Source organism: Mobula hypostoma, chromosome 28 (genome assembly GCF_963921235.1).
Source record: "Mobula hypostoma chromosome 28, sMobHyp1.1, whole genome shotgun sequence".
In the NCBI taxonomy this organism is placed as follows: Eukaryota; Metazoa; Chordata; class Chondrichthyes; order Myliobatiformes; family Myliobatidae; genus Mobula; species Mobula hypostoma.
In genome coordinates this window covers 31,848,074-31,919,356 of record NC_086124.1, presented here as the reverse complement: position 1 = coordinate 31,919,356, position 71,283 = coordinate 31,848,074, and the positions used below count along the sequence as shown (strand labels likewise).

The following is a 71,283-nucleotide window of genomic DNA, read 5'->3' as shown; positions in this document are numbered from 1 at the left end:
TCACCCATTTGGACAGAGACGAGGGTGGTCAGTTTTGTGGGGCACTTTCAGGAGGTTTGAGAGCAGGATGGTTAGGTGTGTGCTAAGGAAGGAGGTACCTGGGGTCGCAGAAATGCAGAGTCGAGCTGAGAGCTGGTTCACCCGTAAGATGCTGTCCTGTCGGTGTTACGGAAGTTGCTGGTTATGCTGCAGAAGAGGTTTATCAGGATGTCAGTTATAGAGAGCGAGATGGGGTGGGGAGGGCTTTTTTGTTTCACCAGCAGGGAAAGAGGCCGAGGGGGTGATCTGCGGGTATGTCAAACGAAAATCGACAGATTCCATTTAATTATCATGTACAGTGAAATGGGCCGTTGTGCGTTCACTGATCCACACATTCCGCCGCCCAGCTGGCAGAGGGGGCAGTCTGTAAGTGTCTCCACAGGCGGGTGAAGTCAGCATCTTTTCCCCCCATGGGAGGGGTATCAAGCACGTGGACACAGGTTTAAGGAGAGCGGGACGAGTTTCAAAGGGACACGAGGTTCTGCAGATGCTGGAAATCGTCACACACACGCACACAAAATACCGTCTAACTTTTCATTCCCTTTCCTTGGGGTAAAAGACTGTGTGTCACCCTGTCTTTACCCCTCATAATTCTGTAAAGCCACCCGAGGAGTGACGTCCCAGCCTCGCCCTTACACTCGGACCCTCGCGTCCTGGTAACGTGTGGCGGGTCAGGCTGGGTGGATGGGGGAGATCTGCCCCCCCGGGCGCTGAACGGTACAGCAAGTTGCTGCGATGGGCTATTCCTCCTCACCTCTCCTCCTCTCTCGCAGCGGACCAGGTGTACGGCGACCAGGACATGCACGACGTGGTCAGGAAGCACTGCATGGACTACCTGGTAAGAGAGAACCCAACTACTCCCACCCCACCCCCCATCCTAGTCCCCTGGGTCCTGTCTCCCCACCCTCCACTCCAGTACAGACACTAAGCCTCCAACCCCCACCATCATCCCCACCCAAAAAATATATCATTTGCTCTCCTGCCAAAATAATATAAGACCCCAACAAACCGCCTGTGATGGTCCGACCATGTGGGCATCACGGCCAAGAAAGCTCGCCAGTGCCTCTCACTTCCTCGGGATGCTGAAGAAGTTTAGCACGTTCCCCCATCGGCTCTTCCCGGTTTTTAACAGTGCACCATAGAAAGCCTCCTTTCAGGCTGCACCGTGACTCTGTACGGCAACTGCTTTGCCCGCGGCCGCAAGGAACTGGAGAGGGTTGTGAGCGCAGCTCAGCTCAGCTCATCACAGAAACCAGCCCCCATCCCCTCCATGGACTCAGCCTACACTTCCCACTGCCTTGGCAAAGTGGCCGGTATCAAAACCCCACCCACCCCGGCGTCCCCTCTTCTCCCCTCCCCCTCCGGGCAGAAGATACTGAGGCCTGAAAGTGCATCCCACCAGACTGCTACCCCGCTGTTATCAGACTACTGAACGGTCGCCAGGTATGATCGGATGGACTCTTGATCTCAGAATCTTCCCTCTTCGTGACCCCTGTACCTTATTGTCTGCCTGCTCTGCACTTTGTCTGTAATTATAACATTAGTTTCTACATTCTGTTATTACACAGTGCAGGCCCTTCAGCCCACAATGTTGTACCAACCTTTTAACCTTCTCCAAAGGTCAGTCTAACCCTACCTCCTCACATGATCCTAACCCACCATTTTTCTATCAGAGTCTCTGAAATGCCACTAATGTATCTGCGTCTTTCACCACCGTTGGCAGGGTGTTCCATACACCCACCGCTTTCTGTGTAAAAGAAACCTACCTCATTATCTCCCCTGTACTGTCCTTCAATCACCTTAAAACTATATCCTCTTTATCAGCCATTTCTGCCCTGGGAAAAAGTCTCCCTCATCTCTCCATGCCTCTTATCATCTTGTACATCTCTATCACGTCACCTCTCATCCTCCCTTGCTCCAAAGAGAAAAGCCCTAACTCACTCAACCTTTTCTCATGAGACACACTCTCTAATCCAGATAGCATCCTGGTAAATTACCACTGCACCCTCTAAAGCTTCCACATCCTTCCTATAATGAGGTGATCGGAACTGAACACGGTACTCCAAGTGCGGTCTAACCAGAGTTTTATAGATTTGCAATGTTGCTTCGTGGCTCTTGAACGCAATCTCCCAACCAATGAGGGCCAACACACCTCAGGCCCTGCTAACCACCCTATCAACTTGGGCAACTTTGAGGGATCTGTGGACGTGGACCCCTGAGATCCCACTGTTCCTCCACGCTGCTGAGAATCCTGTCATTAACCCTGTTGTTCTGTCTTCAAGTTTGACCTTTCAAGGTGACTCTCTTCACATCTTGCTGGTTGAACTTGATCTGCCGCTTTTCATCCTGTCAACATCCCATTTTAACCTAAGGCAACTTTCCACATGACGCCTAGTTCCAGCAAACTTTGCGTCAGCGGTTACAATTACCTTGCACTGACGCGGTCACCGTACCTGGGTAGAGATGCCAGTAACCAGGTTTCCCTGTGGGCACAGGTGAAGAACGCAGACTACTTTTCCAACTACGTGACCGAGGATTTCACCACTTACATCAACCGCAAACGAATCAGCAGTTGCCACGGCAACCACATCGAGATGCAGGCCATGGCTGAGATGTACAACCGGCCGGTGGAGGTGTACCAGTACAGTGCGGCAGGGCCGGACAATCTTGGTATGGAAGCCCCACCCCACTCTGTCACGATCTGTCTGTCTGCCCAACCGGTCACATCGCTCCTCCTGCCCCCACCCCTACTGGTGGGGATGCACCAGTACAACGTGGCAGGGCCGGACAGTCTCGGTATGGGAGACTGTCTGTCTGTCTCCCTCTCTCCACTCTCCTATCACTGACTCCTGTTACCCCCACCCCCGACCCACTCACTGATCGATTTGAGTGTCTCCTCTTCCCCGATCACCCGACGTCTGTTACACCCCCATCCCTCCTTCACCTCCCAGTGCTGTCACTGCCTCTCCATCTGTTTAACCCCTCCCCCCCACCCACCCTCAGTCAATCTCCCCTGCAGCTACAGTGGAGATTTTGTACGTTGTCCGGGCTCCTACCACTCCTTCCGCATTCACCCTCGCCTCCCTCCCTTTCCCTGGAGGAGCGGTGAACCGTAAAGGCGTCATGTTGTCATAGTCTGTCCCACACATCCCCCCAACTCCCTCGCCCTGACCCGTCTCACCCCCTCCACAGCCTGAATTCTGCCCTCCTCCCTCCCAGTCCCTCCTTTCCAGCCGACCCAGTTCCAGCGGTGTTGGCCATGCAGCTCTTCGAGTCGTCCCTCCCGCCACAGCCCTGACTGATCGACGACTCCTCTGTGATAGATCCATACCATTACCCGATTACCCGAAACCCTGGCCACCCACGGCTTCGCAACGTGCACGGACTGCCGGGTCCCTCCACCACCGCCCTCCCTGGGTTCCTCCTCGTTCACCCTCAACTGCAGCCTGACCGTTTGCGGGAGCTTGCTGTGTGTGGGTTGGCTCGGTGAGGGGCTGTTCTGGGGAGCTGGCCCACGGCACCTGATGCCCTCTGCTCTCTCACCTCTCCGGCAGAACCCATCAACACGTTCCACGGCATCCACCAGACTGAGGATGAGCCCATCCGGGTGAGCTACCATCGCAACATACACTACAACTCGGTGGTGAACCCCAACAAGGCCACCATTGGCGTGGGGCTCGGCCTTCCCGCCTTCAAACCCGGCGTGAGTGATCTCCCTCCGCTCTTACGGGCAGCTTTATAGTGGGGGGGAGGTGGGAAGGGGGGGTGTCGGATTCATAGTTGACACAGCGTGCTATCGGCCCCTTCGCTGTCATACTAACAGCGGCCTTGGTGCCATCTGGTCGTGCTTGGCCCACGATCCCTGTAAAGTTGGGGTTCTTAACCTTTATGCCATGGGCCCCTTTGGAAGTCTGGTGCAGCCTATGAACCCATCTCAGAATAATGTATTTCAATATAGAAACAAAAATACAGAGGATTACAAAAGAAACCAATTATATTGAATACGGTTATCAAAATATAAAAAAAAACCTAATTTGTGATATGGTAATATATCTGCTTCTTTATTAAATACCAAGTAGTGATAAGGGGGCCACACAGCTGCGTAATGGTTAGCAGGGCGCTTTACAGCACAGGCAGCATAGACTTAATTCCTGCTGTTATTGGTGAGGAATTGGTATCTTCTCCCCGCTATTGTGTGGGTTTCCTCCGGGTGTCCTGGTTTCCGCCCACTGTCCAAAGACGTACAGCTTGGTAGGTTAATTGGTTATTGTAAATTGTCCTCTGATTTTTTTTTATTATCGAGATACAGCGCGGACTAGGTCTTTTGGACCCTTCGAGCTGCCTCCGATTCCACCCTCGTTTAATCACGAGACAATTTACAAAGACCAGTTAACCTACCAACTGTATACCTTTGTCTTCTTTTCCTCTTGTTCTACCTCAATGCACAGTGAAATAGACCATAAGCCATAGGAGCAGAGTTCGGCCGTCTGGCCCACCAAGTGTGCTCTGCCATTCAATCATGGTTGATCGTATTTTTCCCCCCTCCTCAGCCCCACTCCCCAGTCTTCTCCCCATAACTTTTGATGGTGTGGCCAATCAAGACCCTATCAATCTTTGCCTTAAATACATCCAACGACCTGGCCTCCATAGCTGCCTGTGGTACAAATTCACCACCATTTGGCTAAAGAAATTTCTCCACATCTTGTTTTAAAGGAAAACCCCTGTATCCTGAGGCTGTGCCCTCTTGTCCTACACTCTCCCACCATGGGAAACATCCTTTCTACATCTACTCTGTCTAGGCCTTTCAACATTCGAAAGGTTTCAATGAGATCCCCCCCGACCATCCCCTAAATTCCAGCGAGTACAGACCCAGAACCATCAAACATTCTTTATATGATAAACATTTCATTCTCAGAATTATCCTTGTGAACTTCCACTGAACCTCTCCAATGCCAGCACATCTTAGATTGTTCACAATACTCAAGGTGAGGCCTCGTCAATGCCTCATAAAGCCTCAGATTCACATCCCTGCTCTTGTATTCTAGACCTCTTGAAATGAATTCCAACATGGCATTTGCCTTCCTCTCCACAGACTCAACCTGCAAGTTAGCCGTTAGTCGTTCTGCACAAGGACTCCCAAGTCCCTTTGCATCTCAGATTTTTGGATTTTCTCCCCATTTAGAAAATAGTTTGCACATTTATTTCTCCTACCGAAGTGCATGACCATGCATTTTCCAACACTATATTTAATTTGCCACTTGCTTGTCCATTCTCCTAATCTGTCTAAGTCCTTTTGTAGTCTACCCGTTTCCTCAACACTACCTGCCCCTCCACCAATCTTCGTATCATCTGTAAACTTGGAAACAAAGCCATCTACTCCATTATCCAAATCATTGATATTCAGCATAAAAAGAAGTGGTTCCAACACCAACCCTTGCAAATACCATTAGTCACTGGCAGATAACCAAAAGAGGATCCTTTTATTCCCACTTGCTGCCTCCTATCAATCAGCCAATGGATAGAGCAGTAACTTTCCTGTAATACCATGGGCTCGTAACCTGGGAAGCAGGCTGGTGTGTGGCACCTTGTCAAAGGCCTTCTGAAAATCCAAGTATATAACATCCACTACATCCCCTTTATCTATCCTGCTTGTAATCTCCTCAAAGAATTCCAACAGGTTTGTCAGGCAAGATTTTCCCTTTAGAAAACCATGCTGACTTTGACTTTGACTTTTCTTGTCCTCTGTCACCAAGTACTCCATAACCTCATCCTTAACAATTGACTCCAACATGTTCCCAACCACTGAGGTCAGGCTAACTGATCCATAATTTCCTTTCTGCTGCCTTCCTCCTTTCTTAAAGAGTGGAGTGACATTTGCAATTTTCCAGTCCTCTGGCACCATGCCAGAGTCCAATGATTCTTGAAAGATCATTGCTATTGCCTCCACATTCTCTACCGCTACCTCTTTCAGAACCCTAGGGTGCACTTTATCCGATCTGATTGACTTGTGCACCTTTAGGTCTTTCAACATTTTGAGCACCTCCTCCCTTGTAATAGTAACTGCACCCACTTCACTGTTCAACACCTGGCACACTGCTAGTGTCTTCCACAGTGAGAACTGATGCAAAACACTCGTTCAGTTCATCTATCATCTCCTTTCCCCCGTTATTATTTCTTTGGCCTCATTGTCTCGTGGTCCAATATCCACTTTCATCTCTCTTATTTTTTATATACTTGAAAAAGCTTTTTCTATCCATTTCCATACTGTTTGCTGGCTTGCTTTCATACTTTATCATTTCTGTCCTAATGACTCTCATAGTTGCTCTCTGTAGGTTTTTTAAAAGTTCCCAATCCCCTCTCTTTCTGCTCATTTTTGCTTTGTTGTATGCCCTCTCTTTTGCTTTTACATTAACTTTGACTTCCCTTGTCAGCCATGGTTGTACTATTTTACCGTTTGAGTATTTCTTTGTTTTTGGAATACATCTATCCTGCACCTTCCTCATCTTTCCCCAGAAACTCGTGCCATTGCTGGTCTGCTGTCGTCCCTGCCAGCATCTCCTTCCAGTTTACTTTGGCCAGCTCCTCTCTCACACCACTGTAACTTCCTTCACTCTTCTGAAATACTGCTACGTCAGACTTTACTTTCTCCCTGTCAAGTTTCAAGTTGAACTAGTCATATTGTGATCAGTGACTGCTGAGAGTTCCTTTACTTTAAGCTCCCTAATCGCCTCTGGTTCATCACACAGCACCCAATTAGCTGATCCCCTACTAGCCTCAACGACAAGCTGCTCTAAAAAGCCATCTGCTAGGCATTCAACAAACTCACTCTCTTGAGATCTATTTCCAACCTGATTTTCCCAATCTACCTGCATGTTGTAATCTCCCATGATTATCATAACGTTGCCCTTTTGACAGGCCTTTTCTATTTCCTGTTGTATTCTGTAGTTCATATACTAGCTACTGTTTGGAGGCCTGTCATCAGAGGCCTTTTACACTTGCAGTTTCTTAACACAACCCACAAGAATTCAGTAGACAATAGGTGCAGGAGTAGGCCATTCAGCCCTTCGAGCCAGCACCGCCATTCACTGTGATCATGACTGATCATCCACAATCAGTACCCTTTTCCTGCCTTCTCCCCATATCCCTTCACTCCGCTATCTTTAAGAGCTCTATCTAACTCTTTTTTGAAAGAATCCGGAGAATCGCCCTCCACTGCCTTCTGAGGCAGAGCATTCCACAGAACCACAACCCTCTGTGTGAAAAAGTTTTTCCTTAACTCCGTTCTAAATGGTCTACCCCTTATTCTTAAACTGTGGCCTCTGGTTCTGGACTCCCCCAACATCGGGAACATGTTTCCTGCCTCTAGCATGTCCAATCCCTTAATAATCTTATATGTTTCAATCAGATCCCCTCTCATCCTTCTAAATTCCAGTGTATACAAGCCCAGTCGCTCCAATCTTTCAACATATGGCAGTCCCGCCATCCCGGGAATTAACCTCGTGAACCTCCGCTGCACTCCTTCAATAGCAAGAATGTCCTTCCTCAAATTTGGAGACCAAAACTGTACACAATACTCCAGGTGTGGTCTCACCAGGGCCCTGTACAGCTGCCGAACATCTTCAACATCTTCCATTCCTAAGTCACATGATCTGATGTCATTCGTTACCAGGAGAGCCATGCCACCCCCTCTACCTACCTTCCTATCCCTCCGATACAAAGTGTAAATGATCTGTATGGATGCACACAAAACAAAATATCTTCACTGTACCTTTGGTACCTGTGACGGCTGTGTACTGATTTTGGAGCCCCTGCCCAAGAGCATTCACCCTGTCTGTGCTCCTCAATGGCGGCAAGTAGATAGGTTTGAGTGCACCTGCAGTGAACTTCTACAGGAGGATTCAGAGCAGACCCTTTTCAAGATATCCAGCTGTGCCGAGCCCCTGCTGGATTCTTTCCACTCCATCTACCTGGCACGATTTTGGTATAGAACACTACAGCACAGTACAGGTCTCTGGCCCACCATGTTCTGCCAACTTTCTAAACCAACTCAAAGACCAATCTAACCATTCCTTCCCACATAGACCTCCATTCTTCTATCATCTATATGCCTATCTAAGAGTTAAATGCCCTTAATGTATCTGTCTCGACCAGCACTCCTGGCAGGGCGTTCCACACACACACCACTCTCTGTTTAAAAAAAAACTACCTCTGACATTCCCCCCTTTACTCCAACCACCATAAAATTATGCCCCCTTCTATTAGCCATTTCCACCCTGGGGAAAAAGTCTCTGGCTGTCCACTTGAACAATGCCCCTCATCGTCTTGTACACCTCTGTCAAGTCACCTCTCATCCTCCTCTCCGAAGAAAAAACTGTAGCTCGCTCAACCTATCTTTATAAACCACACTCTCTAATCCAGGCAGCATCCTGGTGAACCCCTCTGCACCTTCCCTAAAGCTTCCACATCCTCCTTATAGTGAGGAAACCAGAACTGAATAACCAGGAGCTTATAGATCTGAGGAGGATTATTTTTTGCCGGGAGGGAGAGGTGGGGTCGGAATTTGGAACTCAGACAGTGAGTTGAACGTTGAACAAGTTTCCAGACCTGCAGTTGAAGGCACAGATGCAGGAGATTCTGCAGGTGTTACAGATCTTGAGCAACACACTCAAAATGCTGGAGGAACCAAGCAGGTCAGGCAGCGTTTGTAGAGGATCTTAGCCCGAAATCTCGATCTTTTATTCCCCTCTGTAGACGCCACCTGACCCGCTGAGTTCCTGCAGCGTTTTGTGTGTGCTGATCAGAGCCACGAGCCCCTCCCCCCCCCCCCCCCGATGGACGGATTTACACCAGATTGGTTACTTCACTGTCACAGGGAGCTTGCTACATAGCCCAAACAGCTTGTGCTCCATATCTCACTGCCCTGGCTTATGTGTCGTGTAGACAGCCGAGACACAATGTCCATGGTCTACCCCGTGTGACCACCGTGTTGCTGTCTGGCTACAGATTCCTGGTGAAATAGGCGCAACGGGGTTCTGAACTGCCAGGCCCACCCCACCGCAATGCACCAGTCCCAACATTTTCCGCATCTCTCTAGACTTTGCCCAGGTATCAGGCTCGGCATTGTCAGCCTCTGAGAGGGGTGGGAGGGTGTACGGCAATACGGGGTCCTGCCGGGATAGCCTGTGCACTCATTGCCCGCCCCTCCCTCAGTCCGCAGATCAGTCGCTGATGAAGAACGCCATCAAGACGTCGGAGGAGTCGTGGATCGAGCAGCAGATGCTGGAGGACAAGAAGCGGGCGACCGACTGGGAGGCGACGAACGAGGCCATCGAGGAGCAGGTGGCCCGCGAGTCCTACCTGCAGTGGCTGCGCGACCAGGAGAAGCAGGCTCGACAGGTCAGTGGGGTGGCGAGGGAGGGGTGGGGACGGGGTGGTGACAGTGTAACCCAGTGTGGAGGAGGACAGAGATGGTGTTACCCTGTGTGGAGGGGGACAGAGATGATGTTACCCTGTGTGGAGGGGACAGAGATGGTGTAGCTCAGCGTGGAGGGGACAGAGATGGTGTTACTCAGCGTGGAGGGGACGGAGATGGTGTTACCCTGCGTGGAGGGGACAGAGATGGTGTTACCCTGCGTGGAGGGGACAGAGATGGTGTTACCCTGCGTGGAGGGGACAGAGATGGTGTTACCCTGTGTGGAGGGGACAGAGATGGTGTTACCCTGCGTGGAGGGGGACAGAAATGGTGTTACCCTGCATGGAGGGGACAGAGATGGTGTTACCCTGCGTGGAAGGGACAGAGATGGTGTTACTCAGCGTGGAGGGGACAGAGATGGTGTTACCCTGTGTGGAGGGGACAGAGATGGTGTTACCCTGTGTGGAGGGGGACAGAGATGGTGTTACCCTGCGTGGAGGGGACAGAGATGGTGTTACTCAGCGTGGAGGGGACAGAGATGGTGTTACCCTGTGTGGAGGGGGACAGAGATGGTGTTACCCTGCGTGGAGATGGTGTAACCCAGCGTGGAGGTGGTGTTACCCTGCGTGGAGGTGGTGTAACCCAGCGTGGAGGTGGTGTTACCCAGCGTGGAGGTGGTGTTACCCAGCGTGGAGGTGGTGTTACCCAGCGTGGAGGTGGTGTTACCCAGCGTGGAGGTGGGGTTACCCTGCGTGGAGGTGGTGTTACCCAGCGTGGAGGTGGTGTTACCCAGCGTGGAGGTGGTGTAACCCAGCGTGGAGGTGGTGTAACCCAGCGTGGAGGTGGTGTCACCCAGCGTGGAGGTGGTGTCACCCTGCGTGGAGGTGGTGTTACCCAGCGTGGAGGTGGTGTTTCCCTGCGTGGAGGTGGTGTAACCCAGCGTGGAGGTGGTGTTACCCTGTGTGGAGGTGGTGTAACCCAGCGTGGAGGTGGTGTTACCCTGCGTGGAGGTGGTGTTACTCTGCGTGGAGATGGTGTAACCCAGCGTGGAGGTGGTGTTACCCCACGGAGAGTGGGTGGTGTGGTTTGATCCGGTGTGAAGTGGACTTTTTGATGGTGTAAGCCCACCCAGATAGGTTTGTGATGGTGTAAGGAGAAATGATGGCGTAAAGCCGTGGGAAGGAGTTGCAGCCCGCCGGAAGGGGGTGGTGAGGGTGTAACCCTGTAGAGAGGGGAGTGCTGATGGGGTAACACTGCGGCGGCTGATTCTTCCCCCCCCAGTTCTCACTGAGCTGTGTTTCCCTCAACAGCCGCGGAAAGCCTCAGCCACCTGTAGTTCGGCTACAGCAGCGGCCAGTTCCGGCCTGGAGGACTGGAGTGGACGGTCACCTCGCCAGCGCAGCACTGCCTCCTCACCCGAGCACCTCGAGCCCCACCTAGACACCGGAGGCAAACCCCCCTCCCCCAGCACTGCTGTCGCACTGGCCCTTGGCAAGCCCCCCTCGCCCTGTGCTCCAGGTGAGTTGTCGCTTCCCGTCCGATCACTTGACAGCCTGCTGTCCCCACCCCACCATGACTACAACCCCTCCCCCCTGCCACCGACTTCCCCTCCCCCCCCTCACCCCCTCCCCTCTCCCCGCTCCCCAGGGTCTGTCAGGCACCGTCCCATGCCCTGTGCTGTGTCCCTCTGCAGGAACCAGCAGACAGATGTCCTCGGGCGGAGAGCGGGTCTCGTCCCCGGCCGTGTCGCTGTGCCCCACCCTCGACTGTCGCGCCATCATGCAGCAGATGTCGCCCACCGCCTTTGGTGAGTGGGAGGGTGGTGCGCAGGCCAGACAGGGCGGTGGGTGGGGGTCTGTCAGTCTGCAGGGCGGGCGGGCGGGCGGGTGTGTCGGTCAGTGGGTCCGGCCCTCTGAGGCGTGACCATGAGGGCTCCAGGAGCTCAGTGGTTGGGGCATGGGAGATGCAGCCAATCACACATGCTCGGACACACAGGAGCCACCAATCACGCCCACTCAGACACACAGGAGCAACCAATCACGCCCACTCAGACACACAGGAGCAACCAATCACGCCCACTCAGACACACAGGAGCAACCAATCACACATGCTCGGACACACAGGAGCCACCAATCACGCCCACTCAGACACACAGGAGCAACCAATCACGCCCACTCAGACACACAGGAGCAACCAATCACACCCACTCAGACACACAGGAGCAACCAATCACACCCACTCAGACACACAGGAGCAACCAATCACACCCGCTCAGACACACAGCAGCAACCAATCATACATGATCGGACACACAGGAGCAAGCAATCACACCCACTCAGACACACAGGAGCAACCAATCACACCCACTCAGACACACAGGAGCAACCAATCACGCCCACTCAGACACACAGGAGCAACCAATCACGCCCACTCAGACACACAGGAGCAACCAATCACACCCGCTCAGACACACAGCAGCAACCAATCATACATGATCAGACACAGAGGAGCAACCAATCATACATGCTCGGACACTGAGGAGCAACCAATCACACCGCTCAGAGACACAGGAGCAACCAATCACACCCGCTCAGACACACAGGAGCAACCAATCACAGATACTCAGACACACAGGAGCAGTCAATCACACCCACTCAGACACATAGTAGCTCCAAATCCCACAAACTCAGACACACGCGTACACACACAGGCACGCACTCTCAAACTCACTCACTCATGTAGACACACACTCTCACACACCTACAGACACAGACAGGTGTGCACGCAGACACTGACGGGGGGTTGGCAGCTGAAGTAACCAAACTGGTATCATTAGTTTTAACCACACCTTTGTCTCTTCCTCCCCCTTCCCCCTTCCCCCCTCCCCTCTCCCCCACATCCCAGGCCTGGCTGACTGGGAGGATGACGAGATCCTCGCCTCAGTGCTGGCTGTGTCCCAGCAGGAGTACCTGGACAGTATGAAGAAGAGCAGGGAACCCCACAGAGAATCTTCACCAGACCACAGCTGATGGACTGCCCCCTACCCCACCCTGCCCTGACCCCTTTCCCACCAACACACACTGCCCCCCTCCCCCGCCCCGTGCTAGGCACAAGAGACTTTTCTTTTATTGACTAGATGCATGTACAGAGAAGCCATGGAATAATGTTGCACCCACCACGATACTGACCTGCCGTCTTCGGAAATATAATTTTGTGTTATTGGTTTGGCTCTGATCTCTGCTCCGTCAGGGGTGTGAGAGGCAGTGAGCAGGAGAGGGAGGGGGGAGGCTGCTCCCTGCCCACGTTCAAGGAGCATCTTGATTCGGGAGATGAAGACGGCAGCTGGCTGAGTGTGTTCCCTCTCTGGCCCCCCCCCCCCCGCTGCCTGACTGGGGAGGGTGTGGATCATCCCCTGGGCACTGGGCTTCACGTGGGCCACCTGGATGGACATCTCCCACAGCCTGGTCAGTGCTCAAGGCTGTCTGTTTACATGGACTGGAGTTGGTTCGTTATTGTCACAGGTACCAAGGTACAGTGAAGAGCTGCTCTTGCATTCTGTTCGTACAGATCAGATCATTGCACAGTGCATTGAGGTAGAACAAGATAGATTGTGAGGTCTAGAGTCCATCTTATCGTACTGGGGGACCGTTGAATAGTCTGATAACAGCGGGTGGAAGCTGTCCTTGAGCCTGGTGGGATGTGTTTTCAGGCCTTTGTATCTTCCGCCCGATGGGAGAGGGGAGAAGAGAGAATGTCCAGGCCGGGCAGGGGTCTGTGATTACACTGACTGCCTTACAGAGGCAACGAGGAGCAGTCAGAGTCCGTGGCAGGGAGGCTGGTTTCTGTGATGTGCTGAGCTGTGTCCACAACCCTCTTCAGTTTTGCACGGTCACGGGGGGACGTGACTGTGATCCGAGTCCCCAGGGAGAAGCTGCTGATGTAGAAGTTGCTGTTCATCACAACGGGCGGGCATTCTGGAGCGCCTCGCGAGCCCAAAAGTAAATCACGTTTTTATACCCTGAAGATCAAAGGCTACAGCAGGTGATTGAATACAGTTTCAATAGTTGCAATAACATCGTTTGCTTCAATATTTTGGGTTGACAATGCTTCCTTTGAATTACCTATCTATAGTGGGTTCATATCTTTGAATGTTTTACCACCTCTGCTGGGACAATGTAATTCACACAGATGGTCTGAAAGCTTTCTAGGGATTGAGATCCCAGATACCCAAAATTTATGTTGTCAGGGCTGACTCTGGTATTATCACAACTATTGATTGAAAACGAAACCTGTGACCATGTCTGAACTCGGTCACAATGGTGCAAGATATCTTAGCTCATGTTGCCCGGTTTGATGCAGGCCAGTTAACATTACCCCATTGTCCAAAGTTCAAAGTAAATTTACAATCAAAGTACAGACACGTCACTATATGTAGATGATGGAGGCATTCACAGTAGAACAAAGAAGTGCAATAGAATCAGTGAAAATCTACACACACAGGCAGGCAGGCAGCGCACCCAGGCTTATCGTATCAGCAGCAATTGAAGGCTCTGGCCCTGTACTCGCTGGAATTTAGAAGAATGAGTCGGTGGGGGGGTCCTCAATGAAACCGATTGAATGTTGAAAGGCCTAGTTAGAGTGGATGTGAAGAGGATGTTTCCTTTGGTGGTGGGGGAGTCTAGGACCAGAGGGCACAGCCTCAGGATAGAGGGGCGTCCATTTAGAACAGAAATGAGGGATTTATCGAGCAGGAGGTTGGTGAATCTGTGGAATTCACTGCCACAGTTGGCTGTGGATGCCAGGTCATTGGGTCTTTTTAAGAAGGAGTTGATAGGGTGTGAAAGGCTATGGGGAGAAGGCAGGAGAGGGAAATGGACACGGTGAATTCCTTAGCCTCCAGAGGAAGGAGAGGTGTTGGTGAGCTTTCCTGGCCGGGGCATCAACATCGTTGGACCAGGACAGGTAACTGATAATGTTCACACCGGGGAACTTGAAGCTCTCTCACTTGACCTCAACACCGTTGACGCAGACAGGAGCATTGCCCCAGCCCCTCCCCTCCACTTCCTGAAGTCAGTGGCCAGCTTACTGAAGTAGACAAGGTTGTGTTTCCATCTCCTTCCTGTACCTCATGGTCATTTGAGATCCGGCCCACTATGGTCGTGTTAGATAGAGTCAGAGTGGACTCTGGCCACGCACTCACGAGTGTGCAGGCAGTAGAGTAGAGGGCTGAGGACGCAAACTTGTGGGGTGCCAGCATTAAGAATAATTGTCGTAGCTGCTGTTGCCTCTCCTTACTGATTAGAGTCATAGAAAAGTACAGCACAGAAGCAGGCACTTCGGCCCATCTAGTCCTGCTGAACCATTTAAACTGCTTCTTCCCATCGACCTGCACTCGGACCACTGCCCTCTGTAATCCTACCAGGTACCTATCCAAACTTCTCTTAAATGTTGAAATTGGGCTCACATACACCACCTCTGTTGGCTGTTTGTTCCACACTCTCACCATCCTCTGAGTGAAGAAGTTTCCCCTCATGTTCCTTAAGCATTTTGCCTTTCACCCTCAACCCATGGCCTCTAGTTGTAGTTGCACCAGCCTCAGTGGGAGGAGGCCTGTTTGCATTTACCCTGTCTATATCCCTCATAATTTTGTATCATCGTCATCATGCTGTGCCGTGCCATATGATGGGTGATCACTGTGACCATGATTGTTTTTGGCAAATGTTTCTACAGAAGTGGTTTGCCATTGCCTTTTTCTGGGCAGTGTCTTTACAAAACAGGTGGACCCCCCCCCCGCCCCCGCCCAGCCATTATCAATGCTCTTCAGAGATTGTCAGTGGTCACATAACCAGGACTTGTGATCTGCACCGGCTGTTCGTCCATCCATCCACCGCCTGCCCCCATGGCTTCACGTGACCCTGATCGAGGGGCTAAGCAGTTGCTACACCTTGCCCCAGGGTGACCTGCAGGCTAGCGGAGGGATGTAGCGCCTTGTCACCTGTCAGAACCTCTGTGTCAAATCTCCCCTCAATCTTCCACATTTCGTACGTGCCACAGAATGAAATCCTAAGCTATTCAATCTTTCAGTTGTGGTCTGTTGGTCAGGAAACCAAAGATCCAGTTGCAGCGGGAAGCATTGACTCCCAAGGTCCAGATTTAAGGCAGAGGTGTTGTCAGTTCAGTCAACACACTCCGAGGGCAGGAACTTTGCCCCGTTGACAGCTCAGGCAAAGCACAAGCACCAAATGTCTCAATTTGCAAATCTGCAGTGTGCCCCTTGACCTCTCAGGGGTGGGGGGGGCAGGGGGACTGATATCTGCATTTGTTTGGCTGCCTAACGGAGGTTAGTTTGCATTTTATTCATCCAGCCCTCCCCCCCCCACCTCACTAGACACATAAATACTGTCCATATGCTACCCTTTCACCCAAAGGATGGTCCACGTGTTGTGCTGCCTGAGGAAATGGTTGAGGGAGGTACATTGACGGTATTTTAAAGGTACTCGGACACGTAGGCATGAAGGGTTAGAAGAATGAGGGATGGGTGCCTTGGTCCAGTTTGGCGGTAATTCTGATGTGTCGAGTCACATCAAGCACAGGAGGACATGTAGTTGAGGTGAGGAGATGTGCAGTGGGAGTTTTTGTTACGGAGAGCAGTGGGTGCCAGGAACGTGCAAATAGGATAGAGGTTTAAGAGGCTTCTCTGAGAGGGTAACAAGTAAGAAATAGAAAGATAGATCCTGTGCAGACAAAAAAATTAGTTTAATTTGGTGTGCTCAGCACAGATGAGATGGGCCAAAGGGCCTCTTCTCGTGCTATACTGTTAAGTCTCCCTATATAGGTAATACTGTAGAGTCCTGAAACATGGGCCAGGCAATGTTTGTCAGGCTTTTGTCTCTCAAGTGGGTAGCAAGAGGAAAAAGGGAGATAGTCGGGGGGTAGGGGAGAAAATGTTGGGAGAGATGTGCTTGGAGATAGGATCTCATAGAGATTGTGGAAGTCACGGAGAATGGTATGCTAAATGTGGAGGCAAGGATGAGGGGAAAGCCACTACCAATAATAGTTCCTCTAGATGCTGCCTGCCCTGCTGCATTCCACCAGCATGTTGTGTGGGTTGCTTGAATTTCCAGCATCTGCAGATTTTCTTACGTTTGCACCAATAATAGTAGTGACTTTCCCTTCTAGAAGTAGAAAACCAAAGACAGGAGCAGAATTAGGCCATTTGGCTCATCGAGTCTTCTCTGCCATTATATCATTGGCTGATCCATTTCCCTCTCAGCCCAATCTCCATGCCCCAACTAATCAAGAACTTATCAGTCTCTGCCTTAAATATACAGGAAAGGAATGTCGGGTTATGGGCTGAGTGCAGGTCGGTGGAACTAGGTGAGAGTAAGTGTTCGGCATGGACTAGAAGGGTCGAGATGGCCTGTTTCCGTGTTGTAATTGTTACATGATTATATACCCAATGACTTTGCCTCCACAGCTTCCTGTGGTAGAAAATTCCACAGACTTACCACTCTAGATAGAGAGATTCCTCCTCATCTCTGTTCTAAAAGGACATCTTTCTATTCTAAGGCTGTGCCCCCTGGTCCTAGACTCACCCACTATAACAAACATCCTCTCCATATCTACTCTATCGAGGCCATTCAACATTTAATAGGTTTCAACGAGATTTCTGCCCTCTCCCCCACTCCCTAGTCTTCTGAATTCTAGTGAGTAGAGGCCCGGAGCCATCAAACACTCCTCATAGTGTAACCCTATCTTTCTGGTGAACCTCTGCTGCATCCTTTTCAATGCCAGCACAATACTCTGTGCATTCTCACCACTGCCTCATAAAGCCGTAACATTACATACTTGCTGTTATATTCCAGTCCTTTTGAAATGGATGTGGATATTGCATTTGCTGCCTCCTCACCACTGACTCACACCTGCAAGGCAACCTTTAGGGAATCCTGAGAATCCCCCCTTCAAAGAACAGGGTTTTTCTTCCATCACCGTCGTTGCTGCCCGCACCTCCATTTGTTGTACATCCACCCTCACCCAGACTTCCGGCTGTCACAACAGGAATAAAGTTCCCCCGTGACCTTGTCTACTACCCCACGAGCCTCCACCCCACATGCGGGACATTAGCCGCATCTTCTCTCGCCACCGTTCAGGGCCACGGGCAGTCTTTCCAGGCGAAGCAACCCCTCACCTGCGAGCTTGCCTGACCTCCTCCACCGCGGCCGGCCTGACCTCCTCCACCGCGGCCGGCCTGACCTCCACCGCGGCCGGGCCGACCTCCTCCACCGCGGCCGGGCCGACCTCCTCCACCGCGGCCGGGCCGACCTCCTCCACCGCGGCCGGGCCGACCTCCTCCACCGCGGCCGGGCCGACCTCCTCCACCGCGGCCGGGCCGACCTCCTCCACCGCGGCCGGGCCGACCTCCTCCACCGCGGCCGGGCCGACCTCCTCCACCGCGGCCGGGCCGACCTCCTCCACCGCGGCCGGGCCGACCTCCTCCACCGCGGCCGGGCCGACCTCCTCCACCGCGGCCGGGCCGACCTCCTCCACCGCGGCCGGGCCGACCTCCTCCACCGCGGCCGGCCTGACCTCCTCCACCGCGGCCGGCCTGACCTCCTCCACCGCGGCCGGCCTGACCTCCTCCACCGCGGCCGGGCCGACCTCCTCCACCGCGGCCGGCCTGACCTCCTCCACCGCGGCCGGCCTGACCTCCTCCACCGCGGCCGGCCTGACCTCCTCCACCGCGGCCGGGCCGACCTCCTCCACCGCGGCCGGGCCGACCTCCTCCACCGCGGCCGGGCTGAATTCCTCCACCGCGGCCGGCCCGACCTCCTCCACCGCGGCCGGCCCGACCTCCTCCACCGCGGCCGGCCCGACCTCCTCCACCGCGGCCGGCCCGACCTCCTCCACCGCGGCCGGCCCGACCTCCTCCACCGCGGCCGGCCCGACCTCCTCCACCGCGGCCGGGCCGACCTCCTCCACCGCGGCCGGGCCGACCTCCTCCACCGCGGCCGGGCCGAATTCCTCCACCGCGGCCGGGCCGACCTCCTCCACCGCGGCCGGCCTGACCTCCTCCACCGCGGCCGGGCCGACCTCCTCCACCGCGGCCGGGCCGACCTCCTCCACCGCGGCCGGGCCGACCTCCTCCACCGCGGCCGGGCCGACCTCCTCCACCGCGGCCGGCCTGACCTCCTCCACCGCGGCCGGCCTGACCTCCTCCACCGCGGCCGGCCTGACCTCCTCCACCGCGGCCGGCCTGACCTCCTCCACCGCGGCCGGGCCGACCTCCTCCACCGCGGCCGGCCTGACCTCCTCCACCGCGGCCGGCCTGACCTCCTCCACCGCGGCCGGGCCGACCTCCTCCACCGCGGCCGGCCCGACCTCCTCCACCGCGGCCGGGCCGACCTCCTCCACCGCGGCCGGCCCGACCTCCTCCACCGCGGCCGGCCCGACCTCCTCCACCGCGGCCGGGCCGACCTCCTCCACCGCGGCCGGGCCGACCTCCTCCACCGCGGCCGGGCCGACCTCCTCCACCGCGGCCGGGCCGACCTCCTCCACCGCGGCCGGCCCGACCTCCTCCACCGCGGCCGGCCCGACCTCCTCCACCGCGGCCGGCCCGACCTCCTCCACCGCGGCCGGGCCGACCTCCTCCACCGCGGCCGGGCCGACCTCCTCCACCGCGGCCGGGCCGACCTCCTCCACCGCGGCCGGCCTGACCTCCTCCACCGCGGCCGGCCTGACCTCCTCCACCGCGGCCGGGCCGACCTCCTCCACCGCGGCCGGGCCGACCTCCTCCACCGCGGCCGGGCCGACCTCCTCCACCGCGGCCGGGCCGACCTCCTCCACCGCGGCCGGGCTGAATTCCTCCACCGCGGCCGGGCCGACCTCCTCCACCGCGGCCGGCCTGACCTCCTCCACCGCGGCCGGCCTGACCTCCACCGCGGCCGGGCCGACCTCCTCCACCGCGGCCGGGCCGACCTCCTCCACCGCGGCCGGGCCGACCTCCTCCACCGCGGCCGGGCCGACCTCCTCCACCGCGGCCGGGCCGACCTCCTCCACCGCGGCCGGGCCGAATTCCTCCACCGCGGCCGGGCCGACCTCCTCCACCGCGGCCGGGCCGACCTCCTCCACCGCGGCCGGGCTGAATTCCTCCACCGCGGCCGGGCTGAATTCCTCCACCGCGGCCGGGCCGACCTCCTCCACCGCGGCCGGCCTGACCTCCTCCACCGCGGCCGGCCTGACCTCCTCCACCGCGGCCGGCCCGACCTCCTCCACCGCGGCCGGGCCGACCTCCTCCACCGCGGCCGGGCCGACCTCCTCCACCGCGGCCGGGCTGAATTCCTCCACCGCGGCCGGGCCGACCTCCTCCACCGCGGCCGGCCTGACCTCCTCCACCGCGGCCGGCCTGACCTCCTCCACCGCGGCCGGCCCGACCTCCTCCACCGCGGCCGGGCCGACCTCCTCCACCGCGGCCGGGCTGAATTCCTCCACCGCGGCCGGCCCGACCTCCTCCACCGCGGCCGGCCCGACCTCCTCCACCGCGGCCGGGCCGACCTCCTCCACCGCGGCCGGCCCGACCTCCTCCACCGCGGCCGGCCCGACCTCCTCCACCGCGGCCGGCCTGACCTCCTCCACCGCGGCCGGGCCGACCTCCTCCACCGCGGCCGGCCCGACCTCCTCCACCGCGGCCGGCCCGACCTCCTCCACCGCGGCCGGGCCGACCTCCTCCACCGCGGCCGGGCCGACCTCCTCCACCGCGGCCGGGCCGACCTCCTCCACCGCGGCCGGGCCGACCTCCTCCACCGCGGCCGGGCCGACCTCCTCCACCGCGGCCGGCCTGACCTCCTCCACCGCGGCCGGCCCGACCTCCTCCACCGCGGCCGGGCCGACCTCCTCCACCGCGGCCGGCCCGACCTCCTCCACCGCGGCCGGGCCGACCTCCTCCACCGCGGCCGGCCTGACCTCCTCCACCGCGGCCGGCCTGACCTCCTCCACCGCGGCCGGGCCGACCTCCTCCACCGCGGCCGGCCTGACCTCCTCCACCGCGGCCGGCCTGACCTCCTCCACCGCGGCCGGGCCGACCTCCTCCACCGCGGCCGGGCCGACCTCCTCCACCGCGGCCGGGCCGACCTCCTCCACCGCGGCCGGGCCGACCTCCTCCACCGCGGCCGGGCCGACCTCCTCCACCGCGGCCGGGCCGACCTCCTCCACCGCGGCCGGGCCGACCTCCTCCACCGCGGCCGGGCCGACCTCCTCCACCGCGGCCGGGCCGACCTCCTCCACCGCGGCCGGGCCGACCTCCTCCACCGCGGCCGGGCCGACCTCCTCCACCGCGGCCGGGCCGACCTCCTCCACCGCGGCCGGGCCGACCTCCTCCACCGCGGCCGGGCTGAATTCCTCCACCGCGGCCGGGCTGAATTCCTCCACCGCGGCCGGGCTGAATTCCTCCACCGCGGCCGGCCCGACCTCCTCCACCGCGGCCGGGCCGACCTCCTCCACCGCGGCCGGCCAGACCTCCACCACCGCGGCCGGCCTGACCTCCTCCACCGCGGCCGGGCCGACCTCCTCCACCGCGGCCGGCCTGACCTCCTCCACCGCGGCCGGCCTGACCTCCTCCACCGCGGCCGGGCCGACCTCCTCCACCGCGGCCGGGCCGACCTCCTCCACCGCGGCCGGGCCGACCTCCTCCACCGCGGCCGGGCCGACCTCCTCCACCGCGGCCGGGCCGACCTCCTCCACCGCGGCCGGGCCGACCTCCTCCACCGCGGCCGGGCCGACCTCCTCCACCGCGGCCGGGCCGACCTCCTCCACCGCGGCCGGGCCGACCTCCTCCACCGCGGCCGGGCCGACCTCCTCCACCGCGGCCGGGCCGACCTCCTCCACCGCGGCCGGGCCGACCTCCTCCACCGCGGCCGGCCTGACCTCCTCCACCGCGGCCGGCCCGACCTCCTCCACCGCGGCCGGCCCGACCTCCTCCCCCGCGGCCGGCCCGACCTCCTCCACCGCGGCCGGCCCGACCTCCTCCACCGCGGCCGGGCCGACCTCCTCCACCGCGGCCGGGCCGACCTCCTCCACCGCGGCCGGCCCGACCTCCTCCACCGCGGCCGGGCCGACCTCCTCCACCGCGGCCGGGCCGACCTCCTCCACCGCGGCCGGCCCGACCTCCTCCACCGCGGCCGGCCTGACCTCCTCCACCGCGGCCGGGCCGACCTCCTCCACCGCGGCCGGGCCGACCTCCTCCACCGCGGCCGGCCCGACCTCCTCCACCGCGGCCGGCCTGACCTCCTCCACCGCGGCCGGGCCGACCTCCTCCACCGCGGCCGGCCCGACCTCCTCCACCGCGGCCGGCCTGACCTCCTCCACCGCGGCCGGGCCGACCTCCTCCACCGCGGCCGGGCCGACCTCCTCCACCGCGGCCGGGCCGACCTCCTCCACCGCGGCCGGCCTGACCTCCTCCACCGCGGCCGGCCCGACCTCCTCCACCGCGGCCGGCCCGACCTCCTCCACCGCGGCCGGCCCGACCTCCTCCACCGCGGCCGGCCCGACCTCCTCCACCGCGGCCGGGCCGACCTCCTCCACCGCGGCCGGGCCGACCTCCTCCACCGCGGCCGGCCCGACCTCCTCCACCGCGGCCGGGCCGACCTCCTCCACCGCGGCCGGCCCGACCTCCTCCACCGCGGCCGGCCCGACCTCCTCCACCGCGGCCGGCCTGACCTCCTCCACCGCGGCCGGGCCGACCTCCTCCACCGCGGCCGGGCCGACCTCCTCCACCGCGGCCGGCCCGACCTCCTCCACCGCGGCCGGCCCGACCTCCTCCACCGCGGCCGGGCCGACCTCCTCCACCGCGGCCGGCCTGACCTCCTCCACCGCGGCCGGGCCGACCTCCTCCACCGCGGCCGGCCCGACCTCCTCCACCGCGGCCGGGCCGACCTCCTCCACCGCGGCCGGGCCGACCTCCTCCACGTTGCTGAGGCCTGACGAAGATGGTGCTTTGTTGGGCACCTCCTGCAGGAGGAAATCCTGGTGGCCACCCATTTTAATTCTAGTTCCTATTCTCGTTCTGACATGCACCATGTTCCCCTCTACTGCCAAAATGAGGCCACACTCGGGTTGGAGGAGCAATTCGTTGCAACTGAGTAGCCTCCAACCTGACAGCATGAACTTTGATTTCTATAATATCTGGTGATTGCTACCCCCTCCCATTCTGGTTCCCAGCCTCATTCCCTCCTCAGCTGTCCATCACCTCTTGGTTGCCCTCTCCTCCTTCCCTTTCTCCCATAGTCCACGGTCCTTTCCTACCAGATTCCCTCTTAGTCCTCACTCCTGTCACCTACCACGATACTCGGTTCAGCCTGTCCAACGTCCTGTACAAATAACATAACATTCCACACAATTCAAACTACTTTTACCATGCTTAAAGGCAGTCATAAAACAAAAGAAACTCAATAGAACTTATTTTGAATAAAAGTCAAACCCCCCAATGTGCAGGTGGGAAAAAAACTAATCATGCAAATAATAAAAGTCAGCAAATAACGTTCAGGACTGAAGCCCACGAAAGCCAGTCATCACTGCAGCCGCTAGCTGCAGACCACAGCCTCAGTTCAGCGCAGAGACGGGTAAACGCTGCTTGTTCCTTGATCTAATCCAACTAGTTGTTGATAAGTATATATCTCTGAGAATTTAAATTCTCAGTTCAAATTAAATTTTATTATCAAAGTACATGTATGTCACCATATTCCACCCTGAAATTCAAATTCAGCTGGAAACTCAAGAAGGCGGTTGAAAATATTAAAGTAAATAGTTTTTAAATAGCACTAAGCACTAATTCAGTGGTTCCAGAGGGTTTTTGTTTGGAGTTCGACTGTGAATGTCCCAACAGTTTAGGGTTATTCTGCACGTTTGCAGACATTGAATTCTGGAATGGACGAGCGATTGGTCTCCAGAGAGTGAGGAATCAGCAAAGTATTGTCAGGTTAGTAACAATAACGATTAAAATTAGCTTTATGTCACAGCATAGAGCGAAATGCCAACATGACCTGAGATTTGTGCCGAGGGTGGCCAGCCTCTGTCAAGTCACCCTGCTACAGTCACCGACACAAACCAGTCCGTCTTTGGACTATCGGAGGAAACTCAGAGACCATGCAAGCTTTTTACAGACAGCGGCTGGAATTGCAGCCCGATTGCTTCCACTAACCACTGTGGCTTTATAAATTCATGGAGGTGAAATTGGATTCTGGGGAATAGATGGCCAATGCACAGGGTTAGGAAGTATCTACAGACATCTTCATTGCATTGATGAACCTCCCGGATTCTTGCAGACAGCAGGGTAGACAATGTTTGAAGAGTTGTGGGCAGGAGATGAACGTACAACAGCGTATGGGAGCCCTGGAGGCCTGTGTGACGCTAACCCTGCCTGGCGGTGTAAATCTGTGTAAGGTAACCCTCACAAACCAACTTCTACACATCTACAGCCCCAGTAGGCTCATCCGTGACGTGTCGGCTCTGAGGTTTATTGTCATAGCACAGAAACGGGCCTTTCGTCCCTTCTAGTCCGTGCCTGACCATTAATCAGCCTAGTCCCATCCACCCGCACTTGGACCATACCCCTCCCCATCCATTCTCTTAAAGAAGGGTCTTGGCCTGAATCGTCTCTTCCTACAGATGCTGCCTGGCCTGCTGCGTTCACCAGCAACTTTGATGTGTGTTGCCATTCTCTTAAATGTTCCGATCAGACCCGTATCCGCCCGGCAGCTCTCCACAGCTGAGCGGTTTCCCCTTAAACATTTCACCATTAATCTACGATCGTCTCGCCCAACCTCAGTAGAAAAAGCCTACTTGCATTTACCCCGTCTATATCCCTCTTGGTCTTGTATACCTCTCAATTCTCCCACGTTCCAGAGAATAAACTCCTATTCATATAATCTTTCCTTATAATTCAGATCAAGTCCCAGCAACATCCTTGTAATTTTTCTCTACACTCTTTCAGTCTCAATGATATTTTTCCTGTAGGTGGGTGATACAATACCCCAAATAAGGCCTCACATCTTCAACCTAATATCCCAACAGGCCAATGTGCCAAAAGTCCTTCAGTACTCCGTCTATCTGTGATGGCACGTGGATCTGTATTGCCGGCTCCCTCTGTTCAGTGCCCTACCCAAGACCATGGCACCCTGCACCGCTCTGCACCCCTTGGCATGTGAGCAGTGGGCTGCTGGGTCCCGACCGGTGCCAACGCCCCCGGCACAGAATCTCAAGTTGTATATGATGACATAAACTTTGAACTAGCATTGAGGTCCAACATATCCATGCCAGCCAGGATGCCCATCTAAGCCGGTGCCATCTGGCCCCGTCCCTCCAGACCTCTCCTTGTGCCTGCTTTTGTACTCAGACACCCTCCCGCAGCCGCCGAGGCGTTGGGAACTCCGCCGGATGAGCGGGAGTTCCTGGGCCGAACGTGTGAGAGGTAAAGCGGGCGATAGTCTGGGGTCGTTTCCCTTCAGCCATGGGCCAGTGATATCTCCGCGGTGCCTCGGGTTACCTGTGGAGGGAGTGGACATGATGGCCTGAACGGCCCGGGTCTACGCCATCATTTTGTCTCCTGTGGTTCACCGAAGGGTGACGCCACGGCGGGCCGGGAGACGCTGATTCACGCACAACGATGCCGCGGGGACTGGAATCGGGAGCAACGTGGCGGACTTGCTGAGGATCTCAACGGGTCGAGCGGCGTCCGTGGGAGGGAAGGAGCTGCCGACATTTCGGGTCGAAACCCTTCATCGGGACAATTCCCCCACCCCGTCCGCGATGCTACTCGCCCCACTGACTCAGAGTCACAGGCCCTTCGGCCCACCCAGATTCTGTAGTCCCAAGTTCCTGCGTTTGGTCTGTATCCCTCCAAACTCCGCCCCTCCGTGTACCTATCCAAGGGCCTCTTAAATGACCCCGTTGAACCCCCCTCAATCACTTCCTCTGGCAGCTCGTTCCATACACTCACTACCCTCCGGGTGATGAAGTTACCCCGTTCAAATCTTTCCCGCTCACTTAGGGATCAGGTTTACGATCACCAGCAAATGTCACGAAACTTGCTGTTATCCGGCAACAGTGCATTGCAAAACATAATAGAGACTAAATTACAGTAAATATTTATTTTAGTTAAATTAAACAAGTATTACAAAAAGAGAAAGAGAGAGATAGTGTCCATAGGTTCAACGTCCATTCAGAAATCGGATGGCGGAGGGACAGAAGCTGTTCCTGAATCGTTGAGTGTGTGCCTTCCGGCTTGTGTACCTCCCGCCTGATGGTAGCAATGAGAAGGGGGCATGTCCTGGGTGGTGGGGGTCCTTAATGACGGACGCCGCCTTTTCGAGGCTTCGCTCCTTGAAGATGCTGGGGAGGACGGTGACCTCGATGAAGCTGGCTGAGTTTACCACTTCCTTCAGCCTATTCTGATCGTGTCCAGTGCCCCGCCCGTAGTTATACCCCGTGGATTTGGGCTCCCCCACCCCGGGGAAAAGACCTTATCGCTGCCTCGCCTAATTTTAAAAGTTTCTGTAAAATCGCCCCTCCTTCTCTGACGTTCCAAGGAATGAAGACCCCGCCTGGCATTCCTCCCCCTAAAACTCAGGCCCTCGTGTCCGGGAAACATGTTCATAAATCTTCTCTGCGCTCTTTCCACTTTAACTACGTCTTTCTTTCGAGAGGGTGACGGGAACCAAACACGGTACACCAACTACAACCTCGTACGACTGGAAGCAGCGGTTCCCAAATTGGGCAATATCGCCCGCCCCTCCCCCAGAGTGGTTGCTCGGTAGCAAAGTGGGCAGCTTGGGAATTACAGGTTTAATTTAAGGGATGAATTAATTATTACATGCATCTGATCCTGTGTCTCATAATTAATTAGGGTAATCAAGTAATCATCTCATAGTTTGCCAACCCACCTGTTGAACGCTAGATTATTTTCTGAACGGGGAGCAAATTCAGAAATCAGAAGTGTAAAGGGACTTAGGGGTCCTTGAAACTCGAAAAAAAGGTCTCGGCCCGAAACGTCGACATTTCCACGGATGCTGCCTGACTCGCTGAGTTTCTTCACTGTTTTGTGCACTATATGTTGGGATTCCCTAAGTGTTAAATTGCAGGCTGAGGCATTGGTAAGGAAGACAAGCGCGATGTTAGCATTCATTTGCGAGGGGTAGCGTACAAAATCAAGGGTGTAGTGCTGAGGCTTTAGTTAGATTGTACAGTACTTGGAATATTGTGAGCAGTTCTTTGCCCCTCATCTGTCTGCTGGCTTTGGAGAGGGTCCAGAGGAGATTCACGAGAATGGTTCCAGATGGCTCTCGGCCTTTACTTGCTGGAGTTTAGGAAAATAGTGGAGATGGGGGAGGAAGAAAATCTCATTGAAACCTGTTAAATATTAAAAGGTCTGGACTTTGAGTTGGAGGCTATGTTTACTGGAGTGGGTGAGTCTTAGACCAGATTGGGGACGTCTAATTAGAACAGAGATGAGGAGGAGTTTCTTTAGCAGAGGGTGGTGAATCTGGAGGCCAAGACGTGGGTGTATTTAAGGTGGAGTTTTACAGGTACTTGATTAATCAGGACGAGAACGGTTACAGGGAGAAGGCAAGAGAATAGGGCTGAGAGATATAATAAATCAACCCTGATGGAATGGGGAGCGAACCCATTCAATGGGACCGAATGGCCGTGGGAATGCCCGGACCCGCCGGCGGTCCGCCGGGCTGCAGGTGGCGCTGCTGCACCTGCGTGTTGCCGACGCGTTGACTCCACGACAGGCGGTGCGCGTACGTCCAGGTGACTCTGTCAGCTGTGCGGTGCGCCGGGCCGCGGCAGCGCTGCAATGCGGGTTTGCCGGTCGCGGCAGTCCGTCCTCCTCCTGGCTCCGCTTCGTTCACGATGCGGGGACGTTGTGGCGCGGTATTCTGCCGGCTCTTTCCTCCAGGTTAGTCTTGCGCGTGTCGGCGTTTTTGATGACGAGTAGTTGTTGTTCCGCTCGGAGGGGGGGGGCACTGCGGAGCACGTGGGAGGACCAGGGTGTGGCTGTTCCTCCCGGCGGCAGGGGGCGCTGTGGAGCACGTGGGAGGACTAGTGTGCGATTGTTCCTCCCGGACGGTGGTGGGGCTGTGGAGCACGTGGGAGGACCAGCGTGCGGCTGGTCCTCCTGGACGGCGGGGGGCGCTACGGGCGCTTGGTGCCTAAGCGTGGCGGAGGTGGCGTGGCGTGAAGGGACAGGACGGGGCGTGGCGTGGTGGAGCGGCGGGCGTCCGACACAAAGCAGCTCGAGCGGCGGCGTTAAGTGGGGAACATGGCTGCGGCCGAGGAGAGCAACAACGCGCAGCGCACTGAGGAGACCCCGGCCCCGAAGTCGACAGGTAACTGGGAGGAGAGGGACGGTGGGGAGGGGTCATGGAGGTCGCGGGACCCTGTGAGAGGGGTCAGGGGGTCGCGGGACCCATTGGGGGAAGCGTCACGGGCTGCGTGGGGCCCTGAGGGGCTGTCGACGTGGAGTGACTGGGGTGCCGGATGGGCGAGATCAGCCGATGTGGCCCGAGGCATGAGGATGTGTTCCGTGTCCGGCAGCAAGCATTCCCGGGAGAGGCGAACTTAGTGTGGGGATGTTCTGGTCGGTCAGCGGCTTGTGGGGAAAGTTTGGCGAGTGCTCCGGAGTTGAGAAGCTGTGGAACGAGCTGCCAGCGGGAGGGGAGTATGAGGTTCTGCTGTCATACTTCAGAAATGGGTGCATGGATCGGAAGGACGTGTTCCAAGTGCCAGTGGATGGCCCTGGGCAGAAGGGCAGGTCAGCACGGACTGCTGGGCCGAAGGGCCTGTGTTTTTGTGCTGTCGTTAAGTTGCTGATTGGGATAGCAGGCGCAATGGGCCAAATGGCCTACTATTCTTTGTGGTGTTCTCTTCTCTATTGTTCCTCCTTCACTCTGTGTGGGACACAATATAGAGAGCTCCGCTGAGTGTATAAAAAAATCGGAAAGATGCGGTCACGGTGTCCCCACCCACTACTGCCAGGTTGCTGACGAAGGGTCTCGGCCTGAAACGTCGACTGCGCCTCTTCCTATAGATGCTGCTTGGCCTGCTGCGTTCACCAGCAACTTTGATGTATGTTGAGGAATAGATGTGCAGAGTCTGGTTTCCTATAATAATATTAAATACGTTATTGATCCTGAGTGGGAAATTATTTTGTTACAACATTTAAAAGCACAGCTATAATAAATATAATATTAAAAATAAAGTACATAAACAATTTAACAATGTGCAATTCGGTGCAAGAATAATGTACGAAATGATAAAACAGATTAATATAGGCCGCCATACATCATGAAATTTGTCTCTCTGGTAGCAGTACAATGCAATGTATATTAATAGACAAAACTGAATGACAGTAAGTATGTGCCTATAAAAGAAGTGGTGATAGGTTCGAAGTCTGTTTAGAAATCAAATGGGAGTGGGGGCAAGTTGCTGTTCCTAAATTGTTGAGTGTGTTCCTTCAGGTTTCCGCGCCTCCTTCCTGAGGGTGGCGATGAGCCGGGGGATGGGGGTCCTTAACGATGGACGCTGTCTTTTTGAGACATCGGGCCTTGAAGGTGTCGTGAGAGAGCTGACGAAGCTTACGAAGCTGACGAAGCAGATTGGGGAAAGGTGTAACAAGCAATAGGGTTATTGTCATGAGTGACGTCAACTTCCCCAAAACTGACTGGGACGTCCTTAGTGCAAGAGACCTAGCCTGGGCGGAACTAGATAGGTGTTTTCAGGAAGATTTCTTAGATCAATCTGTAGGTAGTCCAACTCAAGGAGGAGCTTAAAGGAACTAAAGGATTCTCATGTGTTCTGGCACCAATGGCTCATTAGGACCTTGGAATGTGACCTGCCCAGGGAGGAGTAGAACAAAGCCAGAAAAGAACGAGAGAAAGGAGTTGAGAAAACCAGCAGAGGCCATGAAATATCCTTGGCAAATAGGAAAGTCATGACTTAATAATTGCATCGAGTTTATCCGAGGAGGCGACGAGGGCGATTGATGAAGTTAGAGCTGTGGCTGTTGTCTACGTAAATCATTTGACAAGGTCCCTCATGGGAGGCTCATCTGGAAGATTAAGAGGGATCAGACTTGGGCTGTGTGGCCCACCGAGCCTGCTCCACCATTTCACAATGGCTGATCCATTTCCCCCTCAACCCCGATCTGCCTTCTCCCCGTATTCCTTCGTGCCCTGACCAATCGAGAATCTTTCAACCTCTGTCTTAAATACACCCAAAGACTTGCCCTCCAGATCGGTCCGTGGCAATGAATTCCACAGATTCACCACCCTCTGGCTGAAGAAATTCCTCCTCACCTCTGTTGTAAATGGACATCCATCTATTCTGAGGTTGTATCCTCTGGTCCCAGACTCCACCACTATAGGAAACATCCTTCCACATCCACTCTATCGAGGCCCTTTACCATTCAATGGGTTTCAGTGAGATCCCTCCTCATTCTTCTGAGGTCCTATGAGTACTGGCCCAGACTCCCAGTTCCCTTCGCAGTTCAGAGTTTTCTCTTTTCTCTCCATTTAGAAAACACTCAACCCTTTTATTTCTTCTACCAAAGTGCATGGCCGTACACTTCCCAGCACTGTATTCCATCTGCTGTTTCTTTGCCCTTTCTCCTCATCTGTGCAAGTCCTTCTGTGGCCTCTCTGCTTCCTCGATTGACTGTTTGAATGCAAACCTGGCTTGTTCATAGAAGACCAGGGTGGTGGTCGTAGGGACTTATCGGAGCTGGGAGCCTGTGAATAGTGGTGTTCCGCAGGGATCTCCGGTGTCTGTGATGTGTATAAATGAGTGTAGATGGGTGGCTTAGTAAGTTTACAGATGACACAAAGACTGGTGAAGTTGTGGATAGTGTAGAGGACTGGTAAAAAGCATGGAGTGAATGGAGTCTTAACCCCAGCCAAATGAGAAGTGTTGCATTGGGGGAGATCAAATGTAAAGAGACAGTACACTGTTAATGGCACAACCCTGAAGTGCTGGGGAGCAGAGCAACCTTGTGAAAGTTTCAGATGACGTGCAGAATCTGTGTCAACTCCAAAGCTCTGCTCTCTTCGTAACTGCACTTGCGTGCTGGGTCCAGGACAAGTCCTCTGAAGTAACGACACCGAGGAGTTTCAGATCGCTGACCCCCTCCACCTCTGCTTTTTCCAATGAGGCCTGGCTCACAGACCCCTGGTTTCCTTCTCAAGTCTGTCATCAGCTCCTTGGTCTTGCTGACATTGAGTAAAGGGTTGGATCACAAACGAGAAGATCAGCAGATGCTGGAAATCCAAGCAACACACACACACACACACACACACGATGCTGGAGGAACTTGGCATCTACGGAAAAGAGTACAGTCAATGGTTCAGGCTGAGGCTCTTCATCAGGACTGGAGAAAAGAAGGGGAGAGAGGAGGAAGAACCCCAAGGTGATAGGTGAAGCTGGGAGGAGGGAAGTTGATCAGTGAAAGAGATACAGGGCTGGAGAAGGGGGATGTCATCGGCGAACTTGAATATGGCATTGGAGCTACGCTGAACCTCCCACAAAGCTGTATGGAGATCATATGGAGGAGTCGCTGTGGCCAGACTGAAGGAATCCAGGATCCAATTGCACCAGTCGGTGTTAAAGCCAAAGGCCACAGCACAAAACAAAACAGGCCCTTTGGCCCGTCTAGTGGAGAGATTCACAGGGGAGCCAAAGAGTGAGTAATTTGACAAGAGGGGGGTGGGTGTATGAAGTGAGCTGACTGAGGAAGTGGTCTCCGTGGGCATGTAAATTACATTTAGAAGATACTCTGGACAGGGACGTGGGCCAAATGCAGCTAAGTGGGACTAGCTGTATGAAGACACAAGCCGTCACACACACCCCCACGGTCAGGTACAAGAGTTCTGATGTTATGTTGAAGTTTATAAGGCCTCATTTGGAGTATTGTGTGCCATTCTGGTCAGCCTACAGGAAGGTTATCAATCAATAAGGTTGAGAGAGCAGAGGGATGTTGCTGGAGTTTGAGAACCTGAGTTAAAGGAAATCAAACACTACAGGACAGAAAACAGCCCATCTGATCCATACCACACCATTAAACTGCCGAGTCCCATTGACCTGCACCTGAACCACAGCCCCCCATTCTCCTTCCATCTATGTACCCGTACAAATTTCTCCTGTGTTGACATCAAACCGGCATCCACCATTTGTGCCAGCAGCTCATTCCCCACTCTCCATCCTCTGAGTGAAGAGATTCTCCTTCATGTTCCCCTTAAACTTTTAACCCATGACCTGTAGTTCTAGTCCCACCCAGCCTCAGTGTAAAAAGCCTGCTTGCATTTACCCTATCTATACCCTTTATAATTTTGTATACCTGTTCTTGGAAATAAAGTTCTAACCTATTCAATCTTTCCCTATAACTCAGGTCCTCAAGTTCCAGCAACATACTTGTAATTTTTTCCTGTACTCTTTCAACCTTATTTACATCTTTCCTGTAGGTAGGTGACCAAAACTGCACATAGTACTCCAGATTAGGCCTCACCAGTGTCTTGTTCAACTTCAACATCTCCTGTGCTCAGTACATTGATTTATGAAGGCCAAAGTGCCAAGAGCAGAACCTGTGACAGAATTATGGAACTGTGTCCCAGATCCCTTTGTTCTACCGCACTCCTCAGTGCTCACCCCCTTACTGTGTAAGGTCTACCCTGGTTTGTCCTTCCAAAGTCTTTCAGGGAGAGCCTCTTGTCTGCGTTAAATTCAACCTAACATTTTTCCGATCAACACACACAAAATGCTGGAGGAACTCAACAGGCCAGGCAGTATCTATGGAAAAGAGTACTGTTGATGTTTTGGGTCAAAACCCTTCAGCAGGACTGACAATGACAATTTTCAGCCCATTTTTCTAGCTGGTCCAGATCCTGTTGCAAGCTTTGATAGTTTTCCTTGAATGTCCCATTCCCATTCTGATATGTCTATCCACGGCCTCCTCTACGGTCAAGATGAAGCCACACTCAGGTTGGAGGAACAACACCTTATATTCCGTCTGGGTAGCCTCCAACCTGATGGCATGAACATCGACTTCTCTGACTTCCGTTAATGCCCCACCTCCCCCTCGTACCCCATCGGTTATTATTTATTTTTCCTCTCCTTTTTCTCCTCTGTCCCTCTCACCGTACTCTTTTCCCATCTTCTGGGCTTCCCCCCTCCCCCTTTCTTTCTCCCTAGGCCTCCCATCCCATAGTCCTCTCATATCCCTTTTGCCAATCACCTGTCCAGCTCTTAGCTTCATCCCTCCCCCTCCTGTCTTCTCCTGTCATTTTGGATCTCCCCCTCCCTCTCCCACTTTCAAATCTCTTACTAGCTCTTCTGTCAGTTAGTCCTGACGAAGGGTCTCGGCCCGAAACGTCGACTGTACCTCTTCCTAGAGATGCTGCCTGGCCTGCTGCGTTCACCAGCAACTTTTATGTGTGTTGCTTGAAATTCCAGCATCTGTAGATTTCCTGGTGTTTGCGTAGTTTTCCTTGCTGTCCACTACATCCACCATCTTGGTGTCTTCCACCCATTATCCTAATCATTGATACTGTTTCAAGAATCACCCCTTATAGTAATAATCAGTGAGGCACAGAGAATCTGTATTTACCGACAAGCAACTTATTGTCTCAACTAAAAAGCACGTGGGTTCACAAACTACCTGTTTGCACCCCACTAGAATCCCTGACCTACCATGAACAGTCAATGAAGAGAAAGGGTATTTTCCAGGGGGAAAAAATCCATGCTGGCCAGGCATTCCTCTTGGTCCCAATCTCCATGTGTCTGTGGGGTCCTCCTTATCCGCAATGGTTGGTCTCTGGTTGCTGGAGAGTTATCGCCCCTGCGTATTTGGAGCTCCTGACTCTTATAGTGTTCCTCATCAATTGAACTGTGGATCTCCATCCCATTGACTGAAGTTCACCTGACCTACCTGGGTCACCTCCTTACTGGCCGGTGTACAGGGCTACAGCCAACAGTGATTCCTGGCTCTGCCCACCCCCGTCTTGTGTTCTTCGACTCTGACTGATCCAACCCAGTGAGAGTCTAATGAGATTGCTTTCTGGGTAGGTCTGGCATTTTACATAGTAAGTAGCTGTTCATCAGACAATGGTCTCCGGTTTAGCATTACCTGAAGCTCCTTGTGTCAATTGCTGTGACTAGATTATCCCCGGGGCAAGAATCAGCTCAGAGTACGTGAGATGGGGGTGTGGTGGGGGGGGCGGAGAACAAAGACAACTGGTTTGCCTATTTCCCCTGTCCTTGATTTGTCAGACCCACTACTTGCACACTGTACTGTAGTTCCTTCTGGCTAACATCTCTCTCCTCTTGACCCAGAGAGATTTAGGATCATTATCCTTCTCTCACTCAGAACCCCAGTAGGTGTGCAACACTTACGTTCTATAAATAATTTAACATTTACTAACTGAATTCACCCACTTTATACTGATAGTCGTCTTTGCTGTTCCATGAAAGCATTATCCTCAATTTTTGTCCTGCTTGAAGGGTTTCAGCCCAAAACATCAACTGTGCTTTTTTTCCAGCATTTTGTGTGTGATCTCTTTCATTATTTCAGCCTTTCACCTACTCAGTTGATATACATTGAGCAATACAATGATCAGGGTACATAAAATTAGTAGGACAGCAGCATGTGATACTTATATAACCACACGTGTATTTGATCATTTGTTCCCCAATTCCAAAACTTCCTCCAAAAGCCCCGGTCACTCACTATTTCATTTCCCTTACTAGCATGTACTTTAATAACTTTATTGTGTTTGGTCCATCTCCCCTCCACCGCAACACGTGTTCAGATTGCAGGCATTGGTGGCCGCTCAGTCCCACAGACACTCTCTGTATCAGTGCGTTGAATCTTGAAGTTCTCCTTCGCTACTGCGTCTCCGGCTAGCTGAGGCAACGTTAGTCCTCCAATGGTCAGATCTCAAGTCACATTCCCTATGGTGACATTGTGACTTTCCAAAGAGCATTCTTTCCATCCCTGGGCGTAACTTGTGGCCCCTGTTGCTATATAATATGTCTGTCCCACCAATACATATTGTAAGAAAGACTGATTATTCACAGGCAAAATAGACAATGAACAATTTTCAGAGGTACTGAAACCACAATTTCTACATTGCAGATTTGTAATTTCTTCTGGACGAGACCAGTGGACTCCTTGATAGATTTGTCCCTTTCCCAATACCATTCATAATGATAACATGTGTTGGGTTACTTAAGGATATCCGTGTATTCCCATGATATTTGCCAACCCTTTTCAAAGGGTAGGTTGAATTATTTCCATGTCGGGGAATGTGGACATAGAAGCTTCATTTACCAGCGTCACAGGTACCCAGTACTCTGGTTACTGTAAGACTTCTAGTTTGACACAATGCCACCCTTTCTCCAACCCATTCTCCAAGCTGCTCATCTGAGACCCAGTTTGGTACTTGATGTGCATCAAGTTGTAATAAACTAGTGCCAATCATGGTAAGCAACCAACTAGCATATGCAGCACAGATCTCAGTTTTATGCATCTCCTTAGACATGAGGTCCATGCGGTCAATAATCAGATTCGTTGTATCTTGAAGGGGTTTCAGAAATTTAACTGCATCCAGAGTTACCTGGGATGCATCTCTACCAATCTGATTGTACCTGATCTTGATAATTTTCTCCAGTAATATCCCTTATTTTCTGCCAGAGTGACTGTATCCGGGTTTCTAATTCTGCTATACCTAGGGTGTTGACTTTTGCTACCCCGATGCTTAACCTGTCCCACTAACTCCAGTAGTTCTCTTTTCCTTCTACTTTTAACAGGCTTAGACTCACTCCTGCTTAGTTGTCTCCCAAGAAGGTGAGTAAATAATCGTTCCATTGTAGGTCAAGGACCGTTATTTCAGTTAGATTAAAGATTACCTGCACGTGCTGGTACCCCAGTACCAAAGTGACCAATTCCCCTGTATATTCTCACACCGTTTGTATCACGCTGGGCCTCACTACATTTAGGCTCTGGTGTCATTTCAGTTACTTGAGGTTATGGAGTAGTGATTTTCCTAATAGTTTTGAAAACCTGGAAAGAGGCTGGACCCTGACAAAACCTTTTCCCCATTCTACTCTCCCTGTGTAACTACATTCCTCCGTGGGCAGTTTACAACTTTTGAGAATTATTTGGGGTGACCACCCAGTCAATTTACCTCTGGTGTAGATGACTGCCCCACTCAATATTGACATGAGTGTGATCCCACAGAACTGTAATCTTACCACGGCCGTCATCACCTGAAGTCTGTTCACAGACTGACTATGATGATCCGCTCTGGGATACTGAATAACGACACCTCTAGAACTTTACTGCATAGGAATTGTACCTCTGTACTTTCTGGAATACCTAGGGTTTTGTCCACTTGTGTCAAGCCATCTCCCCCAGTATAATACAAATCTGAGTCCTCCATTTCTCCTCGGTTAGCCTGCTTTACCATGTCCGCTGAGTGTTTTTCACGCATCGACCTCATTGTTGACGTATTTGTCCGCTGTACTGGCTCTGGGGTGAGTCTGACAATGGCTCCAGTCAGGGTTAGTTCCATTGCAGCAATAGATATTACTCTCTTCATCGTGTATTAAACCTGTAACTCACAAGGGTAATTTTTGCTCTTATTTTCCAGTTTAAATCTTTAATTATTTTAAGTCCATATTTTCTATCTGTTTTTCTAGACCAGGGGTCCCCAACCTTTTTTGCACTGTGGACCAGTTTAATATTGACAATATTCTTGCAGACGGGTGGGTTAGGGTTGCCAACGGACAAATATGTTGTGTTTGCCCCGAGAAAGACTACAATGACCATGAAGCCTTGCATGGGCACCTGTGTGCGCATGTGTGAACGTGCCGATTTTTTTCTACAAATCATTTTTGGCGAGTCTGTTCGGTGGGGGGGGGTGGTTGTTAATCACGACCGCAATATAGGTGATAAGTGGCTAATACACTCAATTTCATTTCTAAAAGGGTTTATCTAACGAATTTAATATTAAACACAGCGCATATTTTCCTCGCTTGAATATAGTGATAAGTCAATTATCAGGGGAGGACAGGGGAGCTTGAAGTAAGTGTTGAACAAACTTCCAGTAGAAGTGGTAGAGGCAGGTTCTATATAATCATTTAAAGAAAAATTGAATAGGTATATGGACAGGAAAGGAATGGAGGGGTATGGGCTGAGTGCAGGTCGGTGGGACTAGGTGAGAGTAGCGTTTGGGATGGACTAGAAGGGACGAGATGGCCTGTTTCCGTGCTGTAACTGTTATATAGTTATATAAGTAAGTCAATAGCATCATAACATTTTAAATATCGTTTGGATATTAAACACACAGCACGTATTTTCCCCGCATGAACATATAAAATCATTGCAACACACCAATATCGCTGAATCAGTGGGAGCCCTGGGCTTGTTTCCCTGCAACAAGACAGTCCTATCGAGGGGTGATGGGAGACAGCGATACTCGAAGGAGGTTCCTTATGTCCAGTCTATTCCGCAATTTAGTTTTCGTTGCATTCATTGCAGAGATATGTTGGAAATGGAAGCAACGTTTTCAGTGCTTTCGTGGCTATCTCAGGATATTCAGCCTTGACTTTGATCCAGAATGCCGGCAGAGATGTTATGTCAAACATACTTTTCAGCCCGCCGTCATTTGCAAGCTCGAGGAGTTGATCTCCTTCCCGCGCTGACATGGATGACGCGCGGGTAATGACCTCGCGTGCGTTCAAGCTCAACAGTGCGTGACAGGGAACGAGGAAAGGTGCGGCTGACTCATATCGCCAAATCATATTGTTCCCTCGCGGCCCAGTAGCACATGCTTTGCGGCCCGGTGGTTGGGGACCGCTGTTCTAGACCATCCAATCTGGACTCCCAATTGTCTTTGGGCTCAAGCAGTCCATCTTTCCTCACCCAATTTTGTTTCAGGATAGGAGAGACAAGCATTGACTTATTTTCCTTTTCCTTCGATTTTTTTGACAAAACTCCTCAGGATGAGGGAACTGAAAATCACCCCCTTGATATGTCCTGTCCCCATCTTCTGATCTCCTTCCACCCCCTCCTTTTTGTTTTGATACAAATGGGCCCTTGGGATCATTTGCTCTCATAACCTGACACTCGTGTTCTCTTCCTTGGTACACCAGGTTACCGGCTAACATTGAGGTAGTGTTTACTCGCTTCACACGAATATTTCTTCCTTGCAACAGCAATGTCCATCTGGCAATTCTGTTTTGGCTTACTGACCCATCTTTAGTCCTTCCATCTAACAGTAATTGTATTGGGGTGTGTTCTGTCAGTACTGTCAGCGGATTAAGTCCCACTATGCAGGCGGAATATTGTACCACCCAGAAAACGGCTACAGGTGTTTTTCACACACAGTATACCCCTGTTCTACTGGTGAGAGAATGCGCGATGCCTACGCTACGGGTCTTAGCTTCCCGTGCGCCTCCTGTAACAGCACTGCCGATAGGCTGGTATCAGTTGTCACCACCTCCAATGAAAATGGCTCAGTCTGATTGGGTTTTTAAAGCAGACGCAGTGGCCAACGCTTGCTTCAGGTCTGTGAAGGTCTGGGAATGTTCTGATTTCCATCCCCACGCCACATTCTTTTTCAGTAACTCCGTTAAAGGAGCTGCAGTGGAAAATCCATCAAAGTGATCCCTACCGGCCCCAGAAAAGACCACGGCCCTTTCGGGTCTTGGCAGTTTCATATCTTTGCTTGTCAATTTCTCTTTTTCCTGGTGTTAAGATCATTCCCAAGTAACTAACTTCTTGTTTCATCACTTGTGCTTTTTAAAGGTTTGCCTTTAGTCCCAATGCTTGTAATAATTGCAGCAGATCTGTCATTAACTGATAATGTTTCAGCCTGGTTTCAGACTGCAGGAGTAGATTATCTACGTATTGTACCAAGCACATGGGCTTTGAAAAACATTTTAACCCTTCCCCGAAGTGCTGGTGAAATATAGACGGGGAATTATTGAACCCCTGTGGTAGGGCAGTCCATGTCCCTGAAAGGGAAATGTATTGACACTCTCTTTCTAGTGAGATAGACCAAAATCGATTATTTATGTCTAAAACTGAACCATTGCGCTCTTTCATTCTGTTTGACCAGTATCTCTGGGTGAGTTGCTACATTTGGGGCTGTTAATGGAATTGCTTTATTCAGTTCCTCGATAGTCCATTGTCAACCTCCAACTACCAGCTGGTTTCCTCACTGGCCATGTGGGTGAGTTATTAGTGGAGGCTACTGGCCTCACTCAGTACCCCTTGTACCTAACTCTGTGTTACCTGCCTACATCTTCCTCTGCTTTTTGCTTCTGTGGTTTGGGGTCTGGATCTTGTACGCACACACTGCCAGCCACCTTTCCACAGTCATGCCTGTGCCTTGCAAATGCCCCCGAGTTCTGTGGGGTAATTTGCTGCACCTTCTGACCGTTGCTCATCTCCTCCGGTTTTATTCACATTTCACCCATGGTGCAAATTTTATCCTGACAGTCTCCTGCTGGATCTGCATGTGGTTATGTTATTCATGCCAGTTGGCATCTGCCAAGTCATACAGTTAACTGGCTCTAAACTTTGGCCATATAATCACTCCCGAGTATATGTTCCTGCTCCGCTCCCTGGCTAATTCCACCAACACTGTTGAATGTTCCAAAGTTATGTCTCCTATCCTTACTTCCAATGGGAAACTCATACGTCCCACCTGTGAATGTCCTGTGAATCCATGTAGGATAATTTTACCTGATATCTTCTAGTTTGTGCTATTCACATTAGCGGTGTTGACGGTGGTTCGGGATCCTCCGGTGTCCCATAAAAAGGTAACAGAGCGGCCTCCAACCCTACCACTCACTAGAGTCTTCCGGTTTCGTCCCATCTTGTGTCACCCACCCACGTTGGTGAGGCCTGACACTGTCACTGAGGCTCGGGGTACAATTCCCTGGATGGTGATGTCTCCACCATGTTATCTTTGTGGCCTCCATCTTTCTGGCCCCTCCAAGGGCAAACCGCATTGCTCTGCTCTTTCTCGTCTCAGGTTTTGACGCTCTCTCTTAATGTGTCCCTCTTGACCGCAGTTACAGCATTTAATTACTCTGCTTTCAGTTCATTCCATTTCCTCTGCCCTTCTCTGCCCCTTGATAGTGTGGCAGGGACACCCCCGGGGTGGCTCCCCTACCCTCATTTCTCCAGGCAGTTGTGTCACTTTTCATAGGCATCACCTTCCCATTAGAGGGTTTAGTTGGTCTTTGTATCTGCTTTGCCCACGCTTTACTCATTTTCCCCAGTCCCCATGCCTCAATGTGTGTGGGTTCAGAAGGATAAAACATTTCCAATGCCTTTTTAGTTTCATCGGTACAGTGAGACACCGGTATACTCAGCCATCTATTTGAGGCCTCTGGTTCTAAATGGTCCTGCTCTAATGCTGTTCCATACACCCCTTGGAACACTGTCCATAAACGGGATGCAAATGCAGTGGGATGTTCACCTCTCCTCTGGTAACATTTGCCAGTGCGCCTACAGGGTCCCCTCTGTTAACACCCATTACAGTCAATGTTGTGATCTTTAATTCCTCACTTGTTCCCCCACCATGTTGTATATACACACATTTAAATCAATCTCTTTTCCTTGGAGTCACCTCGGCCAGGTGTTGCTCTGTGATGACTAGTTGCTTGGAAAAGCTGTCGAGGATCGTCAGCGAGCACGCACGTTTCAATATTCTCAGCAATATCGCTAAGCCGCTGTACCCCCAATGGTGTGTGTGTTATATTCTGGTTCTGGTTTGCTCCCCCCTCTCTGATAGTAACTGGGGGTGCCAGTCGTGCGGACAGTGGCACCGGCTCCCGATGGTGGGAGCTCCTCGGGAAATGGTGCTCTGTATTTATTGTAACCGCATCTGGTAGCTTCATCTGCTAAATCATGCCAATCAATGTCTCCATATTCATCTTCCTCCCCGTTGCCAGATCCAAAAGCACATACTATTCCTCGTTGTGCAGCAAGTTGGTCCTGCAGCTTTTGAATGTGCTTTAAACACTTTACATGACTGCCTGTGTTACTCTTCCTTACCTGTCCTGATTTCTGAATCACAGTCATAGCCGTCTTTAAATCCCTGCACTGTTTCCTTAATCCCTCCACTTCATCCTTCACTAGTTCAGCTGCTTCCTGTAGTTTACTTTCCTCTTTAAGTAATTTCTCACACTTCGACTGAAACTGGTTCATCAGCATCAAGTGCATGCCTCTCTGACCCTGTAAATCAGTAACCCTTTCTCTAAAGGTTTCTACCTCCTGTTGGAGCCTTTTGTGTTCTCCTAACCTCTCGCTCAGCGTCTGCGTTATGCTGATATTCTGGGGGTTCCTGTTGTAACCTCACTCGTTCGGCTTCTGCTTTATGCAGACATTCATTTTCTGTTTCTAATCTGTGCTGTTCTGCCTTGGCATTCTGTCGTAATTCTCTCAACTCCTCAAGTAAACCCAACTGCAACCGGTTTCTGTAATTGTTTAAACTTCCTGCCCGACAGTTTCCACTGGGCGGTTTTTCACAGAGCGTCCCCACCAGTTTTCCCTCCACAGCCAGAGTGACCGGCAAGCTCCCCATATAGCGGCCACTCCACCAACACCTATTTCTGGAGGTATCCCCTCCAATCGCAACAATCCAAGTCCTTCCGACTTGCAAATTTCCTGAATTCTTCAGCCTGGGTTAGTAAACGCTAAGTACCCAGCCCTAGATCTCTCAATACCTCACCCATGTGCTCCGACTGGAGTCTCCCACTGAACAAAGAGATCTTACCTCGAGCCCCCACCAGGAACACCAATTCTGTTACAAGAATCACCCCTTGTAGTAATGATCGGTGAGGCACAGAGAATCTGTATTTACCGACAAGCAACTTATTGTCTCAACTAAGAAGCACGTAGGTTCACAAACTAACTACCTGTGAGCACCCCACTAGAAACCCTGGCCCTCCATGAACAGTCAATGAAGAGAAAAGGTATTACCCAGGAAAAAGCCCACGCTGCCCAGGTGTTCCTTGTGGTCCCAATCTCCACCTGCCTAGGGGTTCTCCTTATCGGCGATGGTTGGTCTCTGGTTGCTGGAGAGTTATCGCCCCTGTGTATTTGGAGCTCCTGACTCTTATAGTGTTCCTCATCAATTGAACTGTGGATCTCCGTCCCATTGACTGAAGTTCACCTGACCTACCTGGGTCACCTCCTTACTGGCCGGTGTACAGGGCTACAGCCAACAGTGTTTCATGGTTCTGCCCACCCCCGTCTTGTGTATTTGTGTCCCTCAACACTGATTGGTCCAACCCAGTTAAATGAGGCAGAGTCTAATGCGATTACAGATTGCTCCTTTGATAGGTCTGGTATAATAAGTAGCTATTCCTCCGAGAATGGTCTCAGGTTTAGCAGGTCATTACCTGAAGCTCCTTGTGTCCTCATTTAATTGCCCTGATTAGGTTATCCAGGAACAAGGATCAGTTCGTCAGAATCCACAAAATAGGGGGGAACAAAGACAACTGGTTTGCCTGCTTCCCCTGTCCTTGGTTCGTCATATCCACTAATTGCATAATATAGTTTCTTCTGGCCAACAAAATAGATAACAAACAATAACGGACCCAGCACCAATTCCTACAGCATACCACTAGTCACAGGCCTCCAGTCAGAGAGGCAACCATCTACTACCACTCTGGCTTCTGTTGCAAAGCCAATGTCCAATGTAATTTACTAGACAACATCCACTGCCTTGTCTTCATCAACTTTCATGATAACGTTCTTTAAAAACTCTTAATTTGATTAGATACAACCTACCACACACTAAACCATGTTGGCTATCCCTAATCAGTCCCTGTCTATCCAAATATTTATATACCCAGTCGGTTAGAATACTTTCCGGTAACTTACCCAGTACAGATGTCAGGCTCACCAGCCTATGATTTCCCAGCTTATTTTTCGAGCCTTTCTTAAACAGCTGAACAACACTAGCTATCTCCAAAACTCCTGCACCTCACCGTAGCTAAATATCTGTATTAGGGCCCATGAAATTTCTGCACTTGCCTCCCACAGAGTCCAAGGGAACACCTTGGCAGGCCCTGGGGATTTATCCGGCCTAATTTCCCTCAAGACAGCAAGCACCTCCTCCCCTGTAAACTATATAGGGTCCATGACCTCGCTGCTGCTTTGCCCCACATCTGTCAACTCTGTGTCCATCGCCCAAGTAAATACAGATGCAAAAAAAATCCAGTTAAGATCTCCCCCATCTCCTTTGGCTCGGACTTTATTCCCTGCAACATAGCAGATTTGATAGTCATATGAGGGGTATAGATAGGGTAAATGCAAGCAGACTTTTTTCTACTGAGGTTGGGGGAGACTGGAACTTGAGGTGAAGGTTCAGGGAAGCAAGTATTAGAAACCATAGAAACTACAGCACAGAAACAGGCCTTTTGGCCCTTCTTGGCTGTGCCGAACCACTTTCTGCCTAGTCCCACTGACCTGCACACGGACCATATCCCTCCATACACCTCCCATCCATGTATCTGTCCAATTTATTCTTAAATATTAAAAAGAACCCGCATTTACCACCTCGTCTGGCAGCTCATTCCATACTCCCACCACTCTCTGTGTGAAGAAGCCCCCCCTAATGTTCCCTTTAAACTTTTCCCCCCTCACCCTCAACCCATGTCCTCTGGTTTTTTTCTCCCCTTGCCTCAGTGGAAAAAGCCTGCTTGCATTCACTCTATCTATACCCATCATAATTTTATATACCTCTATCATATCTCCCCTCATCCTTCTACGCTCCAGGGAATAAAGTCTCAACCTATTCAACCTTTCTCTGTAACTGAGTTTCTCAAGTCCCGCCAACAACCTTGTAAACCTTCTCTGCACTCTTTCAACCTTATTTATATCCTTCCTGTAATTTGGTGACCAAAACTGAACACAATACTCCAGATTCTTCACTTGCTTCTCATGGTGGTGTGTGCGTGGACCAAACGGTCAGGGGGTAATGGTGTGCGCGGGTTTGAGTTCAACATTTGAGAGGAGCTTGAAAGGGAGGGCTACGGTCCAGGTGCAGGTTGATGGGACTAGGCAGAATAACAATCTGGTACAGACTAGATGGGCCAAAGGGCCTGTTTTGGTGCTATGGGTTTGAAGGACGACCGGGTGGTGGAGATGCTGGCGCTGGGCTCAGACCACTGCTGGAGAGGAGTTGGTATACAGGGTGTTTGAAAGGTGGGGCGTGTCCAAGTGTGAGGTGATCCACTTACTCAAGGAGTAGCATATCCCTGGTCACCGCATCACAAGAAGGGTGTGGAGGCTTTGGAGAGGGCGCAGCAGAGGATGCTGCCTGGATTGGAGAGCTGGGATTGTATTCCCTGGGGCAGCAGAGGTTTACCGGGATGCTGCCTGGATTGGAGAGCTGGGATTGTATTCTCCAGGGCTGCAGAGGTTTACCGGGACGCTGCCTGGATTGGAGAGCTGGGATTGTATTCCCTGGGGCAGCAGAGGTTTACTGGGACGCTGCCTGGATTGGAGAGCTGGGATTGTATTCCCTGGGGCAGCAGAGGTTTACCGGGACGCTGCCTGGATTGGAGAGCTGGGATTGTATTCCCTGGGGCAGCAGAGGTTTACCGGGACGCTGCCTGGATTGGAGAGCTGGGATTGTATTCCCTGGGGCAGCAGAGGTTTACCGGGACGCTGCCTGGATTGGAGAGCTGGGATTGTATTCCCTGGGGCAGCAGAGGTTTACCGGGACGCTGCCTGGATTGGAGAGCTGGGATTGTATTCTCTGGGGCAGCAGAGGTTTACCGGGACGCTGCCTGGATTGGAGAGCTGGGATTGTATTCCCTGGGGCAGCAGAGGTTTACCGGGACGCTGCATGGATTAGAGAGTTGGGATTGTATTCCCTGGGGCAGCAGACGCTGAGGGGAGATCTGACGGATGGAACCGTGGTGTTTTGGAGAGCTGGGATTGTATTCCCTGGGGCAGCAGACGCTGAGGGGGGAACTGACGGATGGAACCATGGTGTTTTGGAGAGCTGGGATTGTATTCCCAGGAGGGCAGCAGAGGCTGAGGGGAGATCTGACGGATGGAACCATGGTGTTTTGGAGAGCTGGGATTGTATTCCCTGGGGCAGCAGATGCTGAGGAATCTGACGGATGGAACCATGGTATTCTGGAGAGCTGGGATTGTATTCCCTGGGGCAGCAGACGCTGAGGGGAGATCTGACGGTTGGAACCATGGTGTTTTGGAGAGCTGGGATTGTATTCCCTGGGGCAGCAGACGCTGAGGGGAGATCTGACGGATGGAACCATGGTGTTTTGGAGAGCTGGGATTGTATTCCCTGGGGCAGCAGACGCTGAGGGGAGATCTGACGGATGGAACCATGGTGTTTTGGAGAGCTGGGATTGTATTCCCTGGGGCAGCAGAGGCTGAGGGGAGATCTGACGGATGGAACCATGGTGTTTTGGAGAGCTGGGATTGTATTCCCTGGGGCAGCAGATGCTGAGGGGAGATCTGACGGATGGAACCATGGTGTTTTGGAGAGTCGGGATTGTATTCCCTGAGGCAGCAGACGCTGAGGGGAGACCTGACGGATGGAACCGTGGTGGCGGAGCTATTACGGCTTGGGGTGTTCCGGAGTTGGGCGTTCAACTTGGGCGCTGTTCCGCAAGGAGTCTGTGTACGTCCTGTCCCCGGACCGTGTGGGTTTCTCGCGGGTTCTCTGTTTTCCCCCCACAGTCCAAAGGCGTGCCAGGTAGGTTAATGGGTCGTTGTAAAGTGTTTGTGATTAGGTTAGGGCCGGTATGGGTTGTGAAATTGCTGAGGCAGCAAGGCTCCAAAGGTTGGAAGTACTGACTCCACGTTATGTTGCTAAATCAATAAATTTTAAAGTGATCAGAGGCACGGACGGGGTAGACAACATCTGTATCCCAGGGTTGAAATGAGAATTCTAGAGGGCACACACTTGAGGTGAGAGGGGGAAGTTTGAATGAGATGTGTCGGGTGTCTGCAGTATGCCACCTGGTGTGGTGGTGGCCACATTTAAGAGGGGTGCAGCCAAACCTTCAGTATGTGGGGGATGAAACCATAAGAACCATTAAGCTATTCGACCCATCGTCTCTGCTTTGCCTTTTCATCATGGCTGAAACATTTCCCTCTCCACCTGATTCTTCTGTCTTCTCCCCGCAACCTTTCATATTCTGGCTAATCAAGCAGCTTTCGACTTTTGCCTTAAATGCAGCCAGTGGCCTGATCTCCACAGCTGCCAGTGGTGTTGAATTCCTCAGATTCACCACCCTCTGGCTAAAGAAATTCCTCCTCATCTCTGTTCCAAATGGATACCTCTCCGTTCTGAGGTTGTGCCCTATGGTCCGAGGCTCCCCCACCATGTCCTCTCCACGTCCACTCTATCGAGGCCTTTCAACGTTCGATAGGTTTCAATGAGAACCCCCCTCATTCTTCTAAATTTCACTGAGTACTTGCCCAGAGCTGTCAAACACTATCATGTTAACCCTTTCATTCCCAGAATAATTCTTACAGCCCTCATCTGAACCCTCTCCAATGTCAGCAAGTCCTTTCTTCAATAAGGGGCCAAAAACTGCTCACAGTATTCCCAAGTGAGGCCTCATCAGTGCCTTATAAAGAATCAGCATTACATCCTTCCTTTTATATTCTAATTCTTTTTTGAAATGATGGCTTACATTGCATTTGCCTTCCTCACTACTGACTCAACCTGCAAATAGGGAATCCTCTCCAAAGACTTCCATATCCCTTTGCACCTTGGATTTTCTGTTAAGTCACCTGGACCAGATAAACTGCTCTCAAGGATTTTGAAAGAGGTAGTGATAGAGATTGTGGAGGCATTGGTAATAATCTTTCAGAAATGATTGGACTCTGGTGCCAGAGGACTGGAAAGTTGCAAATGTCACTCCACTCTTTAAGAATGGAGGAAGGCGGTAGAAAGGAAATTATGGACCAGTTAGCCTGACCTCAGTGTTTGGGAAGATGATGGAGACAGTTATTAAAGATGAGGTTATGGAGTACTTGGTGACACAGGAGAAGATAGCACAAAGTCAGCCTGGTGTTCTTCAGGGAAAATGGTTCCTGATGAACCTGTTGGAATTCTTTGAATAGTAGGATAGATAATGGGGATGCAGTGGATGTTGTATATTTCGACTTTCAAAAGGCCTTTGACAAGGTACCACACATGAGGCTGCTTACGAAGTTAAGTTAAGAGCCCATGGTATTACAGGAAAGTTATTGGCATGGTTAGAGCATTGGCTGATTGGTAGGAGGCAGTGAGTGAGAATAAAAGGATCCTTTTCTGGTTGGCTGCCAGTGACTAGTGGTGTTCTGCAGGGGTCAGTGTTGGGACCGCTTAATTTCATGCTGTATATAAATGATTTAGATGATGGAGTAGATGGCTCTGTTGCCAAGTTTGCAATGATACGAAGATTGGCGGAGGGGCAGGTAGTGTTGAGGAAACAGGTACAACTACAACAGGGCTTAGACAGATTAGGAGAACGGCTGAGAAAGTGGCAAATTAAATACAGTGTTGGAAAATTCATGGTCATGCAAAAAGACCTGGGAGTCCTTGTGCAGAACACCCTAAGGATTAACTTGAAGGTTGAGTCGGTGGTGAGGAAGGCGAATGCAATGCTAGCATTCATTTCAAGAGGTCTAGAATACAAGGGCAAGGATTTATGAGGCATTGACGAGGCCTCACCTTGAGTATTGTGAACGGTTCTGGGTTCCTCATCGAAGAAAAGATGTGCTGGCATTGGAGAGGGTCCAGAGGAGGCTCACGAGGATGATTCCAGGAATGAAAGGGTTATCATATGAGGAACGTTTGATAGCTCTGGGTCGGTACTCACTGGAATTTAGAAGGATGAGTGGGGGGGATCTCAGTGAAACCTTTTGAATGTTGAAAAGCCCAGACAGAGTAGATGTGGAAATGATGTTTCCCATGGCGGGAGAGTCTAGGACAAGAGGGCACAGTGTCAGGATAAAGGAGCGTCCACTTAAAACAGATGTGGAGAAATTCCTTTAGCCAGAGGGTGGTAAATTTGTGGAATTTATTACCACAGGCAACTGTGGAGGCCGGGTCGTTGGGTGTATGTAAGGCGAAGGTTGATGGATTCTTGATAGGATATGGCATCAAAAGTTACAGGGAGAAGGCTGAGGTGTGGGGGAAAAAGGGTCAGACATGATTGAATGGCGGAGCAGACTCGATGGGCCAAATATTCTGATTCAGCTCCTGTGTCTTATGGTCTCTTATGAAATTGCCTTCTCCCTCGTGGGCTCAACCACAAACTGCTATGAAAAGCCATTCTACAAGTTCCCTTTCTTCGAATCCACCACCAACCTGATTTTCCCAATCTACTTGCATATTGAAATCCCCAGTGACTATCAAAATGTTGCCCTTCTGATGTGCCTCTTCTGTCTCCTTTTGAAATTTGTAGCCCACGTCCTGGCTACTGTTCAGATACCTGGTCTTTTTACACTTGCACTTTCTTAACTCGGCCCACAAGAACTCTACATCTTCTGATCTTCAGTCATTTCTTTCTAAGTTAGAGATCTGCCATTCTCTAAAGTTCTACAAGATCTTATTCCATATACTGCGTGCATTCAAATATAACACCTTCAGTCCTGTATTCATCACCTTTTTCAGTTTTGTCCCCCTTTTACATTAGAACTCATCCCATTGACTATAATTTTGCCCTGTTATCTGCCTGTTCTTCCTGTCAGTCTCACTACCCACTCCCTCTGCTTGTAAACCAACAGCCCTATTCCCACCCCCCTGCCAAATTAGTTCAAACCCTCCCCAACAGCTCCAGCAAACCTGCCTGCAAGGATATTGGTTCCCCTTGGGTTTAGATATAACCAGTCCCTTTTGGTACAGGCCATACATCGCAGAAGACGTCCCAATGACCCCCTGCCCCCTGCACCAGTGTCTCAGCCACTCATTATTTTCCCACATCATCCTATTCTTACCCTTACTGGTGCGATGCACGGGCAGAAATCCTGAGATTCCTACCCTGCGGGTCCTGCTTTTTCAGCTTACTGCCTAACTCCCGATATTCCCTCTTCAGGCTCTTCTTCCTTTTCCCATCTATGCCATTGGTGTCAGGACTTCTGGCTGCTCACCCTTCCCCTTTAGAATGGCGTGAACCCAATCTGAGACGTCCCTGGGAGGCAGCGCACCGTCCGGTGTGCACTGGAACAGCAAGTGGCTGCCCATTCATTCCCTTTCCCTCTCCTGACAGTCACCCAGTTACCTGCCTCCTGCAGCCCAGGGTTGACTAGCTCCTATTTAGCACCTCCCCAGTTTCCCGTATGAGTGGAAAGCCATCGAGCTGCAGCTCCAGTTTAGGTTAGATTATGAGAACACTCAGTTCTCTTTTATTGTCATTTAGAAATGCATTCATGCATTAAGAAATGATACAATGTTTCTCCGGAGTGATATCACGGAAAACAGGACAGACCAAAGACTAACACTGACAAAACCACATAATTATAACATGTAGTCACAGCAGTGCAAAGCAATACCATAATTTGATAAAGAATAGACCATGGGCACGGTAAAAAAAAGTCTCAAAGTCCTGAGTTGATTGACTCCTGAGTCCCCAATAGCAGGCGGCAAAAGGGAGAAACTCCCTGCCATAAACCTCCAGGCACCGTCAACTTGCTGATACCTTGGAAGCAGCCAACTCTGAGTCCATCCGTCCGAAAACTTCGGGCTTCCGAGCAGCCTCTCTGATACAGCCTCCCGAGCGCCATCCTCTGCCGAGCGCCTTCGACCTCGCCCCGGCCACTGAAACAGGCAAAGCCGAGGATTCGGGGCCTTCAGCTCCAGAGATTCCGGTTACCACACAGTAGCAGCAGCAGCGAAGCGGGCATTTCAGAAGTTTCCCAGATGTTCCGCTGTGCTCTCACGTCTGTCTCCATCAAATCAGAACTGTGCACGGTCCCCTACTTGGCAAATAACAAATATCATCACTGAAGTGGCCGCACGCGCTGCAGTCGCGCCGCCATCTTCTCCTTAACGCATTCAATGCGGAGTTGCAGCTGGTGCAGATGTGGTTGTCGGGGAGGCTGGAGGTCTCCCGGAATTCCCACATCTCGCACAAGGAGCACAACTCAGCCCCCAGAGTCATTCTCACTGCAGTAACAGTTGAAGAATGAAGAAGAAAATTACATACCTCGCCAAGGCCTCCCCACTCTAACACCGGCCCACTCACACAGTGGCCGCTCGACTTGCCCCTGCCTTTTTATTTGCCCTTGTGTGCTGCCAAACAAATCCACAATCCTGCGAAAGCTTGTTTTTTAAATCCCTTGCTCTCCAACCTGCGTGAATAGAGGGACACAGGCAGAAGAGAATTAAACGCATACAGAATGCTGGAGGAACTCAGCAGGTCAGGCGGCAATGAATAAACGGTCGAGACCCTGCTTCATTTCCGTTGAGTCGGGAATGGTGTGGGAGGAGGGATTAACTGGAATCCCATTCACATTTTGGGAACACAAGAATATTTTGGGGGCCAGGCAGGGATTAAATTTCTCCCCTGTCTGGGGTGGTAGTGGAACAGGGCTCAGATGGGGGTGGGGAATGTTTCACTAGGAACCGGGGGGTTTTTGGTCCCTGTGTGGAGCCCCTGTCTGATACACATTGTCTATTCTGCCCCCACAGCGAACGATAGGCTGAAGTACACGTGCCTGGTGGTACTGGTGATCCAGAATGCTTCAGTCATCCTCTGTATTCGCTATGTGCGCACCGTGCCAGGCGACCGTTTCTTCACCACCTCTGCCGTGGTGGCCGTCGAGGTCCTCAAGCTGCTCACCTGCCTGCTGCTGTTGCTGTTCCAGAGGAGAGGTCAGTACGAGACTGTCCCATACACACCCTCCCCCTGCCACCCACTGTCGCCACCTATGGTGAGATCTGCTCCCCGTCTGCCATTCCAGAGGACAGGGGTCAGTATGACCACACACACACACACACCCTCTACCCCCTCTCTCACACACACACTGAGATCCACTCCCTGTCTGCTGTCCAGAGGTCAGTTCTCTCTTCCCCTCCCTCCACACACACACACACACACACATCCTTTCACTGTCTGTTGGTCGGGAGCAGAGGTCAGTGCTGTAACACGCACCGTTGCTCTCCCACCCGTGGCGACATCTGCTGACCCAGGGAAGTGGTCTGTCCTGTCGTACACCCTTGCCCCACCACCCACAGCAATATCCACTCTCCCATCTTGCGGTACGCTGAGAGTGTTGTGACGCCTTCTCCACCGCGTGGTACGATGACAGCGCCACGGCCTCGTCCACCACGTGGTGTATTGGTGGCATTGTGACCCCCCCCCAACTGTGTGAAATGCTAACAGCATCTTAACCCCCCCCCCCCCAGGGAACGTGAAGGAGTTGGCTCTGCATCTGTATGACAGTCTCATCGTTCACTACATGGACACGCTGAAGATGGCCATCCCCTCGCTCATCTACACCCTGCAGAACAACTTGCAGTATATTGCCATCTCCAACCTGCCGGCCGCCACCTTCCAGGTGAGCTGCACCTGCCTGCATCCTGTCCCACGCAGATCTGCTTTAAGTCCGCGCTTGCTCTGAGCCCTGTTGCATGCTCTGTCCCACGCAGGCTGTTCCTGGGTCCAGGCTGTGTCTGTGCCTTGTCTGCATTCTTTCCCATACAAGTCTATTTTGTCTGCATCCTGTCCAGACTCTCCTGCGTGGTCTACACTCTGTCCTGCACTGCTCTGTGCCCTGCCCGTATGGGTTTGCGTTGTCTGCACGGGCACAGGTCTGGGTCTGCATTCTGCTCCAGTCAGCCTGAGCTCTGTCACTGGTTTGATACACAGTCTGGTCCCCAGTCCATCGCTCTGCCTGTGCTCTGTCCCGCTTGGGTTTGCGGTTGGGGGTCGTTGGGGCGTTGTTGAGCTGGAGAGGGGGTGGGAGTTCAGGAAGTGTGGCTGGGAGGGGCTGGGGTGGGAGGGTGTCAGGAATTTGGAGATCTCTATGGAAAGATGCCCTCCAATCATGAGGAAAGAGTGCGGGAGGAAATGGGAGCTTCTGGGGAAGCCACAGGAGCACATGGGGAGCGTGATAACTTCCCACATGTAGTGGCAGAGGTGGGGGGAGAGGCTCTGGGAGGTGGCTGCCCTCGGTTTGGGTGGATGAGTGGAGTTGGGGAAGCTGATCTGTCTTCAGTCTGTGGCTCCGTCTGCCTCCCCCTCAGGTCCTGTACCAGTTTAAGATCCTCACCACGGCCCTGTTCTCGGTGCTGATGCTGAAGAAGTCCCTGGGCCGGCTGCAGTGGATCTCCCTGGTCATCCTCTTCTTGGGGATTGGTGTTGTACAAGTGACGCAGGAGGGCAGTGCCGGGCGAGACCAGGTACCCGGCCAGAGCTACCTGGTGGGACTGCTGGCTGTGGTGATCTCCTGCATCTCCTCGGGCTTTGCCGGCGTCTACTTCGAGCGCATCCTGAAGGGGACCTCGGCCTCCATCTGGCTGCGCAACATCCAGCTGGGTCTGTTTGGGACGCTGCTGGGTTTGGGGGCGATGATGTCCAAGGACGGTCCCGCCATCGCCCAGAAAGGCTTCTTCTTCGCCTACACGCCCTTGGTGTGGTCCGTCATCTTCAACCAGGCCTTCGGGGGCCTGCTGGTGGCCATGGTCGTCAAGTACGCCGACAACATCCTCAAGGGTTTCGCTGCCTCTGTCTCCATCATCATCTCTACTGTTGCCTCCGTCCACCTGTTCGGTTTCCACCTCGACCTGTACTTCACGCTGGGCGCCGGGCTCGTCATCACCGCTGTCTTCCTGTACAGTCAGCCTAGGAGTAGCCCCAGCACTGACCCCGGCACGGCCAAGCAGCCTGAGGCAGCCACCACCAAGTTAGTCATCAAGTGAGACGGCCACTGTCCCAGGAACTGTGGGGCTTGCTGTCTACTCTGCACCCCACTAACCCCTGGTCCCCAAGCAGGCTGGGGTCTTTCCTCCAGGCTGCTGGTTCCCCTCTCCCCCTCTCCCTCTCCCCCTCCCTCTCCCCCCCTCTCTCTACCCCCCAACCCCCTCTCTCTAACCCCCTCTCTCTCTCCCCTCTCTCTACCCCCCCACACCCCTCTCTCTCCCCCCCTCTCTCTCCCCCTCTCTCTCCCCCTCTCTCCCCCTCTCTCTCCCCCTCTCTCTCCCCCTCTCTCTCCCCCTCTCTCTCTCCCCTCTCTCCCTCTCTCTCCCCCCTCCTCTTCCCCCCTCCTCTCCCCCCTCCTCTCCCCCCTCTCTCCCCACCCCCTCTCTCTCCCCCACCCCTCTCTCTCTCCCCTCCCCCTCTCTCTCCCCCTCCCCCCTCTCTCTCCCCTCCCCCTCTCTCTCTCCCCTCCCCCTCTCTCCCCCTCTCTCCCCCCGCCCCTCTCTCCCCCCTTCTCTCTTTCCCCCCCTCTCCCCCCCCCTTTCTTTCCCTGCACATGGGGTGGCTGCTTGGTTGGAGACATTGCAGTTACTGCCCGTGAGGTGGGAGACGGACATAACCTGGAGGGGTTCATTTGTGGGAAAGGGGCTGTTTAAGTTCCCTAGGTCACTAAGCAGCACGAGCAGGCACACACACCCTGACCCTCACTGGAGGGTGGGTCCTGTGTACACACTGACTCTCACTGCGTGTTGGTCCCGCATACACACTGACTCTCGCTGCGGGATGTGTCCTGTGTACACACTGACTCTCACTGGGGGATGTGTCCTGCGTGTGCACTGACTCTGACTGCGTGTTGGTCCCGCATACACACTGACTCTCACTGCGGCTGTGTCCTGTGTACACACTGACTCTCGCTGCGGGATGTGTCCTGTGTACACACTGACTCTCGCTGCGGGATGTGTCCTGCACACTGACGCTTACAGAGGGATGTGTCCCGCGCGCGCGCTGGCCCTTGCTGGGGGTGAGGGGGTGTCGTGTGCCACCCGCCTGGTGACCCTCGCTGGGGAATGGGTCACACACGTGCCCGTGCACTGACCCTCAGTGATATCACCCAGGTAGGTTCACACTGTACCCCCCAGCACTGCCTTGCTGCATGTCGAGGTGAACACACTTATCTGGTTGATATACAGTAAGCTGCTTTGTTTAGGGATCTTTTCTGTCGTGTATTGGATGTTGAGGGCTTTCCTCTTCCCTCCCACTCTGCAGAGATGCTGCTCTCCAAAGACCCTGCTCTGGCCCCAAGGGTGACACTCTGTTGAACTTCCTGCATTGCCTGTGCACCTGTTGTTGGGGAGGAAGGGTTCATTTCTTTTCTAATCATTTCTAAGTTGACTGGTTGGGAAGCAAGTCCAGCTGCTGCTGCCTGTGGATCTGCCAGTTCTGTTAGTCACTATTTCAATGGAGAAATCCAGGCTGTGAGACTGGAAGGAGTGACTCTGTCCAGGGGGCTGGATGCCGTGCATGTGCGTGACTCTTGACACTTTGACGCTTCCCAGCCCAGCTCACAGAGCATCTGAGCGTTTTCAGGGGCGTGGGGGTGTTTACAAAGCTGAGTGAATGACTGAACCCCTCCCCAGTCTGTGGGTGTGTGTGAGCTGGTGAGGGACCACATTGCCTTGAAGGTGGTGGCTTTTCTGAAATGGCACTAGGGATATTAAATAGAGGGTTAAACCCTTCGCCTCCAGGGAACCAGGTGAAGGAGTGGGCTTATTTCAAGATTCTTTATAAAGAAACTATTTTTTTTAATATATTTTTTTGATATTTGTTTTAGAGGCATCATTGATCAAGATTAAAAGGTTCTATACATAAAAATATTTAAATTAAAGGTGATAGTATAAATTGGTTCAACAATAAAATTCAACTTTCTCCTGAGATTTTCCTTGTAATGATTGACGGTAAGTCAGTAATATGGTGGGGGCAGGTGGTTCTGTGTTGTCTGGCTGTCCGTCGATGGCACGGTATCCTGATCTCTCGTCCCTGGCACTGAATAGTCTCGCCCTGACTCAAGACCCTGAGGGGTTGGGGAACGGGACCCTGCCAGCCATTTATCCTATATCCCTCTCAACCTTTCCTGTCCATATACCTACGGGAGTGCCTTTTAAATGTCAAAATATGTGTCTGAAACAGGTACAGACCACCTTCTGTATGAAGATATTGCCCCCTCAGGCCCCTTTCCTAACCTACCCCTCACTGCTTACTATTCTGTTATGGATTTATTGAGTATGCCTGCAAGAAAATGAATCTCAGGGTTGTATATGGTGACATGTATGTACTTTGATAATAAATTTACTTTGAACTTTGAATCTATAGCTTCCCTTCCCTGGGGAAAAAGACTATGCACATTCACCCTGAGCTCCTCGTGATCTTATGCACCCCTCAGTCTCCTATGCTCCAAGGAAGGAGTCTGTCCAACCTCTCCCTCACAGCCCGGAAAATCGGAAAACAGGCAGCCCAGTCGTGTAGCAGTTAGCATTGCACAATTATAGGCCAAGTGACACGGGTTCGATTCTCGCCGCTTTCTACAACAGGGGGTCCCCAACCTGTTTTGCACCGCGGACCGGTTTAATATTGACAATATTCTTGCGGACCGACTGACCGGGCTGGGGGGAGTGGGGGTGGGGTGTTCAAGTAAGGTTAAACTCAGCTCAACATGTCTTTTACAGTTAGGGTTGCCAACTTTCTCACTCCCAAATAAGGGACAAAAGTAGCAGTCAAATCCCGGGACACTTGTGTTTACCCCAAGAAAGACTACCATGACCATGAAGACTTGCGCGGGCACCTGTGTGCGCGTGCACGTACGTGCCGATTTTGTTTTTTTGCTCAAATCCGTTTTGCCTTGGTCTTCTTGACTACACTGTACATACATTATTTCTACTTTATATAGGCTGTGTATTTATCATATCATTCCTGTTTTTACTATATGTTAGTGTTATTTTAGATTTTATGTGTTATTTGGTATGATTTGGTAGGTTATTTTTTGGGTCTGGAAACGATCAAAAATTTTTCCCATATAAATTAATGGTAATTGCTTCTTCACTTTATGCCATTTCTGCACGAAAGGTTTCATAGGAACGCTGTACCTTAGCGGGGGAAATACGGGACAAGGGCGGTCCCGTATGGGACAAACCAATTTAGCCCAATATACGGGATGTCCCGGCAAATACGGGACAGTTGGCAACCCTATGTTCAAGTTCAACAGTGCGTGACAGGGAATGAGGAAAGATGCAGCTGACTCATATCGTTTCCTCACGGCCCGGTAGCACATATTTTGCGGCCCGGTGGTTGGGGTCCGCTGGGTCTAGAAGGAAGGAGTCTGTTCTCGCTGTGACTGTGTGGGTTCCTTCGGTTGCCTCCCTCATCCCAAAGACATACAGATCAGGGTCAGAGAGTTGTTACACTGCCGCCAAAAGCTGCCCCCAGCCCAGTCCTCAAACCCTGCTGGTTGTTGAGACAAATGATGCAATTGGCTGTACTAATAATTAATAACATAAAGGGGGTTGGTCTGATTCAAATATAATGGTAGAACTGTGTCCATTCGCCTCCATAATATTGAGTGCATGAGTTGGGATGTTATGTTGAGATGTTGGTGAGGCCTCATTTGGAGTATTGTGCGCAGTTTTAGTCACCAAGCTGCAGGAAAAAATATTAAGATTGAAAGAGTGCAGAGAAAATTTGCAAGAATTTTACCGAAACTGCAGGACCTGAGCTACAGAGAAAGGTTGAATAGGTTTGGAATTTATTCCCGGGAGTGTAGGAGAATGTTGGTTGAGCTATACAGAATTATGAGGAGTATAGTTAGGGGAAATGCAAGCAGGCTTTCCCCACTGAGGTTGGGTAAGACGAGATAGAGGTCACGGATTAAGGCTGAAAGGTGAAATATTTAAGGGGAACTACTTCACTCGAGGGTGGTGAGAATGTGGAACAAGCTGCCAGCTGAAGTGGTGGATGTGGGTTTGATTTCAACATTTAAGAATCATTACATGGAGGTACATGGATGGGAGGGATATGGAGGGCTATGGTGCGGGTTGATGGGACTAGAAGAACATCAGGCTGACTTGGATCCAATGGGCTGAAGGGCCTGTTTTTGTCCTATAACTACTGAACAATGAACACACCCTCCCCTCTAGCCCTATGTCATCTCCTCTGCTACCTGGACAGATATCAGTGGGCAAGGGGGGGATTCTGGGTGGAGTTGGAGAGCGAATTCTCCCCTACTCTCACCTCAAGGTTACCATTGTAACCCAGAGCGAGGGCTCTGCCCTGTCTGCTGCCTATTCCCTGCCCTATGCTTTACCAGATAGTGTGACAGACGGGGTGGGGATAGCCAGCTAAATCTAGAAGGGAGGGGGCATCAGAGCTGTACCTCCCCAGCCTCAGCAGGCTTACCACAGTCAATGGCATTGAGTTTACCCACAACCCTCAGTGTTCCAGAAACCACTCTATCCTGTACACTGCTCAGTGTGGCGTGACCCAGAGCTGCAGAGAAACGGATGTGTCTCCCCCACCCAAGAGAAGCTTTAGCCGTGAGGGGGGAGCATCATTACAGGGAAGGGTCTGGAAGTGGGATCTCAGTTCTGGAAAGGGAGGAGGAAATGGGTTGGGGGAGGCATGGAGAGAAGACAGGTGTTTAATTCCTTTCTCCTTCCCCCCCAACCCCTCCCCTCTGCCTTCCCCTCCAACCCCTCCCCTCTGCCTTCCCCTCCACCTTCTCCCCTCTGCCTTCCCCTCCACCCTCTCCCTCCCTCCCTGTCCGAACCCTCTCCCTCCCTCCCCGTCTCCGACTCCTCTCCCTCCCTCCCCGTCTGACCCCTCTCCCTCCCTTCCCGTCTGACCCCTCTCCCTCCCTCCCCGTCCGACCTCTCTGCCTCCCTCCCCGTCCGACCTCTCTGCCTCCCTCCCCGTCTGACCCCTCTCCCTCCCTGCCCCCTACCCCCTCCCACCTCTCTCCCCCCTCCCGCCTCTCTCTCCCCCCGCCTCTCTCTCTCCCCCCACGCCTCTCTCTCTCCCCCCCCACCTCTCTCTCCCCCCTCTGGCTCTCTGCCCCCCCCCTCGCAGAATCGGCTCCAAGGAGAAGGGTTGCTGACTCCAGACCGACCGGACTGGCAGAGGCAGCGGATTCTGGACTCGAACATTATTTTGTGGTGGTGGGGGGGGGGGGTTGGGGTTCAATTGCGGCATGATGAGCTCCCCCCAGAACTCCTGGCTTTCTCGGAGGGGCGGGCTGCTATGAGACTTACACTAGCTTGGCTTTGCCCCAGCTCCTACTGGCCCTCTGCTCTCCCCCCCACTGGCTGATCGTTCAGTGCTCTGCGGTTGGTACCGGACCAGTTGTGTGTGTGTCAACGGACCAGTGTTCATTCCGCTGGCTGGGTGCGGAGATGAGGTTTAGACACAGCTAAACAACAGAAAACTGGCTCAGGTCCCACCATACACAGTGGGCAGACTGGGAGGCCCCTGTTCCTGCTCCAGGAGGAGGGAGTGTCCTGGCTTGCTCAGAGTGCGGCTGGGAGAGCGTTGTTAACACTGGCCCAGCCGTCAGACTGAACAAGGCAACATGTATCCCCACTGGTCAAACATGTCTCCTGTGTTTTCACACCCCCCACCCCCAGCGTCGTGGGGTGAAAACACAAGAGATTCTGCAGATTCTGGAAATCCAAAGCAGTACACAAAATGCTGGAGGAACTCAGAGGGGAATGGACAGATACGTTTTGTCAGGACCAGAAAGGAAAGGTGAAGAAGCCAGAAAAGGATTCTTTCACCTTCCTTTGCAGTCCCAATGAACTGAAACATCGACTCCAGAGAAGCTGCCTGACCGGCTGAGAAATTCCAGTATTTTGTGTGAGAGCTTCGGATTGTGGGAGGGGACAGCGAGGTGAGAGCGCTGGCTGTGGGGTGGGTTTGCCCGTCCACAGCTGACTAACCGTTGGGTGAGTGGGGTCTGCCTTTCTGAACTGGAGCTGCTGGCTGGGGAGGTTTGACAGCGTCACACCCCTTGTGAGGTCATAGTGACCTAACACAGGGAGAGACCCCACCCACCCCTCCCTGACCTGCTGCCCAGCAGCTGAGGGCACTATTGTGCGCCACACGACACAGATGGCATCCACACCACCGTCCCGGGACGACCCTCCCACCCCCACACTCCTGAGACTTCTGAGACACCTGGACGGTGAGAACCGGGAGGGGGCCCAGCTGGGCAGCTCCACACTGTGGGGCTGCGGGGGCGCGTGGGGAGGGAGCTCCTCTGGGTGAGGAGGGAGCTCCACTCTGGGCGAGGAGCGGTGAGGAGGGAGCTCCTCTGGGCGAGGAGCGGTGAGGAGGGAACCCCACTCTGGGCGATGAGCGTGGAGGAGGGAGCTCCTCTGGGAGTGGAGCGGTGAGGAGGGAGCTCCACTCTGGGAGACAAGCGGTGAGGAGGGACCTCTGGGCGAGGAGTGTTGAGGAGGGAGCTCCTCTGGGAGACGAGTGGTGAGGAGGGAGCTCCTCTGGGTGAGGAGCGTTGAGGAGGGAGCTCCTCTGGGAGACGAGTGGTGAGGAGGGAGCTACATGTGTGGAAGAGGAATGGTAAGAAAGGAGCTCCAGGCTGTGGGCGAGGAGCGTTGAGGAGGGAGCTCCACTCTGGGCGAGGAGCAGTGAGGGAGCTCCTTTGGGCGAGGAGCAGTGAGGAGGGAGCTCCTCTGGGTGAGGAGCATTGAGGAGGGAGCTCCTCTGGGAGATGAGTGGTGGTGAGGGAGCTCCTCTGAGAGAGGAGGGAGCTACATGTGTGGAAGAGGAATGGTAAGAAAGGAGCTCCAGGCTGTGGGCGAGGAGCGGTGAGGAGGGAGCTCCACTCTGGGTGAGGAGCGGTGAGGAGGGAGCTCCACTCTGGGCGAGGAGTGGTGAGGAGGGAGCTCCTCTGGGAGTGGAGCGGTGAGGAGGGAGCTCCGCTGAGACACGAGCGGGGAGGAGGGAGCTCCTCTGGGAGAGGAGCGGTGAGGAGGGAGCTCCACTCTGGGCGAGGAGCATTGAGGAGGGAGCTCCACTCTGGGCGAGGAGCATTGAGGAGGGAGCTCCATTCTGGGCGAGGAGCATTGAGGAGGGAGCTCCTCTGGGCGAGGAGCATTGAGGAGGGAGCTCTTCTGGGAGTGGAGCGGTGAGGAGGGAGCTCCACTGGGAGAGGAGCGGTGAGGAGGGAGCTCCACTCTGGGAGAGGAGGGAGCTACATGTGTGGAAGAGGAATGGTAAGGAAGGAGCTCCAGGCTGTGGGAGAGGAGTGGGGAGGAGGGAGCTCCACTCTGGGAGAGGAGCGGGGAGGAGGGAGCTCCACTCTGGGAGAGGAGCGGGGAGGAGGGAGCTCCACTCTGGGAGAGGAGCGGTGAGGAGGGAGCTCCACTCTGGGAGACGAGCAGTGAGGAGGGAGCTACATGTGTGGAAGAGGAATGGTAAGGAAGGTGCTCCAGGCTGTGGGAGAGGAGCGGGGAGGAGGGAGCTCCACTCTGGAGGAGGAGCGGGGAGGAGGGAGCTCCACTCTGGGAGAGGAGTGGGGAGGAGGGAGCTCCCCTGGGAGAGGAGCAGTGAGGAGGGTGCTCCACTCTGGGCGAGGAGCATTGAGGAGGGAGCTCTACTCTGGGCGAGGAGCGTTGAGGAGGGAGCTCCTCTGGGAGACGAGTGGTGAGGAGGGAGCTCCTCTGGGAGAGGAGGGAGCTACATGTGTGGAAGAGGAATGGTAAGGAAGGAGCTCCAGGCTGTGGGAGAGGAGCGGGGAGGAGGGAGCTCCACTCTGGGAGAGGAGCGGTGAGGAGGGAGCTCCACTCTGGGAGACGAGCAGTGAGGAGGGAGCTCCACTCTGGGCGAGGAGTGGTGAGGAGGGAGCTCCACTCTGGGAGACGAGCAGTGAGGAGGGAGCTACATGTATGGAAGAGGAATGGTAAGGAAGGAGCTCCAGGCTGTGGGAGAGGAGCGGGGAGGAGGGAGCTCTACATTGGTGTGCCCTGCTGCACACACTGCAAGGCGAGTTCCTCGGTGAGGTGGCTGGTTGTGAACAGTGTTCTTTCAGCCAGGCGCTCACCAACCCCTCAATGCCTTTACTTCCACATCGTCCTCACAGCCCTGCCTCTGTTTGCCAACATTGTCAGTGTCCACTGATGCTTGTACCCCAGCGCCCTGTCTGTGACACTGCCTGCAGTGTTTGTGAAGTCAGAGCTCAATTCACTCTCACCTGCACAAGTCCATGTGAAACCCCTCCTTACAGCAGCATCAGATAAGGAGCATTCTCAAGAAAAACAGGAATTACACCTGACTTTTAAAATACATTTAGTTTAAGCATCTAAGACGTTGGAGCAGAATTAGGCTACTTGGCCCAACGAGTCTGCTCATGGCTGATTTATTAACCCTCTCAACCCCACTCTCCTGCCTTCTCCCTGGAACTGTTGACACCCTTACTAATCGAGAACATATCAACCTCCGCTTTAATGACGCCCCCCCCCCCGCCCCCAGCCATCTGTGACAGTGAATTGCACAGATTCACCCCCCTCTGGCTAAAGGAATTCCTTCTCTCGGTTCTAAAGGGACATCCTATTTTGGGGATCTGCCCTCTGGGCCCAGACTTCCTCTCCATGGCCACTCTGTCTTGCTTTTTCCCTTTCAATATTTGAGAAGTTTCAATGACCCCCCCCCAAATGGAATACAAAGCCAGAACTATGAAATGCTCCTCTGATGTTAACCCTTTCATCCCCAGGATCACTCTTGTGAGCCACCTCTTGGCCCTCTCCAATGTCAGCACATCCTTTCTTAGATAAGAGGCCCAAAACTGCTCACAATGGTCTGACTAATGCCTTATAAAGCCTCAGCATCACATCCTTATATCTAGTCCTCTTGAAGTGAATGCTAACATTGCATTTGCCTTCCTTACCACCAAGTCAACCTACAAATTAAACTTTAGGGAATCATGCACAGGGATTCCCAAGTTCCTTGCCGCTCAGATGTTTATATTTTTCTCTTCATTTAGAAAATAGTCCACACCTTTACTCCTTCTACCGAAATGCTTGACCACGCACTTCATGGCACTCGTCTGCCACATCTTTGCTGATTCTCCTAATCTGTCCTTCTGCAAGCCCCCTGCTTCCTCAACAACACCTGTCTCTTTGCCTATCTTTGTATCGTCCACAAACTTGGTCACAAAAGCATCAATTCCATCATCTAGATATTTATATAAACATGAAAAGAAAGTCCCAACACTGACCCCTACAGAATCCCACTATTAACTGGCAGCCAGCCAGAAAAGGCCCCTTTGATTCCCACTCTGCCAGTCTCCTATCCATGCTCATATCTTTCCTGTGATACTGTGGGCTCTTGTGCAGCACCTTGTCTAAGGCCTTCTGAAAATCTAAGTAAACAACATCTACTGACTCTCCTTTGTCTGTCCCTGTTACTTTTCCAACAATTTCAAAAGGTTTGTCAGGCAAAATCTCCCCTTAAAAGAAACCATGCTGACTTTTGGCCTTAATAATGTACTCCCATTTTCTCAACCACTGATGTCAGGCTAACAGGCCTATAATTCATAAACACCAGAGATTCTATCGATGCAGAGCAACAGACAAAATGCTGGGGGAACTCAGAAATTTTCCAGTCCTGATGAAGGGTCTTGGCCAAAATGTTGACTGTTTATTAACTTTCATAGATGCTCCCCGACCTGCTGAGTTCCTCTAGTATTTTGTATTTGTTAGTCTATAATTCCCTATCTTTTGCCCCCTCTCTTAACAAGTGGAGTGACATTTGAAATTTTCTAATCCTCTGGAGCCATTCCAGAATCTAGTGATTCTTGAAAGATCGTTATTAATGCTTCCACGGTCTCTTCAGCTACCTCTTTCAGAACCCTGGGGTGTAGTGCATCTAGTCCAGGTGAGTTATCTACTTTAAGACCTTTCAGCTTCCCAAGTACCTTCTCCTTAGTAATAGCTACTGTATTTATTTCTGCCTTCTGACACTCCAGAACTCCTGGCATGCTGCTGATGTCTTCCACAATAAAGACCGGATGCAAAATACTGGTTAGGTTCATCTGCTATTTCTGCTATCATCCCTGCTAGTGTCCCCTTGCAGTCAATTTTCACCATCTTCTCTCATGCCTCTGTGTTTCCCTTTACTCCACTATAATCCTGATACGTCTGATATGCCTTTTTTTAATCTCCCATTGTAATTTGTGCCCCACATCTTGGCTACTGTTTGGAGGTCTGTGTATAACTCCCATCAGGTTTTTTGCAGTTTCTTAAGTCTACCCACAAGGATTCCAATCCTATGTCACCTCTTTCTAAGTTGATTTCATATCTTACCATCAGAGCCACTCCCTGCATAACAGCCTGCCCTTTCAATACAATGTGTATCCTTGGATGTTAAGCTCCCTACTACAATCTTCTTTGAGCCACGCCTCAGCGACACCCACATCATCATACTTGCCAATCTCTAACAGCACTACAAGCACTACCTTATTTTGTACACAGTGTGCAAATACAATACCTTCAGCCCTGTATTCATCACCTTTTTCAATTTTTCCTCCATGTGACTGGGAATTAAATGTTTAACCTTTTCTAAACTCCTTTGTCTATATATTTATTCTGGTGACTTTCATAATCTCTCCTGCACTTTCCTTCCCTTTTACTCTCACTTCACTTTTCTAAACTGTTCATGCTCGATTCTTCCTCATAGTCTCACTACACACTGCCCACCCCCACCTGCCCTCTGCCAAATTAGTTTAAACCCTTCCCAACCACAACTCGGGTAAATCTTTAAGCAAGGATATTGGTCCCCCTTAGATTCAGGTGCAACCTATCCTTTTCCCACAAGTCATACCTTTCACCAGAATAGATCCAATGAAATAGAAATCTGAAACCTGCCCCCCGCACCAATTCCTCAGCCACGCATTCATCTGCCAGATCATCCTATTCTTATCCCCACTGGTGCACAGCATAGGCAACAATCCAGAGATTAATAGCCTTAAGGTCCTGCTTTTCAGTTTTCTACCTAGCTCCCTATTATTTCTCTTAAGGACCTCCTCCCTTTTTTTTTACCCATGTCATTGGTGCCAATATGCACCAAGACTTCTGGCTGCTCACCCTCCCCCTTTAGAATGCTGTGGACCTAATCAAAGATGTCTCTGACTGTGGCACCTGGGTGTCTCATGTCCACATAACCTCGTATCTACTGAATCCCCTATCATTACCTCGTCTCCCTCCCTTTAAACTGTAGTGATAAGAGGGTGACCAAATGGTTGAACGGAAGTAGCTGTTCTTGAATCTGGTGGTGTCTTCAGGCTTCTGTGCCTCCTGCACAATGGGAGCTGTGATAAGAAGACACAGTCCAGATGGAGGGGGATCTCTGAAGATGGACATTGCCTTCTTGAGGCAACGCCTCCCGTAGATACTGCCAGTGGTGGGGAGGGATGTGCCCTGATGTAATGATCTGAGTCCACTACCCTCTACAGCTTCTTAAATTCCTGCCCATTCGAATTTCCGTACCAGACCACAATGCAACCCGTCAGGGGACTTCCAGAATGGATTGCCTCACATTAATCCGCACTAAACTGCATCTGCCATGTTTTTGCCCTGCTCGGTTAATGGCAGGATTCTTAGTGTGGAGGAACAGAGGGATTTTGCGGTTCACCTCTATAGATCCCTCAAAAGATGCTGTGCAAGATGATAGGATGGTTAAGAAGGCATATGGTGTGCTGGGCTTCGTTAGAGGGTTGAGTTCAAGAGCCACGAGGTAAAGTTGCAGCTCTATACAATCTGGATAGACCACATCTGGTTTATTGTGTTCAGTTCTGGTCCCCTTGTTACAGGAAGGATGTGGGAGCTTTTAAAGGTCTACCAGGTAGCTGCCCGGATTAGGGAGCGTGTCATATGAGGATAGATTGAGCAAATTAGGGCTTTTCTGTCTGGAGCAAAGGAGGATGAGAAGTGACTTGATAGAGGTGCACAGATGGTAAGAGGCGTAGATCAAGTGGGCAGCCAGAGACTCCCACCCCCCACCCCCCGGGGTGGAAATGGCTAATATGAGGTAGCATAATTTTAAGGTGATTGGAGGAAAGTTTTGGTGGGGGGCGGTGGGGATATCAGAGTAAGATTCTTTTTTTACACAGAGTGGTGGGTGTGTGGAACATACTGCTGGGGGTGGTGACAGAGGCAGATACATTAAGGACTTGTAAGAAACTCTTGGGCACATGGATGATAGAAAAATGGAGGGCTTTGTGAAAGGGGAGTATTAAGATTGATCTTGAGTAGTTTTAAGGTTGGTACTGTGTTGTATGTCAAGGGAGAACATTACAGCCTGTTTCCTGGATGTATTGAGTTAGGCAGGGGTCACAGCACTGCCAATAAAGACCCAACCAATTCTCAATCTGAACCAATATATCAAACCCAAGGTCATGACACAAGGAGCAGACCCATTTGGCCCATTGAGTCTGCTCTGCTGTTGTATCCACCGTCCCTCTCAGTTCCAATCTCCTGCCTTCTCTTCAAATCCCTTCATGCCCTGACTAATCAAGAATCTATCAAGCTCTATAAGATAATGGAGTAGAATTCGGACACGTTCATGTCTGTCTGTCTCTCACTCACAAATATGCTGTCAGATGTTCTTGGCCTGAAATGTTGACGCTTTATTCCTCTCTATCGACGCCGCCCGACCTGATATAATGCTGCAGGAACCTGAAGGAGCAGTGATGTTGTTTCTGGCATCAAGCCGGCATCTTTCCCATCTGAGGGACCTCTTCCGTGCCTGGAGGAAATCCGCAGAACGATCGCCAAATCTAGTCGCGATTCCCGCATCCACAACCGCTGTGAGAAAATATTTTCAGATTCGTTCCTGGATTCTGCAGCAAGAAGCATTCGCAAACACTGTATAGGTCAAAGGCGAAACAGACCACCTTTTATTGACGAATCATTAACTAGTTTAATATATAAAACCAGGAGAAAAATACTCAACCAATCCAATAAAATGCCGGCAGGATCTCCAATGTATCTAACAGCCTGTTCCAGAAACTTCTCTCTGCCCCTGGGCACTGGGCACGACCCCAGCCCCCTTGCACAAAGGTTTAGCTCTCTCAGAGCTCCAGCTCTCCGTTTCAGTCACGTCATCTCTCGCCGCCTTTGGCCTAGATACAGAAAGACAAATTTGGCAGAAGAGCACGTTTTCCAACTGCTATCCATTGCAATATGACCTGGGGTGCTGGCAGACAGGATGGTAGGAGCTTTGGAAGCTGTTAGGCCGGGAACAGAGGGATGAGGTGGGGTTAGTTCGTCAAGTTTATTGTCATTTCGACCATAAGCCGCTGGTACAGTACACAGTAAAAACGAAACAAAAAAATAATCTGCAGATGCTCACAACACGCTGGAGGAACTCAGCAGGTCGGGCAGCATCCGTGGAAACCATCAGTCAACGTTTCGGGCTGGAACCCTTCGTCAGGACTGAAGATGGAGGGGGCAGAGGCCCTATAAAGAAGGTGGGGGGAGGGTGGGAAGGAGAAGGCTGGTAGGTTCCAGGTGAAAAACCAGTAAGGGGAAAGATAAAGGGGTGGGGGAGGGGATAGGCAGGAAAGGTGAAGAAGGAATAGGGGAAAACACAATGGGTAGTAGAAGGAGGCGGAACCATGAGGGAGGTGATAGGCAGCTGGGGGAGGGGGCAGGGTGAAACTGGGATAGGGGAAGGGAGTTCAACTCTGCTTCCCATTCCCATTCAGATGTGTCCATACATGGCCTCCTGTACTGCCATGATGAGGCTAAACTCAGGTTGGAGGAGCAACACCTTATATACTGTCTAGGTAGTCTCCAGCCCCTTGGTATGAACGTAGAATTCTCCAACTTCTGGTAATTCTCTCCCCCTCCCTTCCCCTATCCCTATGTCACTCTGCCCCCTCCCCCAGCTGCCTACCACCTCCCTCATGGATCTGCCTCTTTCTACTACCCATTCATTGTGTTTTCCCCTATTCCTTCTTCACCTTTCCTGCCTGTCACCTCCCTGCTTCCCCTCCCCCACCCCTTTATCTTCCCCTTACTGGTTTTTCACCTGGAACCTACCAGCCTTCTCCTCCCACCTTCTTTATAGGGCCTCTGCCCCTTCCCCCTTCAGTCCTGATGAAGGGTCTCGGCCTGAAACGTTGACTGATGGTTTCCACAGATGCTGCCTGACCTGCTGAGTTCCTCCAGCGTGTTGTGAGTGTTGCAAAAACGAAACAATGTTCCTCCAGGACCATGATGCTACATGAAACAACACAAAACTACACTAGACTATGTGGGACAGCACAAGTCTACACTAGACTACGTAAAACAACATAAAAACTGCACATCTGCACAGGACTACATGAAGTGCACAAAACAGTGCAGGGCAGTACAACAATTAATTTTGGCATTGGGTTCACGCAGACCACGATAGGCTGAAGGGCCTGTTTCTGTGTGACGTCTCTCAGTTTGCTGCTGGTTGTTAATTACAACTTCATTTGACAAGGGAAGGGGGAGAAATGCCCCTCCCCCGGCCATCCACTCCTACATGATCCAAGCTAACACCATGATGTACTATGAAATCTGGAAATCAGCAACACACAGACAAAGTAAGATCCTAAGATATAGGAACAGAATTAGGCCATTTGGCCCATTGAGTTTGTGCCATTCTATCATGGCTGATCCACTTCCCTCTCAGCCTCTGTCCCCTGACTTCCCATATCCCTGCTGCAGGAACTCAGCGGGTCGGGCAGCATCTATGGAGAGCAGTAGGCTTTAGAGAGGGTGCAGAGGAGATTTGCCAGGAGACTGCCTGGATTACAGAGCATGACTCATGTGGATTGAGCTAGGGTTTTTCCCTTTGGAGTGCTTTATCCACTCACTGTCTCAGAAAGCCGGCCAGTTCTGAGATAGAGCCACAGGGAGTCCGTCCAGTGCGGGGGGGGGGGGTGCGGTGTTTCTGGCACATTTCCATAAGACCTTAAGACAAAGAAGCAGAAGTAGGCCATTCGGCCCATCGAGTCTGCTCAGCCATTTTATCATGAGCTGATCCATTTTCTCCTATTTAGTCCCACTCCCGTGCCTTCTCACCATAACCTTTGATGCCCTGGCTACTCAGATACCTATCAATCTCTGCCTTAAATACACCCAATGACTTGGCCTCCACTTCTGCCTGTGGCAACAAATTCCATAGATTCACCACCCTCTGACTAAAAAAATTTATTCACATTTCTGTTCTGAATGGGCACCCTTCAATCCTTAAGTCATGCCCTCTCGTACTAGACTCCCCCATCATGGGAAACAACTTTGCCACATCCACTCTGTCCATGCCTTTTAACATTCGAAATGTTTCTATGAGGTCTCCCCTCATTCTTCTAAACTCCAAGGAATACAGTCCAAGAGCGGACAAACGTTCCTCATATGTTAACCCTCTCATTCCCAGAATTATTCTAGTGAATCTTCTCTGTACCCTCTCCAACGTCAGCACATCCTTTCTTAAATAAGGAGACCAAAACTGCCCACAGTACTCCAAGTGAGGTCTCACCAGCGCCTTATAGAGCCTCAACATCACATCCCTGTTCCTATACTCTATTCCTCTAGAAATGAATGCCAACATTGCATTCGCCTTCTTCACTACTGACTCAACCTGGAGGTTAACTTTAAGGGTATCCTGTACGAGGACTCCCAAGTCCCATTGCATCTCAGAACTTTGAATTCTTTCCCCATTTAAATAATAGTCTGCCCATTTATTTTTTCTGCCAAAGTGAATAACCATACACTTTCCAACATTGTACTTCATTTGCCACTTCTCTGCCCATTTTTCCAATCTATCCAAGTCTCTCTGCAGACTCTCCGTTTCCTCAGCACTACCAGCCCCTCCACCTATCTTCGTATCGTCAGCAAACTTAGCCACAAAGCCATCTATTCCATAATCTAAATCGTTGATGTACAATGTAAAAAGAAGCGGCCCCAACACTGATCCCTGCAGAACACCACTGGTAACCGGCAGCCAACCAGAATAGGATCCCTTTATTCCCACTCTCTGTTTCCTGCCAATCAGCCAATGCTCTATCTACGTATGTAACTTTCCCGTAATTCCATGGGCTCTTATCTTGTTAAATAGCCTCATGTGTGGCACCTTGTCAAAGGCCTTCTGAAAATCCAAATATACAACATCCACTGCATCTCCCTTGTCTAGCCTACTTGTAATTTCCTCAAAAAATTGTAATAGGTTTGTCAGGCAGGATTTTCCTTTAAGGAAACCATGCTGAGTTCTGCCTATCTTGTCATATGCCTCCAGGTACTCTGTAACCTCATCCTTGACAATCGACTCCAACAACTTCCCAACCACGGATGTCAAGCTAACAGGTCTATAATTTCCTTTTTGCTTCCTTGCCCCCTTCTTAAATAGCGGAGTGACATTTGCAATCTTCCAGTCCTCCGGAACCATGCCAGAATCTATCAACTTTTGAAAGATCATCGCTAATGCCTCTGCAATCTCCACAGCTACTTCCTTCAGAACACGAGGGTGCATTCCATCTGGTCCAGGAGATTTATCTGCCTTTAGCCTATTCAGCTTCCTGAGTACTTTCTCTGTCGTAATTGTGACTGTGCACATTTCTCTTCCCTTGCCACCCTTGAATGTCCGGTATACTGCTGATGTCTTCCTCAGTGAAGACTGATGCAAAATACTTGTTCAGTTCCTCTGCCATCTCCTCATCTCCCATTACAATTTCTCCAGCATCATTTTCCATCAGTCCTATATCTACTCTACCCTCACTGCATTTTCCCCCCTTCCTCCTTATCAATTGGAGTCGGGATTAATAGTCAGTGCAGGTTGAGAGACGTCACAGAACAATGCGGTACACCACAGGAACAGGCCCATTGTGGTCCACATCTCTCTGTTCCCTGCCTCTGCACGTGAATGTCTTAACAGCTTCTGAAGCCCCACCATCCCAGGGCACCCACTCTAAAAACAAAAACGTCCCACACATCTTTACATTTCCCCCTCTCTCACCATAAATGCATGTCCTCTGGTATCAAACATTTCCACCCTGGTGTAATAAAATGATATGTTGGTCTCCTCTATCGATGCCCCTCATAATCTTATAAGTCTCTATGGGATCTGGGCTGCTTTTCTAAGAAGGGGCTGACTGGCCTAATTCCACCGCTATGTCTTGTGGTTCTACGTGCTGACATTGGAGAGGGTCCAGATGAGGTTCATGAGAATGATTCCAGGAATGAACGGGTTACTGATTGATGGCTCTGGGGCCTGTACTCATTGGAATTCAGAAGAACGAGGAGGGATCTCATTGAAACCTATAGAATGTTGAAAGGCCTGGATAGAGTGGATGTGGAGAGGACGTTTCCTATGGCGAGGGAGTCTAGGACCAGAGAGCCCAGCCTCAGAATAGGGGGCATCTATTTAGAACAGGGGAGGAATATCTTTAGCCAAGGAGTGGCAAATATGTGGAATTCATTGCTATAGACTGCTGTGATAGTCAGGTTACTGGGTATATTTAAGGCTGCGGTTGACTGATTCTTGATTAGTCAGGCCATGAAGGTATATGGGGAGAAGGCAGGAGATTAGGGCTGAGAGGAAATGATAAAATGGCAGTACAGGCTCAATGGGCCAAATGGCCTAATTCTGCTCCTATATTTTATGGTCATCTCACTGGTCCAGAGAAAACAACCCAAATTTGTCTAACATCTGAATGTCGCTCATGCCCTCCAATCCAGACACCATCCTGGTGAACCTCTTCTGCACCCTCTCCAAAGACCCCATACCCTTCCTGTAACAGGATGACCAGAACTCCAAGTGTGCCCTCACGGAAGTTTTATACAACTGCAACGTAACTTTTGCCTTGACTGAAGGAGGCAAGCTTTGCTTACCACCCAATCTCCTTGTGCAGTCGCTTTCAGGGAACTGTGCATTTGCAGACCCGGGATGCCTCTGTGCGTCAGGGCTCAAAGGGTCCCGATAGTTACTGAACACTTTCCGGCCGGATTTGCCTTCCAGAAGCACATCACCTCGCATTGGCCTACCCTCCATCTTCTTTACCAACAACAGAAAACAATGCAACAAATCTATAAAACACTATTCTCTGTGAAAATAAACATGCCCCACACATCTCTTTTGAACTTCACCCTTCTCACCTTAAAGCTGTCACCTCTGGTATCGGACCACAAGACAAAGGACAGAATTAGGCCATCTGGCCCATCGAGTCTGCTCCGCCATTCAATCATGGCTGATCCTTTTTCATTCTTCTTTTCAACCCCAGTTCCTGGTCTTCTCCCCAGTATTGGGCATTTCGATCCCCGGAAAAAAAAGTCTGTTGACACCTCTAGTAATTATCGGATCTCCATTAGGAAAGCCGCTCCTGGGGTCTCAGCGGGGGGAGTCGGAGATTCTGGTCAGACTGCTGGGTGCAATTTGATAACTCCTCTAGACCAGATGGAATGCACCTAGGGTGACTGAGGGATGGGATGGAGGATATTGAATTTGAAGATGTAGTACAGTGTTAATGGCAGGATTCTGAGCAGTGGAGGAACTGAGGGATCCTGCGGGGGGGGGTCACATCCATAGATCCCTCAGAATTGCCCCACAAGTTGATAGGGTGGTTAGGAAGATGCCTGGTGTTGTGTTGGTCTTCATCAGTCAGGGGACTGAGCGCAAGAGCTGCAAGGTGACGCTTACTTCTATAAAACCCTGGCTAGACCAACACTTGGGATTTTGTTTTTAAAAACGCAAATGCGAGGAAATCTGCAGATGCTGGAATTTCAAACAAAACACATAAGAGTTGCTGGTGAACGCAGCAGGCCAGGCAGCAACTTTTACGTGTGTTGCTTGGA

The 71,283-nt window shown here is 52.2% G+C and overlaps 2 protein-coding genes across 2 annotated transcripts in view; both read left to right on the top strand.

Annotated features, from left to right (window-relative positions):
- Positions 1-13,481, top strand: part of otud5a (OTU deubiquitinase 5a) — a 38,993-nt gene extending 25,512 nt beyond the window's left edge. The window contains 7 exon segments of the mRNA XM_063035028.1: positions 813-877; positions 2,535-2,709; positions 3,594-3,742; positions 9,250-9,435; positions 10,762-10,969; positions 11,145-11,258; positions 12,356-13,481. Of these exon segments, the coding sequence (XP_062891098.1) occupies positions 813-877; positions 2,535-2,709; positions 3,594-3,742; positions 9,250-9,435; positions 10,762-10,969; positions 11,145-11,258; positions 12,356-12,480 (1,022 nt within the window). The 3' untranslated portion in view covers positions 12,481-13,481.
- Positions 13,482-27,671: 14,190 nt separating this feature from the next.
- Positions 27,672-57,677, top strand: slc35a2 (solute carrier family 35 member 2). The gene is made up of 5 exons (XM_063035412.1): positions 27,672-27,831; positions 50,179-50,361; positions 50,896-51,047; positions 51,736-52,394; positions 57,524-57,677. Exons 1-5 carry the CDS (start codon positions 27,765-27,767, stop codon positions 57,549-57,551), a joined length of 1,089 nt encoding a protein of 362 aa, XP_062891482.1. The 5' UTR covers positions 27,672-27,764; the 3' UTR covers positions 57,552-57,677.
- Positions 57,678-71,283: the final 13,606 nt, after the last annotated feature.

Bases quoted from the DNA above. Each gene is read 5' to 3' on its own strand.
- slc35a2 (XM_063035412.1), top strand. From the start codon at position 27,765: ATGGCTGCGGCCGAGGAGAGCAACAACGCGCAGCGCACTGAGGAGACC. The intron at 27,832-50,178 runs GTAACTGGGAGG...CTGCCCCCACAG, and splicing joins CCCGGCCCCGAAGTCGACAG to CGAACGATAGGCTGAAGTAC. The intron at 51,048-51,735 runs GTGAGCTGCACC...CCTCCCCCTCAG, and splicing joins TGCCGGCCGCCACCTTCCAG to GTCCTGTACCAGTTTAAGAT.